The sequence below is a fragment of the Arachis hypogaea genome, chromosome 9, assembly GCF_003086295.3.
Source record: "Arachis hypogaea cultivar Tifrunner chromosome 9, arahy.Tifrunner.gnm2.J5K5, whole genome shotgun sequence".
Taxonomy (NCBI): Eukaryota; Viridiplantae; Streptophyta; class Magnoliopsida; order Fabales; family Fabaceae; genus Arachis; species Arachis hypogaea.
In genome coordinates this window covers 119,487,645-119,559,733 of record NC_092044.1, presented here as the reverse complement: position 1 = coordinate 119,559,733, position 72,089 = coordinate 119,487,645, and the positions used below count along the sequence as shown (strand labels likewise).

General features: G+C 30.2%; 4 protein-coding genes across 6 annotated transcripts in view; 3 read left to right on the top strand and 1 right to left on the bottom strand.

Moving 5' to 3' along the window:
* The window catches only part of LOC112712658 (chloroplastic group IIA intron splicing facilitator CRS1, chloroplastic), a 5,263-nt gene extending 321 nt beyond the window's left edge, over nucleotides 1-4,942 (bottom strand). The window contains exons 1-8 of the mRNA XM_025765580.3: nucleotides 3,925-4,942; nucleotides 2,859-3,342; nucleotides 2,328-2,458; nucleotides 1,564-1,914; nucleotides 1,329-1,485; nucleotides 949-1,241; nucleotides 750-809; nucleotides 1-184 (exon numbers count right to left, since the gene is read on the bottom strand). The exon at nucleotides 1-184 is cut by the window's left edge and continues 321 nt beyond it. Of these exons, the coding sequence (XP_025621365.1) occupies nucleotides 140-184; nucleotides 750-809; nucleotides 949-1,241; nucleotides 1,329-1,485; nucleotides 1,564-1,914; nucleotides 2,328-2,458; nucleotides 2,859-3,342; nucleotides 3,925-4,851 (2,448 nt within the window). The 5' untranslated portion in view covers nucleotides 4,852-4,942 and the 3' untranslated portion in view covers nucleotides 1-139. The remainder of the gene's footprint in view (nucleotides 185-749; nucleotides 810-948; nucleotides 1,242-1,328; nucleotides 1,486-1,563; nucleotides 1,915-2,327; nucleotides 2,459-2,858; nucleotides 3,343-3,924) is intronic.
* A 23,102-nt stretch (nucleotides 4,943-28,044) lies between these two features.
* On the top strand, nucleotides 28,045-31,188 carry LOC112712657 (probable protein S-acyltransferase 15). The gene is made up of 7 exons (XM_025765579.3): nucleotides 28,045-28,629; nucleotides 29,082-29,174; nucleotides 29,288-29,389; nucleotides 29,467-29,526; nucleotides 30,401-30,499; nucleotides 30,587-30,682; nucleotides 30,781-31,188. Exons 1-7 carry the CDS (start codon nucleotides 28,372-28,374, stop codon nucleotides 30,874-30,876), a joined length of 804 nt encoding a protein of 267 aa, XP_025621364.1. The 5' UTR covers nucleotides 28,045-28,371; the 3' UTR covers nucleotides 30,877-31,188.
* A 19,024-nt stretch (nucleotides 31,189-50,212) lies between these two features.
* Nucleotides 50,213-55,761, top strand: LOC112712655 (amino acid transporter AVT1B). 2 transcript variants are annotated; one of them, XM_025765577.3, is made up of 13 exons: nucleotides 50,213-50,404; nucleotides 50,855-51,091; nucleotides 51,513-51,823; nucleotides 52,756-52,970; nucleotides 53,173-53,196; nucleotides 53,283-53,463; nucleotides 53,551-53,767; nucleotides 54,162-54,297; nucleotides 54,401-54,420; nucleotides 54,558-54,703; nucleotides 54,949-54,992; nucleotides 55,079-55,141; nucleotides 55,433-55,761. In XM_025765577.3, the coding sequence occupies exons 2-13, from the start codon at nucleotides 50,895-50,897 to the stop codon at nucleotides 55,529-55,531; spliced, it is 1,653 nt and encodes a 550-aa protein (XP_025621362.1). In that variant the 5' UTR covers nucleotides 50,213-50,404; nucleotides 50,855-50,894; the 3' UTR covers nucleotides 55,532-55,761. The 2 variants fall into 2 exon arrangements, with proteins under 2 accessions (XP_025621362.1, XP_025621363.1); XM_025765578.3 differs by lacking the exon at nucleotides 50,213-50,404 and adding an exon at nucleotides 50,429-50,569.
* A 6,609-nt stretch (nucleotides 55,762-62,370) lies between these two features.
* LOC112712654 (thioredoxin-like 3-2, chloroplastic) lies at nucleotides 62,371-65,502 on the top strand. 2 transcript variants are annotated; one of them, XR_011866144.1, is made up of 5 exons: nucleotides 62,371-62,968; nucleotides 63,620-63,694; nucleotides 63,827-63,893; nucleotides 64,320-65,108; nucleotides 65,193-65,502. XR_011866144.1 is itself a non-coding variant. In XM_025765575.3 (5 exons), exons 1-5 carry the CDS (start codon nucleotides 62,685-62,687, stop codon nucleotides 65,295-65,297), a joined length of 549 nt encoding a protein of 182 aa, XP_025621360.1. In that variant the 5' UTR covers nucleotides 62,371-62,684; the 3' UTR covers nucleotides 65,298-65,502. The 2 variants fall into 2 exon arrangements, 1 of the variants encoding a protein (XP_025621360.1); XM_025765575.3 differs by having other exon boundaries at nucleotides 65,091-65,108.
* The last annotated feature ends 6,587 nt before the right edge of the window (nucleotides 65,503-72,089 follow it).

The following is a 72,089-nucleotide window of genomic DNA, read 5'->3' as shown; positions in this document are numbered from 1 at the left end:
AGAGTTTATAATCAGTCCTCAATATCTTAACAGCCTAGACATATGCAGAAAATAAAAGAATAAGTTTAAAACAATGAAATACATTCTACACCAGTTATCAATGTAAACTCTGGCAGCATAGATATGCACGCATTAATTGTCAGTTTTGCGCTGCTTGGCTTCCTTTTTTCTGCTGCAGTTCACCCTACAAATGTCATTGTACAGTCAGTTAAATGGAAAAGACACCAACATGAAATTTTAACTGTTAATACTTCCATACTATGATGCACTGACAGGACACGGGACACGATACGACACGGGATACGTCGAAACGCGAATTTTAAAATCCTACATGACACGGGGACACGTATACATATAAAATATAAAGTATTTTTTAGATAAATCATAATGATATTTTGATATTTTATTGATATTAATATATAAATTAAAATTTTTAATTATTTTTAAAGTCTTATTTTAATTATATCAAGTATTTAAAATATTTTTTATTTTAATAAATAATAATATATATTATATCTAAATTTATTTTAAGAATAAGATTGGACATGTTGACACGGGATGGTATTTAGGTGTGTCCAGGCGTGTCCGGAGAAGAATTTTTTATTTTTTATTAAGACACGGTTGGACACAGCAGACACGCGTGTCGGACGAGTGTCGGTGAGTGTCGTATCCGATAACTCAGCGAAGTGTCCGTGCTTCATAGCTTCCATGCATGAATGCAAAATTCAAGAATAATTACTCGGATTTACCAATTTTAGCTTCAAATCGGAGATAGTCTGCTGTTTCTGATGAGCAAAAAACTTCAGTGACTGAAACAATAGAAAGCAGACCACTCTAAATGAAAGAGGGAATCCAAACAATGGGAAAGGAAAACATATAAAGGATTTGGATGTGAATTTCCCAATGAAAACTAGGAGACTAATGACATGCTAAAGAAAGAAATCTTACTCCGAGTCTCTGCATTTCAAGAGATCTTAGCAATGCTTTTCTTTTGGTTAGGAGATTTTTTGCTACCTTTTCTGAAGGCCTTTTATAGTTTTTACCACGGTAGATAATGATTGCATGCCCCTCTTTGAGTTTGTCAACTGAAACCAAGATTCCACCACTCTCAGTCTCCAGCATTTTCGCAGTGTATATGACCCGACTGATTAGTCTCTGCTTTGTGATGACCTTTACAACTTCTCTGTGTTTCCAGTGCTGGTGTAGGCCTTCCAATACACCATCAAAGATTCCACGCCTACCTGCATTTGTTTAGCATAAATTGTTTCTTAGCAAAAAAATACAAGCTTTTCGGCGAAAAGAGACAGATGCAGATGGAATTTCATTACCAAGCACTAATAAACCACTCATCTTCAATCCTATCTTTCGGAAACATTGTCTCTCCTCATCAGTCATGATTTCTACGTCTGCATCCTTCTCTGCAGGAGTCCATGCAGCATCTAACTTTGCTAGTTCCTCTGTCGATCTCTCTGTTTTCTTGCTAATCTGCAGAATCAATAAGTTTATTATAGAAGTTCCAGTAGATAAATGCAAAAGGACAGAACGTAACAAAATGAGTCTCACAATTAAAGCTTTGCGCTGTTGCTCTTTCAATTGCCTCTCCAATCTGTATATTTCTGCTTCCAGTTGAATATTTAAATCTGCATTGCCATTTTTTACATCCTCAAGCTTCGTTTGGATTTCCTCAAATTCTGTTAAAGTTCCACTTGTACTTGTTTCTTGTTGTGCATAATCACTAGAAGAAACGGCTTCATTTGCTCTCATCCGTGCAACTTCTTCAGAAAGTTGGCAACTTTTAAGTTCCAATTCTCTCTCTTCCACCAAAGATGCAACATTGCTAGGAAGGAAATCGTTTCCCCTGTAGAGAATTATGTAATACTTGTTACGCAGCAATGTAACACCCCCGGTTAGAAGCTGCATTGCAGATATCAAAGTTATACATACACATTTGTTTCTCATACAAAACAATTAATATACAAAATGTAAAAGGATAGTTCAGTGCCCCTTCCACCACTATCAAATACTAGGCATATATAGAAGCTAATCATGAAATTATTGTTTTTTTTTTTAAATTGGTGCAAGGGATGATTTTAGCTAAATTGAATTATTACAGCCCTTACCGAGCAAGTTCACAAGAGAGAACAACCAAAGTGATCAGTTTTTCCCCAAAAGCAAGTCAGTATAATCAATAAATAAGATCAAAATCAATGAAGCACAGATAGCCTTATATGCATAATATCAATGACACAAGCTCAACATATACCTATTTAGTCTATGATGTCTTGAAACTTGCATATACTGAAAGATAGATTCTCTATCAAACTTGCCTTTAGTTCATTGGCCATCAATTCATTGTCGGTATTTGGAACTCCAAACTTGATAGCAATTTTTGCAATAAGACTCTTCTCCCACAACTTTAGGATAGCAGCAGCTAAGCCTTGAAGTCTTCTGTTCCTTCCTTCATAGTTCATATTAAACACACAAAATGATTTAATTGACTTTATGCATAAAGGGATAACCATGAAAGTATTTTTGAATATAGCTTTATTTTCTTTCTGAGAGCTAATATTGGTTGACAGCCAACTTATTATGATTTTCATATACATGTATTGATTCGATTCATCAATCTTCAAGCAATTAATTCTTGTTACAGAGACTGCTTTTCTATGTATGATTAGTTAATATAATAGCATCAACAACTAATGTATTTAGGTGGTCTATCAAAATTGACATCAACGAGGTGACTTGATTAAGAACCTAAGTCATATGATAGAACATAGCTCCTCACACTGTTGAATAATTTTCATGCACAGCAAAATAAATCATTGACCAGAAACCACCAACATCCAGGAGCATACCAAGGACAAAATGGACTGGCAAAGGTTTAGCAAGCTTCCTGAAGAATGTTAACTCATAATCAGTAATTTTTGCACTTGAATAAGGTGGACACAGCCTAAATGGAGGCTTAAATCCAGGAACCACTTCTGGAAGTAGATCAGCATCTATTGGAAGTGGCTTGGGATACCACCAATCAACGAACCGAGGTCCTAAGTCATCCAATAATCTATCAGTCTCCCTCTCATACAATGATCCACTGCAATGCACTTCTTGAATGCAAGTTGATGTGGAAGCATTATTGTTACCATTCCGGCTTGGCATGTCACTAGTATTGTTGGATTTAACTGACTCCACCATGTTCGTTTCATAAGGACTTTTAGTTTGTCCATGAATATAGCGAGGATAAACCTTTGGAGAACTTCTAGAAGTCAACTGATAATTGCATCCTCGGTATACAACATGAGTATCCTTCCTACTCCAAACAACCAAACCACCAGTCTTCATCTATCCACACAGAGCAAACACTAATGTAGCCATCAAATAACATGGATGCACAACAATGACAACATGAACCATACACAATACATAATGGAAATAATTATCCAAAAGTGAAACAAGACTCATCAATACTAGAAGATTCATACAATTACTACACATATAAGAGATATTTCCTGCTTTCATATAGCAATGTTATAGCACATTCACTTGAAATATCAGAAGTCAGTAATTACTTGTAAGTCAAACTTGCTCAAATCAATTTCCGTTCTTGAACATCTATCTATAAGTATACTAGGAAAATCCTTGGTTCAACTCTTCAACTCTCAAAATTGGAAATTCTACTAAACTAAACAATTGCCTAACCAAGAAAAGAAAAAAACTTCAGAAGCAGGGAGCTTAGCCAAGATTACCCATCTTTTCCATCATTATCAGTCAGTCAAAGCAAAATATGTTAACACAATGTTTCTAACATCCAGCAATATGATCATTGCAATCAATTTAACATGGAAGATTGGATATTCTACTATAAGATTTAAAAATTATACTCCATATACAAGTAAAGACCACATTTAAGGACAAGGGCCCAACCTCAACAATTTCTCGAGCTCTATCCATATTCTTGCATAAGGGGATGTCAAATTTAAGCATGGCAAGCTCATTGTTCCTCCAAGTCCTTTTGATTTCATCCACAACGTCTTGTGTAACACCAAGTTTCTTAACCTTCACCCAAATTCTCATCTTTGCAGCCTCACTCCTAAGCCTCTTAAGAAGCACTTCATCAAGAGTCAAATCAGCAGCAGTCATGGGCTTTTCCTTCTTCAACCTCGCAAACAAAACACTCTTCTCATCCTTCTCCCATGGCATTCTCCTCTTACTCCTCCTAACCTGCTCCTCATCATCATCACCATTCTCCTCCAATTTACCATAATACCCATCAAAGTTTTTATCTTTTGCTGAAGAATCCATCACAGAAACATTCCTCTCCCAAGGCATTCTCTCCTTGCTCCTAACCGTAACATTCTCCTCCAATTTCTCCAAATACCCTCCAAAGCTTTCTTCTTTTGCAGAAGAACTCAATTGGGTCTCAGCTGGATTACGATTTCTCCCAAGTCTCTCAATCCTTCTGGCGATTCTCTTCATGACCTTCTTCCCTCTGACCTCTTTCCCATGGAGGGCCTTATCAACACGCTCATATTCTTCTTCTTCTTTATCCATGTGGCGCTTGCTGAGCCTCTTGTTTTTGGGCTTAGAGAGGTCAAGGACGTCGTGAGGTTGGAGAAGAAGGGGACCCTTCATCCATGGAGGTGTTGGAGCTTTGACTTTGATGGTGATGGAGGAAGCATCATAATGAGAATTGTTGGGGTCTTTGGGTATTGGAATGGAATTGGGATGGTGATGATGATGCTGATTCTGATTGTTGTTGTTGAATGAAGAGGAAATGCAAGTGTAAGAGTATGAGTATGAATGCGTTGATGAGTTGAGAGATAGATGAGGATGAAGTGAAAGGAAGAACATGATTCAGTGTTAGCAAGCTTTCTGTCACAACAGCGCCATGGAATAGAAGTGAGCCCCAGAATTTTATTTCTTGAGTAAAACCAAGTTCTGAAAACCAAACCAGTAATCAAACTGTTTTAATTATTGGTTTACTGATCCAACTAAGTTAACTGTTGGTTCAACCGAAAAACTTTTTATAATAAAATAATAAATAAAATATAAATAAATATACTAAAACATAATTATAGACTGATATAAATGTTCAAATATCATCTAAATTTAAAACGCTACATCAACCAAAATTTTATAATATTTTTGAAGTATAAATTTAAAAGTCAAAATTTTCATATATTTAATTGAGTTAATTCAATTTATATTCCTTCATTGAATTAAAAGACTGATCATAATTAATTTACTTCTTTCCTGGCAAAATAGTGAAAAAACTTATCATAGATTTAATAAAGATTACATTTTTAGCATAATTTACTTTTTTTTCTTACAACTTTTAACAAAATTTTAATAAAGAATGGAAGATTAATAAAGTTTTTAGCTCTTCACAATTTTAGCAAGAATTCAGCATAATTTTAACAAAAAATTATCCTGTAAGCTAAAATTAGAGGAGTAAGGAGTGAGGACAATACACTACAGAAAACAAAAACACAGGACTAAAATTAACTAATCATTCAATGATTCAATCAAGCATAGCTAATCATTCGATAATTCAAATTTCAATTTGGGTAGCGCATATAGAACTGAAGAACAGAGAATAAAAGAACGATGAACAGAGAACGAATAATTAAAAATAAAAATGAAGGCATTGCCTTTGTTTTGAGCAGTCTGAGCAGAAGGGCAGAAGCACGACGAAGACGAAAACCAGACGGCGGCTGAGCACGAAGAGCAGACGGATTGAACTGTTGGAGAGAGGTTGGACGACGGAGAGGCTTTGAACTATTTGAGACTTCAACCACGAGCTCGAGGAAGACTAAGACCACTGACGCTCCGATTGTTGAATGAGGAAGAAGGCATGGCAAAAATCCCTGGCGGGAAGGGTACCGTGGAGATTTACCCGCCGGGGACAGGTATGGCGGGTGATTTCTACCCGCGAGGACGGGGACGGAGCCCCGTATAATAAACGAGATGGGGGCGGGGGTAGAGGTCCCCTCCCTGTGGATCTCCGTTTTTGTGAAAAGACGAAAATACTCCTGATATATATATATATATAATATGTGAGCCATTGAAAAAAATTCTAGCCGTCACATATCCTTCACTACTTCAGAGACAAAGAGTGAGAGTCTCGTCTCCTCTCCACTCCTCCTGTCTCTTTCCCGAACACCGCCAACTGCTGACTCCCACCCCATGGGTCCCTCAATGCCGCCTCCCACCCCTGAGTGGCTCGGTTGCTCACTGCAGGTCTCGAGCACACCATTGCGGGAACATCGACTTTTTCTCCTCGTCGCGTTGTCGCCGGTCGTCGTCTTCTCCTCGTCGCAGCAGATTCGTTGTCGGTCGTCGTCTTCTCCTTTTCGCTGTTCGTCCGCCAAATCGCCGGTCTTCGCTGCTCTGCCCCCTTTCTCCGTCGGATAAGTCAACCCTGTGGTTTCTAAATTTATGTTTCTGAATTAGGTTAATCTGATTAAAGAATTTCTGAATTTAGATTTCTGAATTAGGATAATTAGATTTTAATTTCTGAATTTCTGATTCTGATTTTTAATTTATATTTCTGAGTTAGGTTAATGTGATTCTGAATGAATATTCTTGATTTATATTTCTGAATTAATTTTGGGTTAATCTAGAGTTAGGTTAATGAGATCCTAATTCTGAATTTCTAATTTTTAATTTATATTTATGAGTTAGGTTGATGTGATTCTAATTTCTGATTCTGATTTATATTTCTGAGTCAATTTTGAGTTAATCTAGAGTTAGGTTAATGAGATTCTGATTCTGAATTTCTTATTTTTAATTTATATTTCTGAGTTAGATTTGTGTGATTCTGATTTATATTTCTGACTCAATTTTGTGTTAATATGAAAGTTAGGTTAATGAGATTCTGATTCTGAATTTCTGATTTTTAATTTATATTTCTGAGTTAGGCTGATGTGATTCTGATTTTTTATTCTAATTTATATTTCTGAGTCAATTTTGAGTTAATCTGAAGTTAGATTAATGAGATTCTGATTCTGAATTTCTGATTTTTAATTTATATTTCTGAGTTAGGTTGACTTATTCTTGATTTATTTTACGATTTTAACGTTTAATTGTATTCTTCTTTTTTATGTAGGATTCAAACAAATCGGAATCTACCATCACTACCATTACATCATGAAAAAAGGCTTGAGAATTTTACAATGTGATGAATTATGCTTTGTAGTTTTTGGATACGTTTGATACTTTGGTTGTTTTATGGATATATTTGATATTATTTGTTGTTGTTAATGTCTTTGTTGTTGTTAATATCTTTGGAGACAAGGAACGTGATGTTAATGTCTTTGTTATTGTTAATGCTTTGGAGACAAAGAACATGATGATTAATATGCTTTTTTTATTTTTTTCAATTTTTTCAATTTTTTATTTTTTAAAGATCTGCGGATATCCATGGAGTCCCTGATCCCCGATAGATACGGGGTTTCCGTTATCTGTAGTGGGGATGGAAACTGGATATAGAGGTGGGGGGCATGTCCCCGCCTCCTATGGGTACCCGTTGCCATGCCTAAGAAGAACTGAAGAAGCGTGGACGAACTAGTGCCTAAGTGCCACAGACGACATCAGTGGTGGGGGAGATCATGTAACATAGGGTTTCTGACTTTCTGTAAGCGGTTTGATCATTGTCGATTTTGTATGATAAAACCTATTCGATTCACAGTTAAATCAGTTTAACCGACAAATTTGATTCAATTTTCGTAAAACTCTAAAATTAAAATTCGTTATCAGTATAATCCAAACATTATAAATTAGCAAATTATATAATTTCAAACTTCAAGTAGTAATGACGAATTCTCCCTTGGCTCTTTGCTGATTCTTGCATTATAGCATAAGCTCCCCCATTCATATTTAGGGTGTTCGAATTTTCTCCTCTTATTACTTGCAACTGTCATGCATAGCGATTAAACCCATAAAATTCGCATTCTTTCTACCTCCAAAACATCATTGAGATATTAAAGATTACTCTAAATTATTCATGTTTTCTTCTTCTTCTATAGTTAGCTTCTTCTATTAGGTTTAAAAATAAAAACTTTTTTCAAATGCAACATCGTTTTAATGATTCAAGAAGGATTTTACTGTCCTAATCAAATTGTTATAATTCACAAAAAAAAAGCGACGCTACGTCATAAAACTCGATGTGATATGTTATTAAATCCTGTCAAGACTTGTTGAAAAATTTGATATAAATGCTCATATGTCTAACAGAAATAAAAAATAGACGTCGAGTTGTCATTTTTTATTTTTCAATCGATAGAGTGTGAATTATCTAAAATAAAAATGAACAAGACAAAAAAAATTATACTCTTATTTTTTTGGTTTAACATTATTCATTTAGAATATGTTATTAAATTACGATTTTTTTTATTCAATTCATCATATCTTATTATATTTCGACCGATATAACATTTACGAAAGAAAAACAAATCCATAAAGGAAAAAAACCTTGATAATAGATTTAAATATTTAATTATTTTTGTATAAAAATTTAAAAGGACAAAATTGAATTAATATTATACTTTTTTTGTTAAAATCGTTAAATTTAAAATTATAATTTAAATTTTAATATTATTTAAATATTATAAATGAGATAAAATTATAAAAATGATAGATATTATGAAACAAAATGAATTATTATTTTTTTATTTATAACTGTAAAAATGAATATATTTTGTATGTTTATAACTAATATCCAAATATTATTCACAGATATAAAAGAAATATTTTACAGTAATAGATTAAGGTGTATTAAATATGAGATACACGCTTAAATTAGGGACATAAATTTTATATATTTTGGTCATGGATTTTATTTTAATGTTTTATGTTTTTTATTTTGGGTATATATATATATATATATACACTGATGAACCATACCTAGATATTAAGAATAAAAAAGAACCGACTATGTTCTCTTATTTTTGAGAAAATGAATAAAATAAGGCCCAATTTAAAATACAAAATTATTCTGATAGTGAAGTCCGAATGAAGGAGTAAAGACCAAACCACGAATCCACGATCCATAAAATTAATTTCATAAAAATTTATATGCAATTATTTTTATATAAAATTAATAATTTAATATTAAATAATTTAACATATTTAATTAAATTATTATCAATAAATTTCAATTATTAACTTCACGTAAAAGCAATTTCATATATCTTAATACGTTTCTTGTTTAAACTTTGTATTATCTCCAACAAGAAGAGTAATTCATACCATATGCATTATGCAAAATTACTTAGCTTGGCGAATCATTCATAAGCGTGCAAATTACAGGAACTTGGAGAAAATTTTGTCAAAGATATTTTCGTCCGACAATGTTGATAATCACTGTGTCACAGCGTTCACTATAATATGTTTTTTAAAGTTTTGTTTGGTTGATGTATAGAATAAGACATAGACATAAAAATATAGATATTAAAAAATATTTATATATATATTGTGTTTAACAAAAATAATGAATAAGACACAAATATTTAAAAAAGACTAAATTATCCTTCATTTAAAAAAATTTGGAGAGATAAGAGGATAAAATTTGAAAATTTAAAAATAAATAAAAGTAAAAGAGTAAAAAATTAGTGTCTTATAAGTTGTGTCTTAATGTCTCACTAAATTGGAAGTACTTAAATTTAGTGTCTTCGTGTCTATCTGTATCCTTTTATATCCTTCTAAAATTTGTATCTCATCAAACTAAATAGCATATATGTGTCACCAAACACTAACCAAATGCTACCCAAGTTAACAACCTATTGAGATATTTAACAACTTGCATGCATTATATATGATAGAGAGTTCTACCTTGATCGGTTCCCTTAGAATACAAGAAAAATTAGTTACCTAATGCTCCAAAATAAATGATATATAGTCATGCATGCACTATTATTTACTGGTATGGGATTGAAAGGTCCTCTCATATTCATTCTTCGTGGTATTGTTTTGGACAAAAGAAAACGTAATTAGACCATAACCAACTTCACGAGATAATGGCAAAATACCACGACGGTTATGCCATCAAGGTGTGTGACCGTCAAATTTCGACAATAATACACTGTAATAGACACTAAATGCCGAAAAAACGAGTCTTACAGGACAAAGTTAAAAGGAAAAAACAACCATCAGTAAGTACACGAAAAAGGCTCTCATCACCTATACTCTACTGACTTTAACATCAGAGTGTCTTGCAGGTTGCCCTCTCAATCTAGTTCAGCGCGTGACGAAGTTGGGATCTCCAATCTCCACCTTTCCAATTCGTGAACTCGCTTCGAGCGCAAACATTTGGTGCCATCTGTGGAGATTCCACTTTGGCAGGAATCATGGCCGAACGACGAATTCACTCTACAATCAAGTTAAAAACCTGTTGAAAAGCCAACAACGAAAAGATGGACACGAGACTGACGTCACACTGAGTTGAGAGGAAGTCCCTCCCGGTTACGAGAATCAAGAACCCATTAACTCTAAAACATGCCATGCAAGAAATGCGACACAGAGTGCAGGAGTTAGAGCACTACCAACTAGAGCTTGAATGACGGTTGGTTGAGCATTCACTGTCTCGACAGTCTCATTCCCAAAGTTATCCAGCAAGGAAACGAGAACAACCCTAACTCGGAAACCCTGAACAAAAGAGGGACCACCGGCAGACTTCACTTTCACCCCCACATTGTAAAGATGAAAAAAGGTTACCCCGATGTCACGAAGATTCTCAAGCATGCGAAGAGTCACGATCTGCCCAGTCTAAAAGGAGGCAGACTCCACAGAAGAGTCTTACTCCTATAAAGCATAGAGAATTCCGAGAGCACATCATAATGGGACAAACCCCGTTTGCCTCCCATATTTTTCAAGTACGATTGCCAAAGCATTTTGACAAGCCTACAGACTTGAAATACGACGGCAAGACGGATCCTTAGGAGCATATTGATGCCTTTGAAGCTAGAATAAATTTAAAAGGAGTTAAAAAATGCGATCCGATGCAAAGCGTTTTTGATAACATTGTCGGGACCAGTTATATTGTGGTTTAATATACTACCTTCTGAGTCGATCTCTTCCTTTGTCGATATCAAAATCAAATTTTTAGTTCACTTCACTACTAAAAGGACCCAAACAAAACACCCAATTTTACTGTTAAAAATCGAATAAAGGGTATATGAGAGTATTCGAAACTATTTGAACCGATTCAATAAAATGTTCTTAGAGATAAATACGTGAACCCCAAAAATTGTATGTTTGTACTTAATTGTTAGGTTATTGAAAGGAGATTTTTGTAGACACTACGTAAAATTCACGAAAGAAATTTAAGCAAAACAGAGTGCCACTACAAGTTAAAGCCTCTCGGTTTAACCGTTTGTGAACTAAAGTCTGATGGACATAAATGATCCAATAATTTCAAATTGCCAGCAGCTCAAATTTTATGTTTCTGAACAAAATTTATCTTTATGCGAGTATCCCTTGTCAGCTTTATATGATAAATAGACATTAATTCTATCTCATCTATACTTTTCCTTCTTTCTTCTTCATCAATATTTTGATTTTTAGTTAACATTTGATTTTTAGTTGTTAACGGAAGGTACCAATTAAATAATTTGAGTAAATCTAAGAAATTTTAGATGAGATACTAGTCTCTTATAAATTTTTATTATTTAGTCCTTGAAAATTATTATCATAGGACATATTAATTTCTTTATAATTTTAAAGAGAATTAATTTATCTTATAGCAATATTTTTTAAAAATTTAAATATCTTATAATAAAATTTGTCAAAGATTTATTTGTTCCATACGTAATATTTAAAATTTGATTAAAAACAAAAGAGAAACTAATATATTCAATGAGAATAATTTGAGAACTTTTAGTAAATAAGAATATTTTAAAGAGATTCTAAATAAATATTAAAGCACAAATAAATATAAAAGCACAAATAGCAAACACCTATATGATAATTTCTCACTAAAGAATGAGACAAGTGAAAGGCAAAATTGTTAGAAAGCATCACATTTAATTTCCTTTTGCTATCGTATAAGCTAGCCTTGACATAACTTTGTTCCTCTTCTTCTTCAAGAATTTAAAGTAAGCATGTCTGTAGGCTGCAAAACGTTAAATTATAAGAAATTAAAAGATTACTAAATGCATTGAAAATATGAATGCATATAATAGAATGTCTAAAATTCAATTTTCAATTCTAATTTATAAGTAATATTTCTTAAAAAATAATGTGACATTATTAGTAAATATTATTTTTTTGGGAGTACTAGGGCAGCAACTTTTGTATTTTGTAATTATTAATTGCCCGTTAATAATGTTTTTAATGGTGTGAGATTACATCCAATGGTGGGAGATCACTCACTTTTCTTTTGATGATTAAGTGCTGGTCACAAATTACAAAGTTACTAACCCTCTAAACTTTCTCTTTTTTTTATCAATATTTGGTTATTAATAATTTATATCTATATTTATAGACGTTTTATACAAAAAAAGCATAATCATAAAAAAATATAATTTATACCTATATTTATCCTAACTTTATACACATAAAATTAATACAATTTATAAATATATTTTTCAAAATTTATACATATGAATTAATAAAATTTATTTATTAAAAATAATAACTAAAAATATTAAAAAATTATGTACCAAAAACATGTAGTCACCGTATACGAGCATAAATTTACTTCTTTCTTTTGTTTATTTTTTGCTTGAAAGAAATTAAGAAACCATTTTTTATCCTTGATAGAAAAATAATTCTTACATTAAAAAACAAAAAATTATGCAATTCAAACCTGAATATTGTTTCGCTAAGCCAACTTCAAATCTTTTAACCTCTCCATTATCACTTCTTCTAGCCACTGATGTCAACATAAACATTTCAATTATTGATAAAACAAGATTTGTATTGGAGGAAGAAATTGGGGAGCTTTAAATTAAAATAAAATAAAATAAACAATAAAATAAAGTAGGTAACGTATAAACCTTATCATATGGAGTATCACTATTGGTTGATAAATCATTAACAGCTCCAAAAGTGACGTTATCGCCAAACACTTTTAATAAAATTATTCTTTCAGAAAATAGCTCTTGAAATATTTCATCAGGTAAAAAAGGTATTAAATCCAGTGGATATAACTGAAAAAATTCAGTATCATACTCTGGAATATAGAAGTCACCACCATCTAGTAATGGATATTGATTATCTTCAAATAATTCTTCATGAATAAGTGGGATATTTAACTCAACTTCTTCTTCTTCTTCTTCTGATGGAAACATTTCACAAAATTCTTCGTATGACTTAGGAAGTAGTGGCAAATCATTGTCACTATCTTCTTGATTCTCCATGCGTTCCATTGTTAAGAAAAAAAAAAATATATATATATATATATATATATATATAGCAAACTATAAGTCACTTGATGTATTGTTAAAGAAAGAGGCAGAAAAAGAAAAGAAGTCAAGCAATTGTAAATTATAAATTTTCTTATGGTGTATGTGTATATATATAAAAGTTCTTTAAATTTAATTTTGTCGATCATGTAACAAAAGATAAAGATAAAGATATGATAAGATAGGCATAATAAATTAAACTAAAACGATGAAATCTTTTAGTTAGAATATAAATTCATTTTATTTTAAAATTGATTTATTAAATTATCTTGTATATACAATTCATATGACGAAATTAAAGTTTAAGGGTTCAAGTGGTTTTTGAAATAACTAATTATGACTTTCTACATTTATCAAATTAATTATTAAAATGTCAAATTTGCCCCAAAAACTTTCAAAATTAAACCATTGGAAAGGGTAGATCCACCCTTCCAACCGTGAGCAACACTAGCAAAAAAATTCATTAAAAAACAAACATGTTCATTTTCTTGGGTTGTAGCCAAAGATTCTTGATGTGGTTTTTCTTTGAAACACATTTTCTCAGCCACAAAGATCTTGATTTTCTTGATAACTTGAAGTATTGAAACTCTGCAATTGTGTGCTAGTTGGAATCTCTATAGATAAATTGTTGTGAGACAAATCTAACAAAGATAAACGGTTGATTTGTGTAAGACTAGAAGGAATTAAACCGAAAAATAGTTTCTTAACAAATCAAGAAATTCTAGTGGTACAAGATTACCAAATAAATGATTTTTCTGCATTCTAGTGTGGACATATTATTGATGGCTTGTATTCAGTTATATGAATTGTTGAAATTCAATACAAAACACAAGTCAAGATGGGTCAAAGAGGTAAGAGTAGATAATTTTTGAAAACATAAGATGAGAAGACACCACATCCAACTCAAAACCTTAAGATGTCAAGTTAATGGGTCTCTCATCTTTTAAACTCCTCACTCTTCCATACTTTCTTAGATGTGGGACTAATTTCAACACTCCTCACACTTGCAACACTAACAAGAAGATTAACAACGAAGATTCAAGTATGTTAAATGTGAAAGAGATCCAAACTGACTTGGAATTCATCCACCAAAATAACAATTGGACAGGTCAATATACCTCAAGCTGGTGAAGTTACCAAAGAATTCAAGACTAATTCATATTCGTTTGTCCCTTGAAGATCATTAATGTATTTAGTTTGTGTTAAATATAGCTGACCACTATTTGTTCTCAACACTTCAATTCCAAGAAAATATGCTTCTTTATTATCATCATGTCAATCTCAATTGAATCATTTCCTGTGATTACTATGTCATCAACATAGCATAGGATAAAAATAACAGATTTAACACCACACTTAATAAAGAGAGACATGTCAGATTTGGAACTTTGAAACCCACAAGATTGAATAGTAGTGCTCAATTTGAGAAATCACTCTCTTGGGACTCGGTTAAGTGCATAAAGAGACTTGTTCAACCTGCAAACTTGAGTGTTTGAGTTAGATTCAAATCCAATAGGCTGTGTCATAAAGATAGTCTCATTAAGAAAAGTATTGTTAAAGTCAAATTGCTTTACCACCCAATATCTGGAGAGAGCAATGCTAAGTATTAACCTCACAATAGTTGGCCTAATCACAGGACTAAATACCTGATCAAAATCAAAACCTGCACTTTGATAAAAGCCTTGTACCACCAATCTTGCTTTGAATTTCTTGATAGCAAACACCCACTTATAACCTATAATTTTAGCATCTTCTGGTGATTGCACCAATGTCCAAGGGTGAAGGGAGAGTTGTGTTTCAATGCTAGAATTTGGAATAGGATTTGGAGACACTGAGCTGGATGTGGCTTCAAAAGCTATGTCAGTAGTATTAGACTTAGGCCAATTTGGGTAAATAACTTAAATAAGTTCTTTTGGAAGAAGAGCTTAAAGCATAATAGCTTTTATTAATAGCAGCTTATAAATAAGTTATTTTGTATTTGTATTTTTAATTGTAAAAGTACTTATTTTGAAATGGTAGCGTTTGGATAAATAACTCAAAAAATAATTTTTTTTACAAAAGAGGATGAATATTAAAATAACTATGATAACAAATACTTTTTAATATTAAATGTTGATTTTACCTAACCTAATCACTAATATTGTGTATGATATGGTAAGTGAAAATAAAAAATAACTATAAAATGTGTGTCAATGTATATTATGTTGATGTTTTTTATTTTACTCTTATTAGAACTCCCTTCTCTTTTATTGAGGTCAAGAACTTGCTATAATTAACTATGAAAATAATAGCAAACTATAAAATCACTTGTGATAAAAAAATAAAATTAAAACTGAAATTTCATATCACAGCTAAATACAAATTTAATAATAAAAAATAGAGTGATAAAATGATAAAAAAAATACTTAGAAGGAATATATGCAGTCAGATGTAATATTGTCTGAAAATAAAAATGGTGGTAGAGAATCAATACTAGCTTCCATCAAATGAATCATTATGTGAAAATGGTGAGGTTTGGAAAATTACATGAGAATGATGATAGAATGATGGTAGAAGGTCAGTGCAGACCTTGAGTGAAAATGGTGGTGAAGGGTCAGTACTTTTCACAGAGTCAAAAAGAAAAGTAGATTTTTTGTTTTGAAATTATTTTTTTTAAGGAAGTGGTAGAATGACTTATAGAAAAGTAGAGAAATTATATATTTCTACTTCAAAAAGTTATAAATTAACTTTTCAAAAAGTTAGAAGTTTTTTTTTTAAATTGTGCCAAAATGCAGATTGTGACTTTTCATAATCCAAAAGTAAAAAAAAAAAAAAGGTAGCTTATGCTACTTCCCAAACGGGCTTTTAGTTTGATAAAGCTTTTACTTTTTTAAGGTAGCTTATAAAAGTTAACTTTTAAAAAGTTGTAGCATTTATATTTGGTAAATCAAATTAAAAATAGCTTTTAATAAATACAAGCAACATCAATTACTACGTTTGGTAAAATAGCTTTTAAAATTTAAAAATACTATAATAGACATAAATGTGAGTATTAAATTTGAAAATTAGTTAACATATGAAGTTATATTAGATTTTTAAATTTTGAAAAGTATAAGTTAACTATAAAAAGCTTTATCTTAGGTACTTTTAAAAGTATCCCAATCTTTTAAAAATTACAAGCACAAGTACCATGATCTTTTTAATTTACCAAAGACAAAATAAGGAGCTTGAACTTTTAAAAAGTACAAACACCTCTTCGAAAAGCTTTACCAAGCCAAACCTTAGTATTAGAATGAAGGTCTGAGTTAGTGTGATTGGTACAAGAGGGATTTATCTCCCACTTTCTTCTGCTTTATTTATCTCCATCAAACCTGATTGATATACAATTAAGGCTGAGTTTGGTAAAACTTTTTGAAGAGGTGTTTGTGCTTTTAAAAAGCACAAGTACCTCATTTTTCGTTTGGTAAATTAAAAAACCTAAGTGCTTGTGCTTGCGGCTTTTTAAAGTTAGGAGTGCTTTTGAAAGCACCTAAGAAGAAGCTTTTCAAATTTGGCTTATCAAAATTTAAAAAAAATCTAATCTTTATCTTTATAGTAATACAAATGGGGAGCTCATTTGCTGACGTGGCGCTCATACGTTGAGTTTGGGAGTTTATTTGCTTACGTGTCGTTACTAGAAATTTTTAGATTTATATTTATAAATTATAAATTATTATTTACTCAGGTTGTTATTTTCAAATTTTAAGTTTGAGTTGTTTTACTTAGGTTGTTATTTTTAAAATTTTAAATTGTTTTATTTGTTTGGATTATTTTACTTATGTTGTTATTTTTTAAATTTTAAATTATTTTATTTAAGTTGTTATTTTTTAAATTTTATTTAGATGGTTCTTTTTTATCTTTTAACACTATTTTTTAAAAATCTGTTAATTCTTTTTAGCATAATTTTTTAAAATTTTATTGATTTTTTTTAAATTGTAGCTATATAAATTCTTTTAAAGAAATTTAGAGTTTTAAAAAAATTTACGTTAACTATTCTTCGGTTGTTACATACTAATATTACAATAAATAAATATTTACGTTAGTTTAGAATTTTTAAATTATTATTTATTTAAGTTGTTATTTTTAAATTTTAAATTTGGGTTGTTTAACTTAGTTTGTTGTTTTTTAAATTTTAAATTAAAGTCAACCAAATTTTAAAAAATTTAGTTATGATACAACTATAAAAGGATAAGTTACGAGAGATGTAAAGCACCACAATTTAAAGTACATCAATCCCTTTCTTTACATATATCCAAAATCTCCCTACTTATTCCAATGGCTGATATTCACAAAATTGCTAACATCAATCCTACAATCTACAATTTGTGTGTACGTATACGAGTGATATGGTTATGGACACTATCAAGTTACGAAAATTCTCCATTGCCATACTCAATTGAGATGGTTTGACTCAATGAAGACGCGAGTTTTCTACTAATATCCTTTTATTCATGACGCCAAGGTTATTTATTTATTTATTTAAATTAAAGTCTATGTACATTGGATTAGATATTAAATAAGTCTATATTTAACTTTTTCTTATGTTATTTTCTTTTTTAAGCAGGTATCGAATAAAGCTTGGTGTCATTGATGATTCTGACTGTGCATGTTATGTAGTCTTTGACAATGAGGCAAAACAAGTTTTGGAAGAGAGCTGTGTAGAGATACTTGATCCACTCCTATTGGTAAGATCTAACCAATATTTATTTCTAAAAGCATTAGTGAAGATATTTTTATTGGTACTTTTTATATTATTTATTATTAATATATTACGTAATATCCTGTAGAAAGGAGATCTATCAGATACACCTACACTTTTACTCAACCTAATTGATAAGATCTTTCTCTTCATCATTGAAGTTCAAATATATGATATTTCATATTTTTCACCTTCTTATAAAGTTAAGAAGATGACTAATAATGTGGATCTCATAAATAAATTCAAAGAGACTCACCCTATTCAAATTGTGAGTATATATAAGTGTACTTCTATTAAAAATTAATTTATTTTTTGCTTTCTTGGTCATTAGTAGTATCTAATTTATAAATAATAATTAATTATAATTTTAGGATGTTGACTACACCGGTGCTTTGTTTCTAATTTCAAAGACATCCTTAATCATTGAAGGGGAGAAAGTAGAAGGTACTAAGGTATTTGTTCAAAAAATATTTTTTTTGTTTGTTCTCTCAAAATTAGATCTTAATTTTATTCAAAAATATTAGTGAGATAAAATCAAAGGTTAGAAAGAAGTCTTTAATTTAACGTGGTTTTTTGTACAGAATTTGTTGCTTGAATTCTCCATTGAAGTTGCGGCCAATGATGAATCTGAATTGTTGGAAAGTGTTATTACACCAACTAAGTGACTATCCTCGGAGTCGGAAGATTCGAAGGTGGAAGGAGATACCTCAACTTGCAAGAAGATCAAGATTGAGAAAGAAACTTGAGAATTTGGATGCACATGTTTTGGAATCTCTTTTAGAGTCTATCTAATAGAATAATGCCAAACATATGTTTGTTTTGGTGAAACATTGTCTTTTATTGAGTTATTATTTTTTTTTTTGTTCTTTTCGATTTTTATGTTTGGAATTTAGAATTTTTTTAAATATAAATAGAAGTTATTTAGTTATTACTTGTGATTTTATTTTTAATTTGATTCTCACCGTTAATATTCTGATAATTTTTAATTTAATATTTAATGTCATAAAGTTATAAATTTTTTCTTTGAATTAGTGTTGATACAATTAAGTTAGTTATTAATTTTTAATGTGTATTTATTTAAAAAAATCTAATTATAATTTTTAGTTAAAGTATTATGTTTATAATTTTAAATTTAAATTCAAATATACTTTTTTTTTTGAATTTTTACGTAAGCAATTGGGTTTGAGAATATTTTTTAAAAATTTATATAATTTATAAGTTACTATATTAATTACAAAGAATTATAATAAAATAAATAGAATTATCAATCTTATTAAAATGTGAAATTATTTATACTATTTAAAAAAAATGTAATACTGTTTAAATTTTAGAAAAAGTATAATAAAGTTAATATTGTTTATGATGAAACTAAAAAAATTATTTTTAAATTAACAAATTTCTATATTCCTAATGGATAACGGATGTTTGATTAGAAAATTTTATTTAAAAATTTAAAATTTATACTAGCTATAAATTGTTTTACTTGTCACATTTATAAATTGTTATTATTATCTTTCTAGATTGTCTCTCCACAGTAGAAATACTTTCATCTTTTTTTCTCTTTTTAAGTATTTTTTCTAAATTTACGTAATTTATAAGGTTATTAATTTTTAGATTGTATTTAATTTTATTTATTTTTATCGATAAATAATAGGATTGATACTATTTATGACGAAACTAATAAAAATTATTTTTAAATTAACAAATTCCTATATTCTTAATGAATAACAAACGTTTAATTAAAAAAAGTTTATTTAAAAATTTTAAATTTACACTAGCTAATTAAAAAATTCTATTTAAAATTTTGAAATTTAAAACTCTAATACTAATTCCTAATTAAGTGGCTTCTTAGCCATTTTGATTTTTAAATTTAAATTTTTTTTATTTGTCACATTTATAATTTTTTTTCTATTTACTTCGTTTACATTGTTATTTTTTAGATTATAACAATAGAGGTACTTTTATCTTTTTCTCTCCTTTTACTTATAAGTTGTTCATTTTCAATCTCTTTAACTATAAGTTGAATTTATTGATCGTGAGATTAAAGTTATATTTATTTGAAAAAAGATACTTTTATAAAAAAATATATATTATTTTTTGTAAAATATGTTTACGTAACTAAATAAACGAGAATAAAAAAGAAATTAAAGCAGCCATCGAAAATAAAATCTGTGCAATTTTACATAGACATAAGAAGGCATTAATTTCATATTCTATTTGGTAAGTTAGACATGAGAAAAAATTGTATTATATGATCTCATCTTTTTAATCTATAAATTGCATTCTTTGGTAATCTTTTATAAATATTATTTTTATACTTAACATGGTGAAAGAAAGGTATATTTTTATATAAATTATTTGTTGCAGATATAACTAAAACAATTTATTATCTTGGTGATTATTAGATGTGATAGATATTGATGACCCAGAATTTTTTGTCGGCATTGCGACGCCATGATATGGTATGAGGAGAGATCAGAGAAGTCCAAAACAGGATCCAATTTTGAGTTCTCAATATGTTGTATGCGAGGAAAGGTACAACTGCCGTTTTGAAGCACTTGATCGGACGCTCAGGAATCTTATGTCAGTTACCGATCAACATAAGACACATAAACCATTTGGTGGTAAGATTGTTGTTCTAGGAAGTGATTTCAGACAGGTACTTCCGGTGATTCCGAAAGGAAGTAGACACGATATATTAGCATCCGCTATTAACTCATCCCAGTTTTGGTCATTTTGTAAGGTTCTGAAACTGCATACGAATATGAGGCTTCTAATGTCTTCTTTGGATCAAGATGAAGGTGAAATGAAGATATTTGCTAATTAGATACTTGATGTTGGAAATGGAAATATTATCTCTGTTGTTGGTGATGAATCAGAAGTTAAAATTTCAGATGATCTATTGATTACAATTACTGATGATCCTCTCTCTCATTTGGTAGACTTTGCATATCCAAATTTGTTGCAAAACATGTCAGATTACATATATTTTCAGAGTAGAGCAATTCTTGCACCCACACTTAAGAGTGTCGAGAAGGTAAACGATTTTGTCTTGACAATCTTTTCAGGGATGGAAAAGGAGTATTTGAGCTCTGACACAACATGTCAAGCTGATGAGAATGAAGATGTAAAACAAGAGTGGTTCACATCAGAGTTTCTAAATGACATCAAATGTTCGGGACTACTCAATCACAAGTTGACTTTGAAGCCAGGAGTCGCTGTAATGCTACTGCGAAACATAGACCAGACTTCAGGTTTATGCAACGGGACAAGATTAATAGTTAACAAACTTGGCAGCAACGTAATTGGAGCGACGGTAGTGAGCGGTAGAAATATTGGAGATAAAGTGTACATTTCAAGAATGAACTTGATCCCTTCAGATTCAGGATTGCCATTTAAGTTCCAACGGAGACAATTTTCATTAACAGTATGCTTTGCAATGACCATTAACATGAGTCAGGATCAATCATTATCACATGTACGGCTTTATTTGCCAAAATCAATGTTCATCTATGGACAACTTTATGTTGCTTTGTCAAGAGTTAAGAGTCGCAGTGGTCTCAGGGTTTTAATTCTAAACGAAGACGGCAATCTAAAGTCATCAACAACAAATGTCGTGTTCAAAGAGGTTTTTAATAATATTTAGGTAAGAATAATATTATTTTCATTTTAATAGCATGTTATGATTTACACTTTTGTACAAATCTTTACTATAGATATAACTAATTTATCTATAACTCTTTTTTCAAATTTGAAATGAAATGTGTAACAAGGAGCACAACATCCAATGATTTTCTAATGAAGTTAGTAAGATATTAGGTTGTTGATAAATTTTTATTAGCTTTTTGATATAAAATTTAGGGTAAAATTAACATGCTATTATTATAGTTATATATGTTCTTTTTTTTATCTCCCTCCTTATGGTTCAAGAATATTATAAACTTCGAACTCTTCTATTCATATTTTACTTTGAATAAAGATAAAATAACATATTTAACACGTTTATTATATAACGATGATGATAGTGTTATACTAAATTTAAAAAATATATGATTATAAAATATTATTTTTAATTTAATTTATCAAATTTAAATATAAGCCCGTGCATCGCACGGGTTTAACACTAGTATAATAAATATTTAAAATTACCATTATTAATTATTAACACCATATTTCATTTATTTTCCCACACATATTTGTCGCCATTATATTGCTATTGAACTACTCATATATTTTTAATTTCTCAACCTAACCTTCACAAATTCTAACACAATCTTCATATATTTTTTTATTTTTCAACCTAATCTTCATAATTTCAACACAAATACATCTCTATCACGTATTATGTATGAACTTCTTTAGAACGTGAAAAAGGAGACCTGATTTATGAAAACCAATCATAAAATTTTCGTACACCAATTTCATGAACATTAGTCAAAATTATAATAACAACATATATATACATATTTAAATATAGATATATAATTTTACTTTGAGACATGTGTTCTATTTTCTGTGATATGTAAAAGTGAGTCAATATATATAGATGGGTAATGGACGTATCAGTACTAACATATTTATTTTTATCATGGAACTTGAGCATGTAAAAATTTTTTATTTTTCAAATTTAAATCAATCCAATTCGATTTATAATTTAATTTAAAATTTTTTATGTACTCTTTTTAAATATTAATTGATCAAACATATCCATTTTAATCTGTTTTACCAACCTTTTCAAATCCTAAGTGCAAGATAAAATTTAAATTATTAATTATTTTAATGTAATTTTTTTTATAATAATACACATATTTCGTTTATAGTGTAAATGAAATAAGCCAAATTATATAAATGAATAAATACGTTATAAATTACATATTTTAATAAATAACATAATTAAATTATTTATTTAAAAAAATTTCAATTTTTTATAAATATACACATGTAAATTAGCTATTTTTTAATTTTACATATCTCATTTCAATCAAGATAAAGCAAAAAATATCATGACGTATCGTGTTTGTATAACTAATATTACGTAAAATTTGATAAATACCTTTTAAATTATATGTATTGATAAATAAAATATTTAATTTATTTATATGAAAAATTATCTCATAAAATAAAAATTATTTTTGATAATATAAAAGTATAGTTCTTTGTAATGTTGCTTCTAAAAGTTAAAATGATTATAAGAAACATAAATATAATAATAAAATATATTTTTCATTTTCTTAACTTGTAAGTTAGAAAATTATATTAAACTTTCGGTATTTTTAAAATATAAATTCTAAATAACAATATCTCACAATACCACTGGATGGCTTATAAAAGTTAAAAACATAACCACATTGAGTTTTTATTTTTGTCATTTATCAAACACAAAATAATGAAAATATTAAAGCACAAATGGCAAACTCCTATACCATACACATTAACCTTCCACTAAAAAACATCACATTCAATTTCCTTTTGTTATCAGATCAGCTAGCCTTGACATAACTTTGTTCGTCTTCATAATGTCTGTAGGGCTGCAAAACAAAAAGAACCTTAAGTTATAAGGAACGAAGATATGAATAAATGCATTGAAAGCATCAATGAATATAATAGAATGTCTAAAATTCAAATTTCAATTCAAGTAATACTTTTTTTTTTTAAAAGTAATGTTATATTATTAATAAATATTATTATTTTCTTTTATCAATATTTGGCTATCAATAATTTGTATCCATATTTATAGAATATTTGCACACAAAAACATATAATTTATACTTATATTTACTAAAATTTTACATACATAAATCAATACAGTTTTTCACGTATATTTTTTAAAATTTATACACATAAATTAATAAAATTTATTTGTATAACTTTAATTGTATGTACCAAAAACAAGTCACCGTACACAGGCAATAATTTACTTCTTTCTTTTTTATTTTTTGCTCGAAAGAAATTAAGAAAACCATATTTATCATTAATAGAAAAATAATTCTTAAATTAAAGGATTTCGCTAGAAAGACAATGGACTATTTGTATAATGTATATAATGGGATATTAAATTACAAAATGAACATCCCTTATACTATGTAGAATAACCATCCAAATACTAGGGATAATAAACATCTTTCCAAAAGTTTAAATTGATTTTTGGGTTCACCAAGAATCAAACTTTTGACCTTTTAAATCTAGAGTTCTAATACTATGTCATGATACCACTCATCCAAAAAGCTTCAGTTGATGGAAAAAAATAACATTAATGATTATATCTCTAATACTCCTTAAATCTCTATTGTATACATTGTACAAATATTCTATTGGCTCCTCAAACAAAAAATTATACAATTCAAACCTGAATGTTGTTCTACTAAGCCAACTTGATATCATTCAACTTGTTTATTATCTCTTCTTCTAGCAACTGCTGTCAACATAAACATTTCAATTATTGGTAAAACAAAATTTGCATTGTAAGGAAAAAATTGGAGATATTTAAATTAAAATAAAATAAAATAAACAATGAAATAAAATGCGCAACGTGTAAACCTTATCATTAGGAGTAACATTATTGGTTGATGAATCATTAGCAGCTTCGAGGGTGACGTTATCACTGAACTCTTTTAATAAAATTCTTCCAGAAAATAGCTCTCTAAACATATCAGCAGGTAGAAGAAGTGCCGCAAATAGTGGATATAAATGAAAAAATTCAGTAATACTCTGTGGAATATAGAAGTCACTACCATCTAGTGATGGATATTGATTATCTTCAAATAATTCTTCACCAACAGGTGGGATATTTAACTCAACTTGTTCTAATGGAATGATTTCACATGGGGTATTATTTAACTCAACTTCTTCTAATGGAAACATTTCACAAAATTCTTCGTATGACTTAGGAAGTAGTGGCAAATCATTCTCACTATTTTCTTGATTCCCCATGCATTCCATTGTTAAGAATAAAATATAGCAAATTTTGAGTCACTTGATGTTATGTTAAAGAAAGAGGCAGAGAAAGGAAAGGAGTCAAGCACTTGTAAGTTATAAATTTTCTTATGGTGCGTATATATATATATATATATATATATAAGTTCTTTAAATTTAATTTTGTCGATCATGCAACAAAAGATATAGATAAAGATATGATAAGTTAGTCATAACAAATTAAACTAAAAAGATAAATTTTTTGGCTAGAATTTAAATTTATTTTATTCTAAAACTGATTTACTAAATTATCTTGTACATACAATTCATATGATATGATGAAATTAAAGTTTAAGGGTAGGTCTTTGGTGAGCTCAAGTATTTTAGAGCGTTTCAGTTACACTAAAAATAATAATTAAATTATGACTTTCTACATATATCAAATTAATTATTAAAATTTTAAATTTGTCCCAAAAATTTTTAAAATTAAACCCTAAAATCTAATAAAAATAGAACAAAATAAAAATAATACAAGAACAGAGCCATAAAACATAATCATAAACAAAAATTTCCCAAATAAATGTTATTACCAATAATCATAACAAATTAAAAATGATCATAACAATAATCAGAAAATTAAAACTAAAAACCAAGAACCAATAATCATAACGAATAGAAAAATCATCGTCACAACATAAAAAAAATTAGAAGTCAAAACAGAAAAAAATTCAAAAAAATCAAATTAAATAAGAAATCAAAATAAAAATTGAACAAATCATACACGAGGGCTGAGGCTAAGAGATTGAGAACGATGGAGCACAACTGAAAATGATAGAGAACCATGGCACTAAGGATGATGCGACTGCTGAGATCGACGGTGCCGAGACAACGTTGAGAGACGCGGCTTCTGGACGGCGTGAGGCATCGACGGACGTCGAGACGGAAACATCGGTTGAAAGAGAGTAGTGACTGTGACTGAGAGAGGAGTGTGCATGAGTGAGAGACAGTGAGTGAAAGAGAGCAGTCTGTGTGTGTGAGCATGAGAGAGCAAGGAGAAGCAGCATGAGTGTATTAGGGTTTAGCCGTTTAGGTTTAGAGATATTTTGTAAAATTAACTTTGGGAATATTTGATTTTTGTGTTACTAATTAGAATTTGTGTGAGTAGTTATGATTAAACCAAACATAATTGAGTAGTTAAGAAATACTCATCTTCTAGGAATGTCTCATCTTTTGAGACTGAAGATTTTTGCTGTGCAGTAGAAATAAATGCTTGACTCCCAACTCTTGATTTTGTACTCTATTAGCCTAAACATGCCATATTGTACCAAGTTTGTAACTAATAAATCTTCTAGTTTATATTTATCAACTTGCATTGTCATCTTTTCAATGTGTAGATAAAATAAAATTGATTTTTGATTTCTTCACATCTTAAACAAACAAATGTTATGTTTGCAGTGGAGACTCTCTTTTAAATTTAAATAATAAATTGTTCTTCTCTCGGTTAGTTTTGTTTTTATTTTACTGAATACTTGCATACACCTCAAGTTTTAATATGTTTTGAGCAATAGTATTAATATGTTTTGAATTATCTACTTGAAACTTTATTAGGGAATAACTCAAAATTGGGAGTGAATTAGCTTGCAGCAATGAAACCATCAGCACAATGAACTAGTAATGGAGCCTTTATAATAATAAATAACATGCTAGTAGCAACACTAAATGCTTCAGGAAGTATGATCATGAAACAGAGGTTTCTTAACAAGTCTCTTGTATTTTATGTTTTAGAAGCCAAAAAGATTGATTCTATTTTAGGTATCTTTCTAAAGAGACTCAATTTATGAATTTTTATCATCATCTGAAAACACATTTGATTGAAAGTTTGAAAATTTTTTAATACTATCAATGTATTAACCATTAAACAAATATGTTCTATAATTTTATATCATAGCAATAAATATGTTTTATAATTTTTATTGTGTTAATGATTTAATGATTGTTTTTTATTGTATTGATGAGAGTTGTTTTATAATTTATTTATTATTTTATTTTAAAATAGTTTTTTCAGTTGGATCATGGTTGGACCAATAAACTAATGAATCGGTGAGTAGAGCGGTTTGATAATGGGTCTGATTCTCAGAACCTTAGTAAATACAATAAACATGTAAAATTAATAGAAATAATCCAAATATGTTAAATACCAAACACATTAAAAACTAAATATATTAAAATTTAAACATATTAAAAGACATATAATATTTTAATTTTTTATTTTTTATTTAATTATTACATGGTCGGATTTACAGGTTAATTTGGGTTTTATACTTCCAGAACTGTTATCCAAACTAATTATTAAAGAGTGTTATTGATTTGGTTCAAATTAAACCTGATTATCGATTAATTTCAAAACAATTTAATTAATTTGGTTCAAATTTAAACGGATAATAAGTACCTAATATCCGTAATCATTCTTATTTTTTTGTGTCATACTAAATTGCATGCTCTGCACATGCACAATCTTATTATCAGAATCAGTTCATCACATTCATGCGAATTATTTTTGTTGATGCGATGTCGTCTAATTAAATATCGATAATTATTTTATAGTGTATTAAAAATATAAATTAAATATAACTTTTTTATATGTTAAATAAAAATATTAAATATTTATATTTATATTTTTTCAATTAATATATTTAAATATTCTTTGACTAAATCAAATTAAATTAATTTAATAATTAGTTTACTAATCTAATTAAGTAAGTATTAGAATTTAAGAGATATAGTAAGAAGCGAAAAAAAACTTTAACTAAATTCTAAAATTAATGTTAGATTAGAATTTACATAAAAATAAAAATAATTAATGGGTCTTCATAGTTGACCATTAATCTATTGTTACTCCAAAAACTGCAGATTATATATTTACTAATTACTATCATGATGCCAAAATATTTAATATGAAGTTGACTTATTTAATTTTATATGAATGTTCTATTGGAAAACACCAAGATAAAATGGAATAATAAAATTAATAATAACAATGGTTGAATCCAATTTGCAGCGAAGTATCATTTTAAATCTTTTAATTGAAAACAAAAATATTCAAATTTCATAAAACAATAAAAAATTAAAAGAACAAAATTAGGGAAGAACACAGCACTAAATCTCCAAATCCAATCCAAAATCAAGTACAGTAAAGAAAATCAACCTAAAAACCAAAAACCTCACATCTTGTGCATCCAAAAATTAAAATCCCGGAACTGAGTTTCCCCAAAAGGAGACATTCTTCTTCTTCTTCTTCTTCTTCTTCTTCTTCTTCTTCTTGCCATTGATTATATTATTATGAGACCCAAAAGGTTCCTATCTCTGCCAGTGTTGGCCGTATTGTTGTTGATGATGTTTGTGTATTACACAACAATCTTCGTCTTCATTGATGGCTCCTTTGATCTTCAGAGCTCCAATGGAACCTTCAATGCCGCCATATTCACTATTTTAGCCTCATTCTCCGTCTTCTCTTTCTTTGTATGCGTTCTCTCAGACCCTGGTCACGTCCCTTCCTCCTATGTACCTGATGTTGAAGGCCAGGGTTCCGCCAAAGATGTAAGCTTTTTCAGTTTTTTGTAATACCCATTTTCCCAATTTGCTCAATTTCCAATTGGGGTTTCACTTAATTGCTTTTCTCTCTGTTTGGTTTCTGCCCTTTTCTGTAATGTGCTTATAGCTGCATGGATTTTGTTCTTAATTGCATATCCTTTATGTAAATCAAGTAGGACTCAGTTAATTCTTAAATTGAGAATTGATCAATGCTACTAGTGTTTCAAATTAGCCATTATGATTAGCAAACAGTTTCAGTGCTTAAATTATAGCTGTTTTCAGTCATATCTAGATTTATGTGATTAGATTCTGTGGTATTTCCCCCATTCCATTTATCAATGCATTATCAGAAGTTCCTGGTTCATTTGTATAGAGCAAGTTGTTGATATTGTTAGCTTAGCTCTTAAGTGTATTGGTTTCTTGTTATCTGTTACCGAGTCCCTTATCAAATGCTGCAGAATGCAGAGCGGAAAAAATGTGACAAGTGCTACGGATACAAGCCTCCAAGGACTCATCATTGTCGAGTCTGCAAAAAATGTGTTCTGAAAATGGTAGGTTGGTTGATTATTGGAAATAGACGTAAATTTGATCTTCTGTTTTGCATTTGCAGGAATGAAATTTAAGTTTAACTATTACCTTAATTTTGTTGCCAAATTCGATGTAGGATCATCACTGCTTGTGGATAAATAACTGTGTTGGTTATTGGAATTACAAGCCTTTCTTTGTTTTTACATCATATGCTACCTTGGCGAGTATTCATTCCATGGTATGTTTTTGCCTTGGCATCTACTTGTTTTTGCAACAGACGGGATATCGGTTGACATAGGCTTTTGCAATGTGCAGATCCTATTTATATGCTCTGTATTTCTGATGGATATAGGGAGCTCTTCTAAAGTGTTTTATGTAAGTTGAATGCAATAGTTTGCAGATATTCCAATATATATCCCTTTTTTTTCCTTTATCGCTTTGGTTGTTGTTGAGGGTATTTCAAACTAAGAGATGTGAATTCTTGGGCTTTATTCCGGTTTGTATAATTAGTTTCCTTTTTCTTTTTTGGGTATGGACATTATTTTCCGAATAATCTGAAATATTCTCAATCCTCTGGGCCTACTTTATAGCAAGCTAGGAACCTTTACATACTGTTACCTACACACCAAACTAGTATAGTATTGGGTTTATGCAGTCAAAGTTGGTCATGACTCATGATAATTGCTTGTGTTTGTTACTGGCAGCCAGTCTAGATATCTGTTGCTTGTGTCACTCGTTATGTTCTTTTCAGTAGAAACTGTGGTGTTTGTAGTGAGGTAAACCATTTCCTACTCTGTTAACGCTCCTCCAAGATCAAGACTCAAGATACCTGTTCATTAGGTTGTTTTTCATTGCCATCACCATTGTCATGAGCAGAAAACTATCAATTTCGACATGTCGAAACAGTCTCAATAGGGATTTTGGTTTCTTTATGTATCTGTAACTGATTGTTTTGTAATCCCTCAAGAATATGCTTTGGCTATCTTTGGCATTGGTCTGCTACTACTTTTTGCTCTGTCTACACAGTTTCATCCCACATAACCCAGCCATTGGTTTTCTCTTTTAATCTTATTTATATTTATATTTAGAGTTAGAGAGGATAATAGGGGTTTTATTTCTTAGAATATTAACATGGTTTCCTTGCGAAAACATTCCAAAAAGTTGATTGACTCTTTATTATTTTCTTTAATACTATATATTTTTTTTATTATATTGTGAATTAACATTAAGACTTGTGAATGGTGTTTAGGTTATGTATGGGACAATGGCAATCGGGTTGACCACAACCCTGTTGACTCTTTTTGGATGGCATGTGTACCTCATCCTTCATAATATGACAACAATAGAGGTAGGTTTTTAGAAGATATTCAATTAAGAATAATTCTATTCTCTTTTTTAATCTCTCTCAATTTATCTGGTTTGGCGCATTTGCCAGTATTACAAAGGAAAACGTGCAAAATGGCTAGCTATGAAATCTGGGCAGAGCTACCGGCATCCATTCAACATCAGCCCATACAAAAACATCACTTCGGTCTCTCTTGCAACCCTTAATTGTTTTCATCATCATTGATTTGCATGTATGCATCGATGGTTCGGCAATACTTACTGAACATTTTTTCCCTTGATCAGGTTTTAGGTCCAAACATGCTGAAGTGGTTATGTCCCACCGCGGTAAGCCATCTGAAAGAGGGAGTTAGCTTCCCCACATTGCGCGATAGTTCTTAAACCTTTCTGATGTGACCATTCGGCCTTGTCCGAATCACAATTGACATGAGGAACAAAGACCTTCCCCAAAATCTGATGATACACATACAAAAATGATTCTTTAGGCAAGCTTTCAAAAGTAAGCTTACACGATACATTAAATAGATATCCTTAGAAAAAATGATTGAATGCTAGTCATTTTACCATTTAGGCTCCATAATAGATTGTTAAAACAAAGATAAGGATAGAAGAAAGAGTGTATTCTTTTGTTAGATTGAACTATAATGCAGAAATGAGTATTTGTCTCTATAAATATGTTACATTTTAATTTTAGACCCTGTAAAATTGTTAGCTAGTTTTTTGAAAGTGATTAAATTTAAGTTAAATTAATAAGTACTTATAGTTTCACTAAATTTACAATTAAGTATGTATAACTTTTTCCTCTTCAATTGAGTCCCTAAACATTTTAATATTTTTGATTAGGTCAATTAGGTCCCTATTGACAGTAGACGTTAATAAACATTGACAAGTTGTGAATTTACTATTATACCCATCCCATTCACTTTAGATAACCCTTGTACTTGTCTGAACCTAATCCCCTTCACCTTTCTCCTCATCTCTTCTTCTATTTGCTTCTGAAATGTTGTTAATTTGCATGGATCCAAGCCAACTTTTGTCAAGAATATCGAATTCAAGGAGCCTCAACATGTGCACTCCACTTCTACTTCATCACACATTCACACTACCATAGTTCCATGGTTACACCCTCAATTCTATGACGGCGCTGTATTTGTCGTCGTCTACCTCAACAACTCTTAGATTCAATGTTTCAATCTTTATTCCTTTAGTTCAAAGAACTGAATTTTTTCTTATTTTGTCAGTTTTTAATTTAGGGTTCTCTGTTTGGAGTTTTGGGAACATCAAATTTTGACATATTTGATTACAAAGTTCAAATCTTTTTTCAATTGGGTATCAGAAAAAAGAAAAAAATTGGCATGGAAATGATGGTTATAGTAAAAGGTTTGAGCTGGAAGAACAAACATTGGATGGTTTTGAAGCAAAAGGGCAATTAGGTCAATGAATGAATTAAGCTATGAAACTGAAGAAGACCCCTGTTCCTTGCAAAGCTATTGCACTGTGACACTGCGCAACTTCTTCTAAATCAAAACTCAAAATAGGGTTGTAAGAAAAAGGCGTGGGATGCATTCTAGTATGGATTGACACCCTAGATTTCTCCCAACACTTGTTGATTGTCTTTTTGTTTTCAATACACTGTCTAATGCTTCCAATGTAACTTCCAGCATTGATTAAAAGCCTTCATTCTGATCCTTGCCACAATTCCTCTTGGGTTTGAAATTTAAGGTTTCAAATTGCTGTTGCACAAATAGTTGTTGCCATTGTAGGCTCATTAGAACAATTGGGGCAGTTAAAAAGGGGTTAAATTACTCTGTTGAGAAAGAGAGGGGAGGAAAAGGACTATTTTGTCATTATGAAAAAAGAGACGGAGTCACATTTACGTATTTAGTAAGGTGGAAACTCAGGTACAATCAACTTCACGTAAAGTTGATACCTTGATACCTGAGAGCCGTTAGATGATTTGACTGATTTGATTAAATTTTTATCTAACGATTCTGAGGTATCAACTTCACGTGAAGTCGACTTCACCTGAGTTTTTACTATTTAGCAATTATTGATGGTATCTATAGTTCGAAAATAGAATATTCCATTATTCCAAATGGTTTGTGGAACTAATTAAAATAAAAATATAAAAATTTAGTTATAAATTTAATAAAATTATAGAGACTAAGATTGATTAAATTTTAAATTTAGTACTTGATTTTGTCAATGGTAGAGTATACAAATGTGCAAAACATAATTATGATACTAACCTCTTCTTGGAAGATGTTAATGCAGATATCAAATTAAAATGGATCAATGTATCTGGAAACAAGATACATGGGGTCAATGGCGTCGTTTGAAGATGTTAATGGCAGAGTATATATACAAATGTGCAAAACATAATTATGATCAATGCATATAGCGGGATAAGTCGTTGTTTTAGTATTTATTTTATGGTGGAGATATATATGCACGTATCTTCATATAAAATTAATAGTTAAAAGTTATTAAATAATAATTTAATTAAATATATTAAATAATCTAATCGTTTTTAATTAATATATTTATATAAAATAATTGTATTTTAGTTTTTAGTCTATTTTTTATCTTTCAATTTCACTAGTACATTGTAGTTTACCCAAATCAAACCAATAGAAATCCTTATTAAGCATATGAAAATCATGTGACTATAGTCAATAATTATTATTGTCTTAGAAAAAAATATAGTGATTCCCATAGAATGTTGGAGAGATATGATAACTCATTTAAAAGAAAAGTATTTGTTATAGTGTTTAAAAATATTATCTAATTATTAAAATAGGTTAAATAATTATTTTTAAATTTAAAAATTTAAAAATTTTATATATTTTAAAATTATTATAAAAAATAATTTAGACAAAAATTAAACATCAAACAAGAGACCCTATAAAATTAGCCTTAAAAAAAAAGTGAAGTGGAGCCAGGTATTATTTTTCCTGGCTTGAAAACAGGTAGGTCATGAATTTAGAAGTGAAATTAATAATGGGAGACATAATGATTACATAATAGAAATATTATTATTATTCGATTATAGTCCTTTTTCCTTTTTCAAAATTTGTCTCAAATTTGTTTGGCCTAATTTTGTTTATTATAATTTATAAATATATTTAAGGGATTAAATGTTCAGCCATGAAAATTCATCCCCTTGTAAATTCAAGAGCTCAACTCACAAAACTATTATTTATCCACTTTTAATATCCTTTTAATTAATTGTTTTTAAAAGGGTAAACATAACGAAATTTTACACATGAATTTTTTTAATATATATATACACGGTATAAATGATCATTCAAAATAGCTAATATAATTAAATAATTGTTTGAAACATTTTTAATGTAGAATTATAAATTTAAATATCATTATCAAAAAAGGAAAAGAAAAAAAAGGATTAAGAACTCCTTGTTAAGAAAAAGGGTCCATGAAAGCTCTAGAATCAACTTATTTTCAAATTCTTCAAAGATGTAAATTAAGCAATTTTCTAGAAGTACCAATTCATCAAACTTTTATTACAAGCTATATATTCACGGAATATATATGTATTAGGAACTTTGCTTTCAAATCTGACAGATGTATGTGATTCTAGTTTTCTAAATAAATGAGATAAGGATAGAGATGACGGTGCTAGAGCATTGTGTGTATAATTAATCAAGTAATTATCTTTCATTCTCTTGTTTAAGTTGTTTACATATATATATATAGGTTTTCTCTCGGTATGCTCTTTAAAAAATTCTATTCGTGTGGATTCTTTTTTCAACTAACAAAAAGATCTTAGTAAAATTACCATATATGAAATTGAGTATATTTTTAGATTGTAATAAATTACTATAATTCTAACTCGTCTACGGATCAATTTACATTTATATATATATAGAAAAATAAATGTTATCCTTTACTTATTTTTAATATAATTAACATGTCCTGTGTTCTATATTTTTTAGTATATATTAGAGTAATATAATTTAAAAATATGTTAGTTAAAATTTTAAAAAAATATCTAATAATATGTTAGTTAACCGTAATTTTGAAATACGAAAAAAAATTATATATATTCTTGTATAACATAAATATTATTTAAATTTTTTTGGTGTAAAAAATAAAAACTAAATAGTTTGTGACACTAAAATAGGCTTTCGATATATCATATAAAATGATAACTATGAGTTTTTTTATACTACTCTTTTGATACAAAATCGAATAATTTTTGAGAAAAAATTAATATCGAACTCGAAGTGTCATGTTATTATTACTTAATATTTATTTGGCAAAGACATAGTCTTCTTTTTCTTAAAGGACTCATTGGCGCCAAGTATGAGAGAATGTTAGACGTTTGGTAATTTCTCCTCCTGCCAAAAGAAAAGATCCATTAAAGCAGCTAATCCCATGCATACTGTATATATAACGGATCGTACAAATTGCATAATATCATAAATTACTATTCCAGATTTACCCATCCGCCCAAAAAATTTATAAACAGATACAAATCTTTGTTCTCGTTCTCCATACTAAGATATATTATAAGGCCAAAAACAATAATATACCAACCATTTCTTTTTTTTCCCCTTTGAATTATACAAATTCAAGATTGTATCCCGAAATACACTTTTGCTCGTAATAGTTTTTTTTAAGGTGAAAACTCAGGTGAAGTCGATTGCACGTGAAGTTGATATCTGAGAACCGTTAGATGAAAATTTAGTCAAATCAGTCAAATCATCTAACCGTTCTCAAGCATCAACTTCACGTGAAGCCGACTGCACCTGAGTTTCCACCTTTTTTTAATCAATTTCAAAGGATAATTATAAAATAAAATATTTTTCTCTTTTAAGAAATATAGGCCTGCCTGCCATTTACACCAGAATAAATGAAGTTTTCCGAAAAAATCTGCTAGTGGAGGAAGACCTCCTAAGAATAAGAGACGTAGGACTAAAGAGAGAGGCAAAAAAGGATCTTTCGTGTATAATCCTGTATAATCTCGAATGTTATCAGTTCCGGTACGTAGACCAAATAATACAATGCAAACAAAAATTTCTAGATTCATGGAGATATAAAACAACATATAAGTTATCATGCTTGTATATTCACCATTTGAGTCTCCAACAATTATTCCAATAATAACATATCTGATTTGACCTATGGACAAATACGCAAGCATACCTTTCATGCTTGTTTGGGTAATAGCAATGAGATTTCTCAATATCATGCTAAGAATAGTTAGGATTTCCAGAAGAAGATGTCATTCGTTTAATGAGAAATAAAAAAGAATATCGAAATTCGAATGGCTGAAGCTGAAGCAGCTACTTTCGGAGTAACAGAAAGAACTGGAGTGGGAGAGTCAGAGTCGAAAGGAGGATTCCTCACTTCTTTCTCTCATTCAAAACTGTGCATGATATAAAAATATTTCTATAGAATTTTGAGGAACGGGAGGATTTAATTGTAAATATCGATTAATTCTTACGAAATACAAATAAAAAAGAAGTCTAAAAAAAGATAAATTTTATCTATATCGAATTTGAATATCAGAATAGTAGATATAGTTCTGATTCAATGGGTTAGGTCCACTATTTTTTTTAATGTTTTCGAAATTTTATTTTTTATTATTGGAATAATCGAAAATAGCAATATAAAGAAGATATCATTATTCATTAACTAAGAAAAGAGACGAATAAAAATGTTCTACTTTATAAATAGACTAAGTAGAAATTATTCACTAAAATTCAAAAGGTTCCCATGAGATGGGAAATGAAAACTATTAACCCCACAGGGAGTTTATGAATAAGTGATTGTCTGATAATGAGCAAGGAATATCCGTCTTTCTGCTAAATAGGATGTATTGAACTCATAATTCATTAGATATTTTTTATGAATGTTAACTAAGTATTGTAAGTAAATTACTCCCAGTTGTTCAATCATTTAATAACCAGAGTTATTCTTCAATAAAAGATCACTATGAGTCAGATTCAATAAAATTTGATCAATTTTTTTTTGTCGTTAAGGTAGAGAACTGAAACAAAATTTTTTTTTTATCATCAATCGAATTACTGTTCGAGAATCAAGTTTCTATTTTATCATCAATCCAATCACTGTTCACGTTTTTTCTTTTTCTTATCAAAGAATAGATCGCTTTACCTGTATGACTTAGATGTCTCGTATTTTTCAAAAAAAATGATTTAATTGATAGGATTTGGTATGATACTTATGAGATCGAAGAAATTCTAATATTTCTTCTTTGAACGTATTGATTTGATCCTATAAACAAGATTACTACCTCCTAACATGTCGCCACGAGAAGCGAAATTTCGTATTTTTTTTAAAAATCTTTTAATTATTTCAGAACAATTAAAAAAAATTCTTTAACTAAAAAGTATTTGCAAAAAATTACGGTAGAACAGTTTATGAGTTTATACTAAATTATATATATATATATATATATATATATATATATATATATATATATATATATATATAATCTGTTCCGGAAAAAGGATAATTTAGAGCTTAAAGCTCTCAATTATATTCTTTATGGAAATGAAAAATCAATTCGTAAAATTTTTCACACAAGTATTCAATTAATTCGAATTTGTTTAGTATTGAATTGGTATCAAGATAAAAAAAAGTTCTTCGCTGTATGTGCCCGTGCTTCTTTTATATAGTGTGTGTGTGGTTGTTTCTAAAACCAGTTGCCAGTTACCCCAGAAAAACTTGTTAATGCGATGCGATGTCATAATCATTTGGCGAAAAAGTATAATTTATAGGTGAAGGTGATGTATGTTCTATACATTTAGTGTAAACATTTAAATTAAAATAATCAGAATTTACAAAAGATCTATTTTCATATTATATATATATATATATATATATATATATATATATATATAAATTATAATAGATGATCCAAAATTAAGATATTTATTTCCTTTTTCCGAAAATTTGAGTTAAATAAGTGATATAGATTTAGTCATGAATCACGCAAAGAAAAAAAATCAATAGAATAATAGCCTATGTGAATGATTTTTTTTAAGTTAAAAATAAAATTTAAATTTATAATTTTAAAAAAATATAAAAGAATTATATCATTTAAGTTATAGTTTATAAAAAATTGAATGAATAATTGCTTATCAAATATAATAAACAGTATATGGATTGCAAAATTGAACGAATCATGTGTTTACAGTACGTAGTGGAAAAAGTTTAATCTGTTTGATGATTCTATGGATTATTTAGTGGATCAATACATCATATTCCATGATAAGTGAAACATAAATTTATGTAATCATCACACTTTGCTAATAAATTAAAGCAATCGATTATTGGGGATACTGGAATCATGTTTGTAAAATAAACAATTAATTAATATTGGTGTCAACAAAAAGTAAAGAGCTGAACTCGCTGATTATTAGTATACTTCAAAATGATAACGAACATTCTGAAATTAGTATAACTCCTTTTGGTTTAATTTACAAATAAAAAAATAAAAATTAGAACTTGTAAAAAAATTTAAATTATTTATTCTTAATTATTTCAAAACAAAAAAATTAATTTTTGAGTAAATTTTAATTTTCTAACATTTCAAACAAATTTTAAAAAAATTTATAAAAAAAAAAAGAAATACATTTTAAATCTTTACCACATGTTTTAATGAGACATAGAAATGATAGAACACCTGAAATCCATGTTGATACCGACGGTTTACTTAGTTGGCAACCCAAAAGTGTTAGGGTTTTAATATTTTGGGATGTTTTTATAAAGGCGCGTAAAATATTTTTTTTGTAAATATACTTATATACTGTATTATTATTGGATGTATTAATAAATTGGTTATTTTTGAATTTCTTAATAAATTAGAATAAAATCTATTTTTTTATAACAATAACAATAAACTTAATTTTTGTAGGGATCTAATTGTATTTTTAAATTTTTAAGAATTTAAATATCTACAAAACAAAAAATTAAAGATATATTTGTCTTTTTATTAAAAAATTTAAAGATATTTGATTTAAATTGTGTAATTCGATCGAATTTTTTTTTGGTGACTAATTCGATCGAATTAAATCGGGTCTAATAATTATAATACAAATAATTGAATTTATTATTCTTGTTATAATAAACTGATTTTATTTTAGTTTATTAAAAAATAAATTATTAACCAATTTAATAAAAATATCCAATAATATAACACATATAAATATTTTTAAAAAAATATATTTTTAGTGTCTTTATTAAAGTAGTCTCTTTATACTTTTATCAAACAATCCCACTACGTTACCAACGACGTTTCTGCCAACATCTGCCAACTCTTATTTATAACTATATTTAATAGAAGTGTCTTTGTGAATGTGTCTAATAAAAATATCTTTTTTATAACTGTGTTTAATAGAAGTGTCTTTATAAATATATTTTTTTAGATGTGTCTCTTTATATATATATTTAAAATATAATAATTAATTATTGTTTACAATAAATTGACAAATAATATATTAATACCCTATATTTTTCCTTTATCAAACAACAAGTATAAAGGACACATCACATGCGTCATGCATCTCTTCCACTTTCCTCCCACCTTCCAATAAACAGTTGTAAGATCTTTTTTTTAACAGTTTTCTCCTTCCATACACATTTGACGTAGATGACGTTGAGATTGCAGCACCATTATGCATGGTCTAATTAGGAAAATAAAAAGAGTAAAATACAATAAATTTTTGTTGGTGACTAAAATATAATAAATTTAATAACTCATTCCTATATATAAAGTTTTACTTTGCCAAAAAAAAAAAGAAAAAAGAGCTTAATAGTCTTTGTAAGTAGTAGAAAAATTTTTCCAAACGGAATTGAATTAGACCTAACCTATTTAATTTCTTATTATACTATTAGTTTCAAGTTTAGTAGAAAAGAGAATTTAAATAAAAGAGATATACTTAGATAAAGATATTTAAAATATTTTTTTTAAATATTTTTTAATAATTAAAATTTAATATATATATATATATATATATATATAAATAATACGATTTAATCAATTATATATTAAATTTTAATTATTAAAAAATATCTTAAAAAAAGATATTTTAAATATTTTTATTCTCTTCAAATAATTGCTGTATATATATATGGTTTTTGTATATAGTCTACAATACACACATATAAGATCAAATTATAAAATACATAATTTCTTTGTGAAACATATATATAAATTATAATATATACATACATAGAAGACGAATTTGACAAGCTAAGTGTTTTGAATTTTGATTCATAAAAATATCGATTTTTTTTTAAAAAAAAAAAGGAACGTGGTCATGTGATTTCAACATCAAATAATTGTGAGGAGATGTGGCGGGTGGGTGCAGGTCAACAGGAAGGTCTCATCTCATTTTCTGTTCGAAACGATAGATCTTATCTGTATTCAATACATTTAGATATTTTTTAATTTAGATCATTTATCTCAATACTTTAGATACGTACATATACTGGAAACAAATTAAAAGAACCAAAGTCAAGAAAAATAATGTCACTTTATTATATTATTTTTTTTAGATAATGTATCTCACACATGCAAAATATATATATATATATATATATATATATATATATATTTAATTTTTAAAATATCATTATATAAGATATATAGCTTAGTTGCCCTTATTATAGAAGAAACAATACTCGATAACTTTTTAGAAAAAATATGGATCTAACTAAAGAAACAATGCTGTTGAGGGTTGACTATCTTAAATTTTAAATTTTTTATAAAAATAAAAAAATTATAATAAAAAATTAATTAATTTAAAAATTAATTTTTTGTATTTTTAAAAATTTTTATTAGAAGCTAAAATGTCTGAAAATTTTCTTTTGGGTATTTCTTCTAAGGAAAAGTATCGTATTGGCAAGTCCAAATTCTAGAGATAAACACAGATTGGGTTGGGTCGGGTTTTAAGTTAAATTAAAATTGAACCAATTAAATTGTAATTGGTTCGGTTTAGTTTGAATTTACGTTTTTTTGTATATGTACGTGAGTTAATAAAACAAACTGATTAAGAACGGATTGGTTCGGTTCGGATAATTTGGTATCTAATAAAACAGAAATTTACAAAAAAACAAATTTTTATCTTAAAAATTCTGTAAGTATAATAAACATGTAATATCAATAGAAATGATCTAAACATATTAAACATTAAATACATTAAAAATTAAATACATTAAAATCTAAATATATTAAACACTAAAGACATTAAAATCTAATCATATTAAACACTAAATATATTAGATGCTAAATATAAAAATATAATAGAAATAATATTTTAAAAGAATAATCTTTTAACTAATATATAGTCAAGTTTATGAGTTGATTCGAATTTTACATTCTTAAAATTGTTACTCAAATTAATTATTAAAAAATATTAATTTAGTTCGAATTAAATTCGATTACCTATTAATATCAAAATCAATTTAATTAATTTAGTTCGAATTTGATGGTACCGCTATCCCTGCTCAGCCTACCAAATTCCTAGTTGGTGACAACATTTTGATATACATTATATATGTTGTGTCTAGCTATGAATATAAAAAAAATACGTATTAATAATGCGATGTCATGTGATGGGTTGGATTGTGACAAACTAAAACAAATCCCAACGTTCATCAAGTGATATTTAATTTTAATATTTAAACAAGAAGAACATTGTTGGACACTCTTTATAATTATATTTAATTTTAATAATAAAAATATATACAAAAAATTATAAATATCACAGTACATTTTAAAGATTACTTTGTTGAACATCTGCTATCGGTATAATATTTTTATCCGTCAAAATCAATTTTTGGAGTATACTTTTAATATTTATAGATTTTAATGTGTATTTTTGTTTATAATAATTTTTTTATATGTATTTTTGTTTATTCATTTTAAAAAAATAATAGAGCATATATATTATGTATGTGTGTCTGTGCGTCACTCTGTGTGTATATATATCAATATGAAATTAGAGTATTATAGGAGTATTAATTAATGTATTTGATGGAGAAAGTATATATAAACAAAAAAATACAATCAATTAATAATAATAAATCTTGTGTCAACGAGTTATAAATTAAATAACATAATTTTTTTTATTGGGTCCGAGTATCACTCTTAATAATAATAATAATAATAATAATAATAATAATAATAATAATAATAATAATAATGAACCTTGTATTACATTGTTGGGAATAAGACACAATTCCCCCTTGAGAAAACACCTTTGACAGAGAAATAAAATAGACACAATCACAACACAAGAATTTAACGTGGAAACTCCAATTACCGGAGAAAAAACCACGGCCGTTGTCAAATGACAACCAGAGAATATCACTATGTGAAAATTGTTACAACACATAGACTTCTTTCTCTCACCGGCACCCCAGTACACCCACACTCTTTCAAAGCAAATATCTAACTACACCTCACAACACTCTCTAATCAAAGAGTACAGAGGAAAAGAAAAATCAGATACAAGCTTAAAGTGTTTCTGACTGGTGCAAAAACAAATGGAGAACTTAGCCTCATATTTATAGCCTAGGCCACCCACTCCATTTGCTATCCTAAGCAATGTGGGACTAATTCAACCAAATCCTAACAATCTCCACCTTGATTGAAATAGTCACACATCTTCAGCTTCCATTGTCAACACCGACAATTCTTTGCTGCCATTGTCTATACCGACAATCATAGTTCAGAGAACTATCATACTCCACCATGAAAGTATACTCACTTGGAATTAGACCACTCCAAGCATTTCGCCTTGGTACAGATCGAAACCTTGCTGAAAATTCATGGTGCAACTTCCAAATTGGCTTTTCCTGGAAGTTCTTCAGCCATCGACCTAACTCCGCCACACACCTTGCATCTCAACGCCAACCAATGCCCGTGTGCAATTGTGGACCTGATTGCCACAACTCATCCTTATCCATGGCAGTGCGGTAATACCATGAGGATACTTCTTGTCTTCTAGAGAACATCATCTTCTCTCATAGAGAGAGCAACCAGAGATCTTCTCCTTCAACGCCTTGTGCAAACCTGATTGTATCAACACATCCTTGACTTGTACTTGCCACAAGCCAAAATTGATTCTTCCATCAAATTTCTCTATTTCAAGCTTCACAGCACTTGAATATCCAGACATTGTTGCAACCGTATACTGGAATATTATAACTCAACTGTAGACCGTGCACTAGGAAGGGTCCCCAGGAAAGAGAGGTGGGTCACAATGGACACACTTAAATACCAAGTTTTTCCTTAGCCAGAACCTTTTCCAAACTGCACTCTCACAGAGTCACACTGCCTTCCAGCAACAACAACAGCAACCAAAGAGATTAGACTAGGCTACAACCACAGAGCATACTAAGAATAAATCCCACCGAATCGAAGCTCTGATACCACTTGTTGGGAATAAGACACAATTCCCCCTTGAGAAAACACCTTTGACAGAGAAATAAAATAGACACAATCACAACACAAGAATTTAACGTGGAAACTCCAATTACCGGAGAAAAAACCACGGCCGTTGTCAAATGACAACCAGAGAATATCACTATGTGAAAATTGTTACAACACATAGACTTCTTTCTCTCACCGGCACCCCAGTACACCCACACTCTTTCAAAGCAAATATCTAACTACACCTCACAACACTCTCTAATCAAAGAGTACAGAGGAAAAGAAAAATCAGATACAAGCTTAAAGTGTTTCTGACTGGTGCAAAAACAAATGGAGAACTTAGCCTCATATTTATAGCCTAGGCCACCCACTCCATTTGCTATCCTAAGCAATGTGGGACTAATTCAACCAAATCCTAACAACATGGCAAGGAAAAAGAAGAGTATTATTGGATAGGTTGACAAAATGGGACCTACATTGATATGAAGGTTTCTTATGAAACAATGCATAAAAAAATAGGCTCATGTGCAAAGTAGTTACACTGAGGGGGAAGTGTCTTTATGTGCTAAGTTGGTGTTGATTATTCATGATGAGGTCTATTATAAATTAATTGATAACTATTCCTCACAAGAAGAGATAAGTATTAGTATGTATATATATATCTTAATTCTACAAATATATAACAAATGTGTTCCATACAGCATCATGATTAATAATTATTCTAATTATGCAACTTGTTTGATTGGGGGACAATTTTTTTGTCTCATAACATAATATGCAGTCAACATTCATAAGGCCACAAGACAAATCTTGCCAAGCCACACATTAGTGATGTGGCTCCTAAAGCTGCTGGTGGGTTATATATATAATTTTCATAATTTTTAATATAAAAAATTTTATACAAATAATTTAATAATATATTATTACATTAGAAAAACACTAGTTTTTAAATATATACTTAAAGAATATCTAAATATATAAATTTAATTAAATAATTATATATAACTTTTTACATTATTAATACATAAATAATTATATATATATGAGAATAATTTCGGATCTAGATTTTTTCGTAAATAATAATGGTTAAGCCTCATATAAAAATATGGCATGTGTATATATTATGTGGTCAAAACTAAGGATGTTTTACCATTCACATGTATATCTAACTTACATTTGGCTTTATTTAACAACTAACATCAATAGCTACTGCATATAAGTTTAAATTAAAAGATCTTTCATATCTTAATATTGTATGTCTTTCCTCAGTTTTAATGTGCATATAAATAAAAACGAATCACAAGTAATCCACTATAGTTCTTTTTTTTTGCAATTAAAAATTTGAAGCTCGCTGGGTTACACTGTTAATTAAATCTAGAATAATATTATAAAGTCAGCATAATTTATTATTTTTGTTTTAAAGAGATATTTTATCTCTATAACATATAAAGAATTCAATAATGCTAAAGAAATAAAAAAATTAGAATTTATCTTATTTAATATTTATTAATTATTCTTAACAAAAAATATTAATTATTGCGATGATTAATGAATATTAAATAAAATAAATTTTAACTATTTTTAACTAATTTATTTTGGTTATTAAATATTTTCATAAAGAATTATAGATGAGCCTAAAATTAGTGCTTCAACTATTAGTTTTCAATTTTTATTTGTTTGAATTGCACAACTAACCTGCTGGTAGATGTATTAAAAAGGAAATTAATTAGCATGCCATGGTTTATTTAATTTACACAATAAAGGAAAGAAATTTTTTATTACTACTGTACCATTTGCGTTTGTTAGATGGGTTTTGTTTTGAAGTATATGAACATGGGATGTCCAAGTTCAATGAATATTGTGGCACTGATCCAACTGCCATACAATATTAATTATACAATAATAATAATGATGTAAAAATAAAAATCCATTATATATATATGCATGATTGATGCTAATTAATTATAGAGTAATTTGAAATCATGACACATGATAAATTAATATAAATCAAAATGTGATGAAGAGATGGTCAAATTAAAATTAATTTAGGTTGATCCAGTGGTTAATTTACTCATTTACTTAAATAAGTGTTTAAAATTAAAATATTTAATTTATATATACTTGAATATTTGTGTAGTTTAACTTCTTTTTTAATTATTATATATATATACTTCATCATAATTTAAAAATTTTAATCAAATCTCCAATATTTATCAAACGGAATATTTTTTTATGGTTATTGATTTCACGAAATTCGATATCAATATAATAACAACACACTACAAATTATTTAAAAGTATAAAAATTGTAATATTGTTATGTTCGGTTTGTCGGATATCGGACAATTTGAAAGGATCTTCGGGTTGATAAATAGGAGTATGGCCTAGTTTCGGATTGCGGGGCCAAATATGGAGTAGCCGATGTCTCGAGTTCTACGTGTGGAGAGGGGGTGTTACTTGCAAAGACACTCTGACGCTTTAGTCAATCGTGATGCAGGCAAGAAATAGGGGTAAAGTGATATGTGTGGCGTACCTTGAGAGAGAGGTAAGACCCTTTTTTTATATACCGTGTCAGAAGTAGGTTTCGCAAAGACAAATCCACCTTTCTCGAAACTTTTCCATACAATTGTAGCAAAAAGCTGTGAAGGATACATGTCCGGATCGATGATTGAGCGCCTCGCATCCGACCGTGCGAATCGGGTGGTCTATAGATCGGATCGACTCGAGTGATATTTAAGTCAGGCCGTAACATGTTATAAATTATTCAACATATATAAGAATATAATGTGAGTAAAAAATGAAACTATAGAAATGTAGTTAGAAATTAGGTCAAATCATAAAGACTTGCAAACCCTGAAAAGAAATGCAATAAAGTATGAAAGGGGAAATCTGATTTGCATGTGAGGATGTGATTTGCAGAGATGTAGAATACAGAGATTGATCCCACCATGCATTCATTCACAGACACTTGGCAAGTACAGGAAGTGGAGAATCGACCACGCCCTATTATTCACATTAATCATTCATCTTACAATCCTTATTACTCCATTAAATTATTCACACCTAATCTCTAATTTCTAATCAATAAAATATAGTTTTTTTTCTCTTCATAAGTATTAATGAATAAATAATTTAAAAACTCCAACTCTTCAACTTTGTAGTTATTTGCAGTAAACATAGTAATTAATATCTCGATTTAATTATTAAAATATTTTAATATTATAATTTTTTAATGAATTAACTAATTTTATTAAATTTTTATTAGATCAATAATTTTATAATTTAAATTTATTATAATTTCATATTTTATATATTTAATTTATTATTTTTTAATTTAAAAAATTTCAATTTTTTTATCTTATTAGTTACAGAAATAAACATCTAATAGAAGTTATGATAATGAGATAACTCTGGGTGAAAATATTATTTATCTTTTTCAATGTGTTGTATATTGATTATTTAATGTGTATATATTGCATAACTTTTTATATATAAATATTCAATCATATATTATTAGAAAAACAAAAATTTGACTATAATAAAGTTGTTATTTAATTACTGTATTCGTTTTACTTATACTCTCAACTCTCTCAAGCCATTGATTCTGCAGTGTCAAAATATATATCTATCTTATATATGAAAATTACATGCGAGTAGTTTAGAATATTACAGTGATGCTGATTGATTCCAACATTGATCTTATTGTCTGCAATAAATTATGTGCAGTGCTCTCTCTCTCTCTATATAGGAAGGTTGAAACATGCTTTCAGGAAAATCACATGTTCCTTGTCCCTCATGGTTATGGAGGAATTATTGCTTTGTTCTTTCTTGAATTGGATCCAACAATTCAATAGTACTACTCAATCAAATGTCTCAAGGCCCCCTAGCTCCTCCTTTTTTTTTCTTAAAATTTATTTATTTAATGGAGTACCCTATCCATTAGATTTGAATTGAAATATACTTAATTTGGTTGCATTTTAAAATAACATGTTTATTTTAGAGGTCTAATTTTTATTTATTTATTTTTATATGTCTAGTCTAACCTACTTGGGAACAATTGGAATATCCACAAGTATCTTTCAGAAACATATGGTATATACATATAATAAATAGACCAACTTGCATAGAATGTTTAGTTGTGTTAGAGGTACACAAAAATCAGTAATTAGTATAAAATGTATGTTAAAATTATAAAATATATATAAAAAAATAAATTAAATAATATATATTTATTATAGTTTTAAAAATTAGACTGGATCAATTGGTCAAACCAATCTAATTGAGAACCGACGATGAAAACGTTTCGATTCATACCTAAAACTATTAGCAAAAAAATCGTTCAAAAATCGTTAAACTGACTGAGGAATCGGCCAGTTGAACCAAACCAAAAATTGGCCGATTCTTACTAAATGGCGCCGTTTTGTTTGCTTTAAAAAAAAAAAAAAACCAGGACCCCACGCGTGAGTCACGCCCCCTTCTTCCGACCTCCTTCCTTCGTGCGTTTAAGGCTTTTAGCAAAGAAAGGGAATCCAAAACGAAAACCATTCTTCAAAGTTCAAAACACCCAAAATCAAAATCCTAGCTTCTTCAAAGGTTCCACCGCCACCATCCATGGTTGTCGGCGCCTCCGCGACTTCCCTTTTCCCTCCATGGTTGTCTGTTCTAACTCGGTATGTCGTCCATCCTCTCATGGCTTTTTTGTTTGAGCTGCTCACCATCGTGTTGCCGCTCGCCGTCATCCTACTCTTTGTCGCTCTCTCCCTCGTCTAAGGTTAGTGACATTGCTTACAGGGTTTTTTTCCTTTTATGCTCTGTTCTGACTTCTAAATGTCTGATTTGAATGATTTGTAAATGTAAAACCATTGATATTATGTTGTTATGTTGCTGCTATTTTTTTTTGTTACTAATTATTCTTGATTTCTAAATGTGAAATTATTGATTTTTTGTTGTTATTCTGCTGCTACTATTTTTTTAGAGTAATTTTTTGTTGTTATTTTTTAATTTTTGTTGCTGATTATTCTTGAGATTAAAGTTTGTGAAGTTATTGAGGACTTGAAGCTTGACTCTTTAGTAATAGATAGCAGAGGCTTGGGAGCCATTCATAAGTACTAACTTTACTATTTATTGAAAACCTTTATGCTTAACACTGTTTTGTTTTTAATGAGAGCAAGTTACTGATAAACATGTTGATTGCAGGGTATTGCTAGAGAGTGTTACAAATTATGTAACTACAAATGCAACTTGTCCTGTAACAATTGTCAGAGATTTTATTCCTTTTATTGCTTGATCATGCTGTTTTTCTCTACTGATAGTGTTTTTAGCTAGTTTTTATAAATAAATAAGCTTTGTGGTGAACTACACATACATGATTTGGTGTCTTGTCAGAATTTTATTGTTAGAATGATGTGCAATATCTTTAGTTTATTATTATAAAGTGACCACCATTCACATGAATTTGTTTACTATCTGAGGTTCTCAATTATCTCCTTAAACTACAAGAAAGTATCAGAATAGCGACTAAAAAAATTGGTTGCTAATAGCGATCGATTTAACGACCGATATAGAATTTCTAGGACCAAAAAAATATTGGTCGCTAAATTATATTCAGCGACCGATTTTAGCGACTAACAAAATTGGTCACTAATAACAACCGAATTAGCAACCGATAAAATTTTTATACAAGTAACATAAAGTTGGTCGCTAAAATCGGTCACTATTTTTTAACTTAACGACCGAATTAGTAATATCTTTAGTTTATTATTATAAAGTGACCACCATTCACATGAATTTGTTTACTATCTAAGGTTCTCAATTATCTCCTTATTATTAAAGTTATTATAACTTTTTGGTTTCAAGACATTCTTTTATCTTGTTTATTATTTAACTATTGAGTTTGTATTTTGATAAGATTATATAGGTTTAGTTGATGATATTTTATTTAGTGTTTTAAATTTAGAAGATATTTTAAAATTTATATTAGACTATAAATATATTTTAATATGTTTATTTATAATTTATTTATTATTTTATTTTAAAATAATTTTTGTTGTTGAACTACAGTTGAACCAATTGGACCAATAAATTAGTAAATCAGTGACTAAAACGATTTGATAATCAATCTAATTCTCAAAATCTTGATATTTATATACAAATACATAGTAATAATTTTAGTATATTAAAAACATTTTTTATTATCAATATTTTTCGTGTATAAATATTTATAAGTAAGTGTTTCCACATATTATGTTCTTGTTTAGTATATGATAAATATTTTTTGAAATTAATTTTAAATTTAATTTTCATGTATTATTGTCGTTATAAAAGAGTTTTAATTAATCGTAGATTGCTACATCATCAAAATAAATAATTTACAAACATACTCTTTAAAAAGTTATTTAAACACATAAATTTATTTAAATGATTATTTATAATTTTTACGGTCTATGAAAATTAAATTTTTTATTTTATTCATTCAAACCATTTACAGATTTATATTTTCTATTTAACCGTGGAATAATGTGACTTAATTATTGTTTATCTAACTTTCTAGTTAATTCTATTAAATTTAAAAGATGGAACCATTCTTAATTTCATGAGTTAATCTCAGGAGGGTTCATTTTTTTAATTAAAAAATAATATTTGTATTACTTTTTGTATATATTACTTTTGTACATTTTTATAATATAAGAGATAATATTTTTAATTTTTTTTAAATTTAAAATATTTTTACTATTAAGTTAGAATCTTTTTGTTAAATTTTAGATATTTTTTTTAAAAAAAAATTAAGATAAACAGCACGACGCGAGCGGTTGAAGGCGAAATACCGGATGTGACTTTATTTATAAATTTAAAATTTTACTTTTTAAAAGTGGTTACAAATTTAAAATTATATTTTAAAAAATGTAAAATTTTATTTTTTAATATTTTTAAAAAATTGTTTAAGTTGACTGATATTTGAGTTAGTTACCTAATGGAATTGCTGAGTATTATTTGTATAATAATTTGTTACACAATTAGAATAACTCACAATAATGATATTCTGATCTGATAAGTATGTTTCACAGTTTGAGGCCAACATGTAATTATAATAATCACCACCTTCAACGTGTATATATATATTTATACACAAACAAAAAAACAAAAATGGGTCCTATGACAAAAATCAATGGTGATCAACTACTCTTCCAAAACAATGGACGCTCATGATTTTATTTGGCTGTTTAATTTTCACAGTAGAAAAAAAAAGGTACCTCTCTCAACAAAACAACAATGATACACAATAAATAGCAGAGAAAGTTCCTTCTGTTCTGTGTCAATGTAAATAACTGTTCTTTCTTCATATATATATATATATATATATAGTAGTATTAATAAGAAGTAATATAATAAGCATTAGTGAATGATCATATAGAGAGAAAAGCAAAGTAGAAACTTGTTTCTTTCTTTTCTTTTCTCTTCTTGACAGAAGAACACTTAAAAGGTGCTTAATTACTCATTCACTCATGTCATATAATTTCTGGTTTCAGAAGAATAACACACCTTTTCAGCTTCCTTTTTCTTTTTCTTTCAGTTTAGTTTTGTATTTATCCCAAAAAACATGGTTTTTGGAAACAGTGATGTATATATATATACTAGGAAGTACGAGGTAGCAACTTCCCTTCCTTAAAATCTGGCAAATTTTATGTAACAAACAGATTATTAGGCCTTTGAGATTATCCTATAGAGAGATTTTATTATTTTAAAGTTAATTAAATTATAAAACTCATTTAATGTTATTTATTTCCTACCATATATGTAGTTTTCCAATTTGGATCATAATGAAGAGTTAAAGATTTTGTTTTTGTGATAGTCAGAGTTAAAGATTTTGGACACATACCAAGTTGGAAACTTAGTTAATTCTAGATTCCTTTCTGTTTTACATATAATTCAGGGTCAGGTTTTGATTGTGTGGTGGTTTTGAGGAGGAAAAGATGAACAACAATTCAGTTTCAGAGAACAGTTTCTACATTGACAGTGATGAAGAAGATGAGGAGAATAAGAATTTGAACAAAGTAGAAGGTGGTGGTGGTGATGGTAATGATTCAGATTCTTCAAGTTACACAAATAATGAAAACCTTCCACAGAGAAAACCAAGCTCTTACAACATCTCATGGCCTCAGAGTTACAGGTCAACTCTTTTCTTCTCCCTTCTTCTCAGTTTTCTTTGGATTTCTGCATTTTTTTTCTTCTTTGTCTCCTTGTCACCTCAAGTTCATGGTTTAAGCTGTGGAAACAGCCAGCCGCCATAGATGTAATTATCAGGTTAGACTGTGTACATTATACTTTTGGGTCCGGCCCTTCCGGACCGGACCCTGTATTAATGCAAGATGCTTATGCACCGGACTATCTTTTTATTCCATGAGTCTTTTTTGTTAGTGTGCCTTTTTTATTTTTTTCAGTTCATTTGTTTAACTTTTCTAGCTAGTTTCAACTAAAAGGAAAAAGAGAGAATCTAGCCTTTTACTTATTCAAGTAATTAAGCCAAAAGAGTTGAAAATTTATTAAACAACATTGGCATTTGTTATTGAATGTTGTGATGAATGTTTCAGGCAGTCAATTGATCTGTATAGCAGTGTTCCATCACCAAACATTGGATTTCTAGGGACACCTTCATTGTCAAGACTAAGCAGTTCTTTTCTTTCAACATCTCTAACAAGGAGACACACTCCTGAGGCACTTCCATCAGTTACAAAGCCATTGATACAGCCGGTGGCCGCCGAGGATGAGGCCGTGCGTCGGCGTAGCTCTCATGCCTTGATTCCTCCAAGGAGGTCTTCTTCTTCCCTTAAGAAGGAATCAAAGGTCTCTCATGAAATTCCAATTTCAAGACACTGTTCTTTTGGACAAGCTGTGCTTAATGGTAAGTGCTTGAATTGTTGTTGTTTATTCCATCAGTTTCCTTATATATATGTTAGCATCACCTTTTGGTATATTATCAGATCAATGTGTCTAGATACAATTTAATTGATTTGATAAGGTACAAAAATAGATTTGCAATTTTTTTTCTATTATGGGGTTGAAAGAATTTTTTTAGATCCAACTAAAATTTGGTTTAAAAAAGTAAAACTAAAATGTTTCTATACTTAGGTTACTTTTCGCTCGGTTTGGTTAGTATTTTAAAATACTAGTGTGATTACTTTCGGTCTCTTCGGTAGGACTGAAAGGAATCACACTAGTATCTCTCTCTCAGTGTCACATCTCGCCCTATCTCTTGTTCCAAACTCGGCCTAATTGAACTCAGTTCTAAAGAATTGATGATTGTTCATTGTTGAAAATTGAGATAATGTAGGAAACATGCATAAAAAAGAGGTAACAGCCTGGATAATATGCAAAGAACAGTGTCCACAATTGCAGATGTGAATGGATAATTAAGGAATATACTAGTGGTATCTTTTTTCTCTTCTTATTGGATGAATTATGGAGTGTATCTGTTTGCTGCAATTTGTAATTCAAGAAGTTCAACAACCACAAAACTCAACCAACCCGTCCGAATGATTGCAGGGACCACATTAGCCAATGATATTTATCACTTCTCAGCATGGTTCATAATCATTCCACCTTGTCAACATCATTTTCTCCTAACATTTCTGAAACATTGATCTGAAAAATTTGAATAGTAAAACTAACTCATAAACTAGTAAGAATTTAAGAGTTAATTCCAAAGTTTGAGTTACTTGAAACAGAATAAGATGTGTGTAAAATTGAGACATGTTGGTATCAGAACATGCATATATATGCAATGCATAAAGCTATATAAACCATGGACTCAAAATCTTGTTTTGGATTTTGCAGGCATAAATGTCCTTTGTGGTGTAGGAATCCTTTCTACACCTTATGCTGCCAAAGAAGGTGGATGGATTGGCCTTTCAATCTTGTTCCTTTTTGCAATTATTTCCTTTTATACCGGGATGCTCTTGCGTTCCTGCTTGGATAGTGAACCTGGAATTGAGACATATCCAGACATTGGCCAAGCCGCTTTTGGAACCACCGGGCGTATCGCCATCTCAGTAAGTCTTTTAGATTCCTGCTGGTGAATTTGGTTAAGATAAGCAATTATGGATTCAAAATTTTTAGATTCACTAGTAAGATAACAGAATCTTAGGTACAAAATAATATCTGCAAAGTATTAATACAAAAGATAATAGTCTAGTTTAAGATCTGTTACCTCTAATCTGATGCTAACTATTATTTTTTTTCCCTTGAATGCAGATAGTACTGTATGTGGAATTGTATGTAAGTTCATAGCAGATAGAAGCTACCTTCAATTCTTTTCAAATAGAAATTACTTTGCCTACTTTAATATTCCTTCCTTCATGCAGGCATGTTGCATTGAGTATATAATTTTGGAGGGTGACAATTTGTCTTCCTTATTTCCAAGTGCTCACTTGAGTTTGGGAGGAATCGAATTGGATTCGCATACTTTGTTTGCGCTGATTACCACCTTGGCCGTTCTACCAACTGTTATGCTCAGGGACCTAAGCATTCTCAGTTACATCTCAGGTGAGACTTGCTTTCCAAGGAATCTAATTACAGTCATTCATACTTGAAAAATCATATTGTAACCTATGATTACCTTGTTTGTTATAGCCGGTGGAGTTGTTGCATCGGTTTTGGTGGTTATCTGCTTGTTCTGGATTGGCATTGAGGATGTCGGCTTTCAGAGCAAAGGGACAACACTCAATCTTGCAACTTTTCCTGTTGCTGTTGGTCTCTATGGATACTGCTACTCAGGACATGCAGTGTTTCCAAACATTTATACATCCATGGCAAATCCAAATCAGTTCCCTGCAGTGCTCTTAACATGGTAAAAACCAAGGATTTTCTTTATCAAGTTATATAATCTATGATTCTTGAGATATTATAGTGTTTGTTAGATATAAGTTGGTTAGCTAGGAATAATGAATTCATTCCTAACTAACATACTAATGTCTTTAACATACGAATAGAATAATGTGTTCTATGAAGCAGAAAACAGTATAATCAAGGTATGTTATATATCTGTTAAAGGAGTAAAAGTCTCAATCTGTGATCATTATTTTGTGGTGAAAACTCAGGTGCAGTCAAGTTCACGTGAAGTTGATAGTTGAGAGCCGTTAGATGGAAATTTAGTCAAATTAGTCAAATCATTTAACGGCTCTCAGTTATCAACTTCACGTGAAGTCGACTCCACCTGAGTTTCCACCTTATTTTCTTGATAGTTTTGGTATCTGTACTGCGCTGTATGCCGGAGCGGCTGTCATGGGATACACAATGTTTGGAGAAGCTATTCTGTCTCAGTTCACTCTTAACATGCCCAAAGAAATGGTTGCTACCAAGATTGCTGTCTGGACTACAGTATGCACACTCTACATTCTACTCTGTCCTTGTTCGAAGTCGATTTCATCGCATATCAACTGCTATGTGCTAACTATCTTATCTGTTACTTGTACTTTTGCAGGTGGTTAATCCATTTACCAAATATCCTTTTACATTTTCCATATGAATATTTCAACATTTATGCTTCTTAGGAAGCCCTTTAAATTTCGGATTTATGATACTTCACTTCTATTGCGTTTTCTTGGCGAAGAAGGATGTTTTCGCTTAACTCGCATCACGTATGCATTGACTATATCTCCAGTAGCAATGAGTCTAGAAGAGTTGATACCATCAAGCCATGCCAAGTCTTTCCTATATTCCATCTTCATCAGAACAGGGCTAGTAGTTTCAACACTCATTATTGGCCTTTCTGTTCCTTTTTTTGGTGAGTCTTTATGCTTCCTTTACTACCAAGAGAATTTGCTTACAAAACCAGGCCTATTTGCTTTTCAATTTCGCTTTCTGTGTCTTCTGCTTTCAAGATTTTGTAAAGAAAAATTTCATAACAGAATCTAAGCAAGCCAACCAATATGCATAACTAACAAATAAAGGGAAAATGTGATTAGGATGAACTGCATTAACTTCTTAAATCAACAAATCACTCTGCTGTTAATTATGATTATCTTGCAGGTCTTGTAATGTCATTGATTGGATCTTCACTCACAATGCTTGTTGTAAGTTTTCTTCAGTTTAATCTGTTCCTTCTCTTTGTAATAATAGCTTGAAGCATTAAACTAACTGGAATTAACATTGGTGACAGACTTTGATACTTCCCTGTGCTTGTTTCCTACGAATCTTGCGCGGCAAAGTCACGCGATTTCAGGTATGATGATGATGATACCATAGTATCATTATATCAAATTCACTCACGACTCTCAGTTATCAACTTCACGTGAAATCGACTCCACCTGAGTTTCCATCTGATGATAAACTATTGGATTGATAACACTATAGGATTCTTTACAAAATGCTAGCATAAACATACTATATTGATTAAATGGAATTTGATATAAACATACTATGTTAACAATCTTAGAAGAAACATCATCAGATATTTTTGTCACACCACAAATTCACTCATCAACTCAACCTTTTTTTTTGTGTGTTTCTGCAGGCAGTACTCTGCATTACAATCATCTCAATTGGTGTTGTTTGTGCTGTTTTCGGTACATATTCTGCACTCGCTGAGATTGTTAAGAGTTTAAGCGGATGAAGTTTTCTGGAACATAAGATTTGAATATGTCTGCTATTGTCATTTGTTCTATCTATTTTTTCATTTGTCACACCCAATTTTGAGTTTTTTTTTTTGTTTGTGAAATTTCAATTATTTACTATTGTTTGTGATTATTGTGGCTACTTGTTACTCCATCACAAGAAAGTTTTGGTCATGTTTGATTGTTTGAAGTGAAGGCAATAATAATGGTAACTAAAAGATTGTGGAAAGAGGAACCAGTTAAGGAGGGATGAATGAATTTTAGTTTGAATGAATGAACTAGATTCTCACACATTGAGATAAGCTTGCCATTAATCTTTTATCTCACTTCTAACCATAATACATATATATTATGGTGATGCTATATGTATAAGCATTTTTATAATAAGTTCAATCAAGTTAGCAAAAATTTGCGTATATATCACTATTATTTTTTTTTTCGTGCTTCTATAGTACAAAAATTTTTGTTAGAAAATACAAAAATTTAGTGATATAACACAAATTTTTGCACATAATACATAAATATTTGTATATAATATAAAAATTTTCATATATTGTATATAAATTTTTGTTGCAAATATATTTTGTTAGTGAATAAGTCAATATTCTGGATATGTTGATTGTCAATATTTTAAATAGTAGTCTTTTAAAAATTTTTGTGCTAATTTTTTGAATATATATATGAAAAAAAGATTATGAAAAAGGAAGTGATGATAACAGTGATGACGACGATAACGACACTGAAAGAAAGAAGTGCACAAAAAAAATGAGGAAATGGCAAAAAAAAACAGCAATGCATAGGAAAAAAAAGGTTTGGTTGAAGACTTTATTTAAATAACGTTTAGATGCTTAATTTTATTATATATATTATGGGTTTAATTTTCATACATTACACAAGTATCTAATTGAAGACACCAAACTAAGATTTGCTAAAAATATTTTTTTTTTAGTTGGAAAAAATAGTGTTATTTAAATGCTGAAAATTTTTTGTTTTTACATCTTTAACAATGGTCTCAACTCTTGAGAATTGAATACACATGAACAAATCTGTAAAAATACAATAAGATGGTATATTTTATGATACAAATATTAATATTTTAAAGAAAACAACATTTTCATTTTTTTCCATCAACAATATAAATTTATTACATACCAATAGCATAAATTTATTATTGTGAAATTATTACTTTCCCTTCCACAAAACATCTACTTTATTTAAAATCATGCTACCATAGTACCATTCATCCAAGAATTCATAATTTCGTTCTGTTTTCTATCATCCAATGTATACTAATAATTACCTGTGAAATTAATTAATTATTTATATAAAATATATATTAAAATATAAAATATATATTAAAATAAAATAAATAATAAATATATAATAATTAATTTAATAATTAATTTTTTAATTTTTTAATATTATTTTTATAGATATTTATTTATTAGCCAAAACCGAAGGGATAATCCCTAATCTTGTACTACTATATTTTTATTTTTTTAGGGTATTCTGCAATATCTTTTAGTTTTGTAGGTTAATGACTATTTAGTCGATGATTTGTACTTTATTTTAAGAGTTTGTCCCTAACCAATAAGAATGAGTTACTATATTCACAAGAGTAAATTTAAATCAAGCTTTTTTACTCAAATAAATGAAACAAAAACTAATTTTACTTGATTTCCTAAAACAAATTTTCAAATGTGTTTCTCCTCTTTCATATATTATGTAAATTGTCTTAGGGTGATAAGGGTTATATAATATGTTAAACATGACACCCTAAGACGATTTATGCATGTATTGGCTAATTCAAAATAGCCATAAATCGTGCCAGGGTGCCCATGATTACAACTTGAGTATAAATCGTCCCTCCCTACCATGATTCATGTGATTTTGGGCTAAAGCTCAAAGGCCTGCCACGATTAATGTGTTTTCTGAACCCTAACAACCCTGGCGTGATTCATGTTATCTTTGCTAAACCTAATAGGCCTCCCACGATTCGCATGCAACGTTATAACCCTGCAGAGCCTAAGACGATTTATGATGAAAAAACTCTATAAATAAACGAGTTTGGCGCAAACAAATCACACTCGAAGTTTTGTGAGTTTAGGAAGAGATGGCTGAGAGTATATTTTTATTAGTTCATCATCGAGGGAAGATTGATGAAAATACAAGTGAAGGTGTTGTTTTCTCTAGTGAGAAACAGATAGGTGTGTTTGTAAATCTGTCAACGACTTTGATAGAATTACATAGTAGTATATTACAGATGGCAGGAAAGTGTGGCAAAAAACGTGTCAAGCAATTATTTTTTCGTATTCCTACATATCACTGATACAAGGTTTGTTAGGTTTGAAAAGTACGAGATGCTGGCGATGACGACATGTGAGTTATATTCCACAGTCAAGCAAGATCTTTTGACTTGGGCGCTATGGAGTTGTTTTCCAGAATGGTTGATGTAGAGGGTAGCTTTGGTGGATCTGCTCTGAATCCGCCAACTGGCGTCATAGAAGGAAGTTCCACCACCATTCCAACTGGACAACCGGTGACTCCCTTTGTTTCATCCCCATCATTTGCGGCTGATTTGCCCGTTCCGGCAGATGACTTGGGTGATGGGCGTAGCTTCGGACAACTCGCAGTTGCAATGGGAGCAGCACTTGCAGTAGACGGTGCACCAGCATTCATGGAGATAAGAGAGAGAGAGAGAGAGATCCATTTGCAGAGGCTATAAGCGAACAGGAGCAGCCACATTCGGTCCCTGTTGCCTAGCAGGTGCAGCCACATGACCCTGAACAGGAGCATCTACGGGAACCCCAACCTGGCGAGGATCTATGAGTAGACGATCATGTGAAAGGAACCTTCTTGCTACACGAAACCATCAATTAAGATATTTAGCAGATGGACTAGGATCTGGGGCCAACTGAAAGGAAAGCACGCTCTGTCGTCTCTGGTCCCAATACTGCTGCCAGGTGTCGAACACCTCATCGGTCTTCTACCATCCTTCAATAACAAGAAGTCAATGTTGATGGCTGGATCTGGGATGTGCTGAACTCCCCCGAGTTGAGATAAAACCCTATCAACCTGGTGCCACTCAATTGATGCAAAGTATATCAAAGCAATGGTCGACTTCCATAAAAGCGTGTGTTCAGGCCTGAAGATGTCAGGATGGACTACTTGGATAACCTCAAGACTGTTGTATGGCATTCAAATGAACTACAACATGAGAATCAATTAAAATTTACCGAGATACATAAGTATATACATGCAAGGAAAATAGCAAAATAGACAATCAGACTTATATCATCCCTACTCAGCCTGTCTAATCTGTGTCGGGTTACAATGACCCGGGGACCCTTCTCGTCCGACGATGGCAGAAACCTATCCACATGCGAGATACAAAACGATTAACATTCAACTTAAAAAACAAGATACAAACAAGTGCATAACAGACATATTCTACATGAAAAGGTCAAACTAAAGGATTACCATGTGTTCATAACACGCAGTGGAAGAAAAGAAGGTAATCTTAAAGATATATTTTTGTGCTTAAATTTTATTCTAGAAATAATATATAGATCAGATCTAAATACCTTTAGATGCTTTAGTAAAAATCACTTTCTTCTTCGATGGTACTAAGGCGTTATGCGTATCCACACCGAAACCAACCTTTGCTGTCAACTCATTGACCAATGGACATCTGGTATAAATTGAAAAACCTCTTGCAACTCTTTGCACGCCATAAAATTCTTCTCCAAGAATCTGGCTCACATACGTTTATGTGTGTAGAGATAAAGGAATAAAATCCTTGTGTTTTACTCTCACCTCCTTTCCTCTACTCTTGGCATTCATATATATAGTATAAGATTTGTTACTAATTTTAAATTTGATTCTCAATTTAAATTTAAATCATATATTAAAATTCAAAATCTGAATCCTTCAAATTTTATGAATCATATCATAACAATTTAAAACAGAATTAGTTAGGATCTCATCCAAATTTAGAAATAGAATAACTAATTATTCTCAAATCTCATTTAATATTCTCAATTATCATACTATTATTATATTCTTGGTGCTAGCAAAAAATATAATAATATTCCATCTGAATTAATATAATTATTTATTTGATCAAATCAAAATAATAATTAAATAATTTTACAGCAAAGATTAGAACACTCGTTAGTGTGTGACCCCATAAGTTCAATACTAAGCGGGTAGTAAATTAGTCATACTAAATCTACTAATCAAGGTTGGCGTCTAGCAACACTCCTCAACGACCCGATAGTATGAAGTAATATAGTTTTTACTAAGAACCTTAGAAGAACAAAGTATAATTCCTTCTATCTTTCCAGCTCTTGGTTAACCCTTAGAGTATGGTTTAATTGTCAAACTCTAACTTGTTACCATTATTATAATGAACTGTGAATGACTTAAGAAACTCATTTCTTCATTCATTCAATCTCCTTGGCCAAGGTTTCATTCATCTCAGTCATTATAATCATAGAGCTCAAACTCTTTATCGAGAGTTGACGGATTCCTTATTGACAAATCATTAATTCTAGAAGTATTTAAATCATACCCAATATCCATTCAACTAGCACCCTAGGGTATTAGGTGTCCGAAATCAAAGTATAATAAATACATTGTTAATTACTATGAAAGTCGCAGATCAAAGGAAACTCTATTACTATGTTCATCTTGAGATTATCCTATTGACAAATATACGGTAATTATAACCATTAGGAATTCTCAAAGTGAGTCAGTTCAATGGTCATAATATATCTATATGCACCATCTATATATATAATTTAATAAATGAGATATATTAATCTTCATCCAATGAAGACCATTATATATATATATATATATATATATATATATATATATATATATATATATATATATATATATATATATATTGATCTTTTCGGATTATTAATGTCCTTTTTAATAATCTTATGACTAAGAACAATTTAGATTAAATTATAAAAGATTTATCTCTCAATATTATGATAACTATCACACTGATAAATATCTAAATTTAATCAAGGACCTTATTATATTAACATTTTAATATAATAACAATAACAAATTATTTGACACATGATTGATTGGATTGTGATCATACTCCTTATTCCCAACACAAACCTCGCGGCAAGTGGCCAGAGAATGGCATCAAACCCTCTAGGCCTAAACGTCGGAAAATGCCAAAAAAATCCAAGACTGAAGCAGTGCTAATGGCCCAGCTAGGTTCTTTACATTCCGGTTAGCAATCCTGCACAAACACCTATACAACCAGGACAAGGTGGCCGAGCTCCAGCTATACTTGCCGAGCCCATCGAGGTCCGCAACATACAGAAGCCACCATAAGTGAACCCTAGCACCAGACTTGTCCGCAAAAAGCGTCGTGGGCAATAACATTATAATGTAACCCCGTGCATAGATCTGTACCGTTGCCTCCGATGCATTGGCAAGCAAGACTTTGAACTTGTTTTGGAACCAGCTAAAAGAAACCGTAAAGTCATCGATACAATCATCTGGTGGAAATTCTCCGAATAGCTCTCCAAACCACACCCAGGCAGCCTTCCCCCCTCCATCAACTGCTCGAAGTCACTGAGACACCCGCTTACCGCATGTCCGCCAATATGGAGGCCAAACTGATATGTCACATTCTGTAGTATTATCGTGTACTCCCCGAATGGCATATGAAATGTGTGCGTCTCAAGACGTCATCGCTCTACGAATGCACTGATCAACGGCTCATCAAACTTGAACCAATAATCATTCAACCTCGCAACATGCAATAAATTGGCATGATCTAAGTACGGCAGCATGCGATCATGCAGGATCATCTTTTGTTGCCTACGAAAACTCCGAATGCATCAAGTTGGCTGATAAAACATAAATATTGGTGAAACAATTTAACGGGTCATTATATAGAAAAAAATACCTCAATATAAAATGTTTATCCAACAAGCTTCTGAAATTAAAAAGGCCAACTTATCTCTATTCATAAAAAATATCACACTTCAAGCAGCATAAGAAAAAATTTATCACCGCACTAACATCACAACCATAAAATTATCTACCACTTTATCCATGCCTCATTAAAATTTCGAACTCTAACATCTTTTAACCCAACCAAAAACCTACGAAATCACTAAACAGTAAAAATTGCAACACTAGTATTAAAAAATGTTCTAACATGCATATTCAAACTAATATTCATCAATATATGAGTGCATCCAAAATAGCCATGACATCAACCAACTCAACTAAATTTATTGTCCAACTACTAACCTCATTGTCAATCCGACAACATGCGCAATACCCACCGCTCTGTGCCTTAATACGCCGGACAATGGTGGATCTGGCCTCGCTGTCGCCACACCGTCGCTGGTGAATGCCAGAAGCCTCTGCTCATTGCCACCTCCTCCACCAGTTTGGCCTGCCTTCCTCCCAACTCTTCTCTCCCAAATTTGGCCAAATATGGTGGCTCCTCCCTCACTAACGTAAGTCGCCGCTGTGTGTTAAGAGAATACGTCAAGCAATAACTCATTGTAGCCACATTAGGGTTACTCTTCAAGTATTAATCGTCTCTGGGCTTTGAGGGTTACATTTTTGCACGTGAATTGTAGCAGGTTACCCAGGGTACGCTTTTGAACGTGAATCGTGACAGGTCTTTGTGCTTTAGCCTAACTTCACGCGAATCATGACACAGAAGGACGATTTATGTGTATTTATAACCTCTCCTATCCTGTGACGATTTACATGTTTTTCTCCTATATAATACATACATAAATTATCTTATTTAACATATTTTATAACCCTTATCATCTAGGATAATTTACATCATATATGAAAAAGAAGAACACCTTTAAAACTTTGTTTTAGGAGAATCAAGTAAATTAAAAATAGTTTCTGTTTTATTTATTCCAGTAAAAAAGCCTTTAAATCAGACATATGTACAAACAAACCAGAGAGTTGACTGGTCGACCTCAACCAGCCAAATTAATTCTGGTACTGCTACTATTCACAGCAGTTTGAGTTGTACAAATATGGGCATTGGAAATGGAAATGGTAGGTAGACGATAGATGCTCCAAAAAGGGAACAATCATCTTCTTCTATACTTTGATTAATTTCTGCACTCAACAATCATGTCACACCCTCTTCCTATTCTTCACTACAATCCTCCTTATTCCTTCTTCTTCTCTTCAACTACTGCTTCTCATTCCTCTCCCATTTCCATCTCCTTCAAACCACAAAGACCGCATTTTCTTCTTCTTCATCTTCTTCCTTCTCCCCTAAACGCCTTACCCCAACGCCAACACCACCACCAACTCGGCGACTCGCCCCTTTCCATTCAGCTCACGCCAATTTCTACCGATGACCAATTTGATCACCTCCTTCACCACAATCAACATCCTCTCATCATTGTTTGGTTAGTTTTCTCTTTTCTTATATTACAAAGTTTTTTGATTTTTTATCTTCATGATTTCGGATTCTGATTTGGGATATTAATTCATAAAGCTAGCTAGGTTGACTTAACAAAGTCCCTTCTTTTCAAATTTCTTGTCTTATATCGGTTTCAGGGACGAACTCAAAACCAAAATTAAAATTTTATATTATCAATTGTGTTGGCCATTGATGACTTATGTTTGTTTTAAGTTGAATCTGTTATTTCATAGTATAATCAATTGGCTTCATTTGCGTATTATGCTTTCTTAGGAGTTTAATTTTATTTAGCTTAGATTGTCAAACTCATCATTAGTGACAAAGAATTATTGGTTTTGATTCTCTTGTCATTGGTATCATCACAGAGTAACCTTATAATTAGCCCTATGGAATGGTCCACCTGATATGACATGATCAATCAACTGTTCTGGTTTCTGTTTTATGGTAATTTATGAATATTAGTTATACTTTCTACTTTGTTTGGTTTTATAATCTGTACAAGTTTTGTGGTTTGCTTAAGCATTATGTTGCTACACTTTATAATGGGCATTACATTTCCTTTAATGTTTCTGATTACTGAATACCTCCTTTTAGCACATTCTGGGTTTTGAGGTAGGGTTATAAATGTGGTTTGTAGGGTGGCAAATTGGTGTAGAAAATGCATATACTTAAAACCAAAATTGGAAAAGTTGGCAGCGGAATATTATCCAAGGTGAGATTCCTTTTGATACTTGAAAATTTGTGATGGTTTTGAACTTTTGATGATATTTGGATTCTTATTTGGTCTAATATATTTGCTGGTCAGCTCTTTAATCAAGGATATACTTACTGTGATTTTGTGTAGATTATGTTTCTACACTGTCGATGTCAATACAGTTTCGCATAAACTTGTTGCTCGGGCTGGTGTCACTGTAAGTTCTTTCTGTAATCCACTTATAGAATTATATCCATTCTGTTCAATTTGCTATCTTTGTTTGTGCTGTCTTAAAACTTTAGAATGTATGCTATGTCCATGTTCTCCTAACTTTATCTGTGCAAGGCACTTTCCTTTGTCTGAAGGAATCTCGCCACATATTTGTCATAAATAATGGTTTGAGGACACAAAAGATAATTCAAAATTCAAAACTTTACGTGTGAACAAGTTGTAAATGAAGGAATAAGTTAGAAACCTGTATTGATATTCTGTGTTATAGTTTATATGATACATGTTTCATTTTTTAATCTTTTGTGGCTTGTATTTGTTAAAGATGTTCTAGTATCTTATAATGAGTGCTTGACATTTTAGCTCCAACTGTTGTAGAAAATCACTGTTTGAGTTTCTGATGATTGTGTTACAGATAGTCAGAGCATTGCTACTAGTTATATATCCTGAGGGAACAGAATTTTTTGAATTGAGCATGTAGAGCAAATTCATGAAAATTTCTCACAAATTTCTAACTTAGACTGCGGTAATGTATTTGTATCTCCGACATGCATGATTGAAAACTTAGTTTAAAGAGGACTATACATTGAAATATGCATCCTTTTCTGTTTCAAACGATGCATCGGTAGCCGGTATTCTGTGGTTATGATTCTGCTCTTGCTGGGTCGTTTTGCTATGTTCTTGGATTGTTTAACTTCAGGACGAGGCTATATAGTTAAAGTTTAATTGCCATGCATTAACATCGTGAAATGGTTGCACACTATCATTTAATCGAATACTTGTGTTTCTATGATTTTGAGATATAGTTGAGTCAAACACTTTTGTTTGTGTGGCAATATAGGATCAGATGTTCGTGTAAACTAACAATGCATATAAATTAAATCCTAAATAACTGCAATGCTTCCTACTTTCTGAGCCTATCATAAACAGCTCAACAAATATAATCTGTTAACACATCACAATTGAATCATACACCAAGGATTTAAGGTTTATTGTGTGTGCTACTGTGCTTAATTGCTTTTGTATTTAAGGTTTTTTTTTTTTTTCATTTTTATGATCTTTCTAATCATTTATATTGTTGTGTTTGCTTTAACCAATTGCCGCTTTCACTTTTTGTCTTGATACTTGTTATTTATCTAATTTTTGCTCTCTTTCTTTGTACCTTTATGCTGTGGCCTCAACATAGAAAATGCCAACAATACAAGTAAGTGTCATTGTATATGATTATATCAAATTTTCTTTCTTCTGCAGCAAGTAATGGTTTGACAACATGTTATAATTTGTGCAGCTATGGAAAGATGGGAAGAAACAAGCTGAAGTAATAGGTGGCCATAATGCATATTGGGTAATAGGTGATGTTCAGGAAATGATTGAAAATGAGTGCAACACTTGACATGAAGATCATAACATGCACCAGACAATTTTCTTTTTCTTTTCTCTTCTTTCTTTTCTTTCCATTTTTCCCACCAATATCTTAGTCTAACTTGAATGGTTTTGAGGAAATTATTTTCTTCCCTTCATAAATACCAAAAGGGGATTTTTGATATTGCTGTTCTGTTCTTTCTCTAGAAGTATTGGAGTTTTTAATTTTCTACAAACTTTATGTGACCAACTTTGATTTTCTTTCTGTACAGTCTATGATTGCCTCAATTATAAGTTAATTTGTCTCTATACATATATGATATGATTGATCCTCTGAAAATATTCAGAATGTCACATATAAAAATAAAATATTAGAAGATTGGTGCCACGTTGCAGGCAGAGGAATTCCGTACACTGGTTTTCGTAGTTTCCATGAATCATTGCTGCTCAGAAAATCCTGGTTGCATTGAAAATAGTGATGAAATATAAGAAGCGCCAACACAACAACATTTGTACCCATCAAAATGAGGACCCACCAACTTCAAACATTTGACAACCATCGTTAACTACTATTGAGGCAAATACTTGAACATCTATGTTTCCTGCACTCATTATTCTTAAATTTACTATGATATTCAATTTTTTTGTTATAATTAAATTAAATTGATGGTTAAATAAATACTTTTTTTAAATATTAGAAATAACACAACTATTGACACTACTTATTATCACACTCCAAAATACAGAGTTTTTATGCTTCCAAAAGTACTTTGTTGTTGAACAAACAAAACTATTATACAAAAAGAAATTAAGAAATTAAAGAATAATATCATATGCCTGAATTTACTATGTTGATTGATTTTTCGGAATTGTAGGAAGGAAAACAGAACATATAAAAAAAAGAAGAAAAAAAAAGTAGAAAGCAAATAGTATCGGATGTCCCCGAAGGAACAGAAAGCAAATAGTAAGCAATACCTTTACTCATGAATGATTCATTTAATCATTTACTTTCTCACCATTATCTTAAAAAAAAAAAAAAAACGGGTCAAAATCCAACCTAGATATTTTTTTTGTTCACTTTGTTACTTAATAGGATTTTTTTCTTATTTAAACAAAAAAAATTAAGAAACTTTTTATGTTACTTACCTATTGTTCGTACCTGACCCAAATAAACAAAAATTAGACCCGATAAACATGAAAGTCCACCTAGAAAGGTGGCCTCCGCAAACGTACCCAACCTCTTTAAAGAGGTCGGACATTAACAAAGAGGTCCAACTCTACTTGGTCTAAACGAGTAATTGCCTCCAAATATTTTTCTGTCACGTCTAGAAAGAAGATCTTAACAGACTCCCAAGATAAAAAGAATAGTTATCTATCAGAAAAGATAGAACTACTCCAACAAAAGTGGTTAGCAGCTCTACTATAAATATACTAGAACCTTCAAGTATAAGACACGTTCTAATATGCTAAAAACCTATTTAAAGCCCTTACTAATTTAAGCATAAGAGTCTCTTGTAGGTACTACCCTCTACCTCCTCACGAGGAACTCGGATAGACAGCCCATCGACACCAAAGAGGTCGGACACTGCCATCAGAAGGGACCTGGACCTCACGTTCAGGCCCAAATCAACGTTTCAGGTAACCCTCGAAACACATATATATCTTGTTTTTCTTATTAGTAAATCACAGTGAAATATTGTATTTTTTTTAGCACGGTATTGCTAGAAAGATAAAACATAACTCAAACTTATTTTATTTAGTATTTATTAATTCTAGCAACAATTAATAAAAGTTAAATAAAATGAATTTTTATTCTTTTTAGCTAAACCAATGCATAGGTTAATAGTTAGTTTTTCTTGTTGCGGCTACTAATAAATTGCATTTTCCAACACGGGTGAAGACGATTACAACTTATATGGAGGTATAGAGTTTTGGGTTGGCCACAGATTCAAAAGCAGAAATGCAGTAATGCAGGGCATGAAGAATTACAGCACTCGCAGAAGTGCTGAATACCGAGTAGTGGAGTCGAATCGATTAAAGTACTATGTGCGTTGCCGACAAGATGAAGCAGGCTGCCCTTGGAGTCTTCGTGTTGCTCTCCGACATAATCTCGGATATTGGTAAGTTGAAGTTTCATTGTGCTCTATATTTTCAATTGTCATTGTTATGGTTGTTGTACTTGTCAACTACAGTTGTTCTATTTCTTAGGGAGGTGTATAGGGTGGGAGGAGCGCACACGTGTTTAATACCCCATGTCGTAGGACCACTGACAATTGGACAATAGTCTCATCTGTCGTGTCATCCTCCCATTGGTACAATCCAACCCGTCTGTCAGCATCTCTGTCCTACAATGTTCAGTTAGGCAAAACTATCAATTCAAACCCTCGTATAAAAAGGTCTGGATGGCGAAGTAAAAGGTGATTATGCAGTATACGGTGATTGGGAGGAGTCGTACAATAAAGTACCCAGGTTGCTGCAAGTCCTGCAGAGTTCTTATCCCGGAATGATGTGTGAGATCAATGTTGTACGTACTATAATGGCCATCTCATGGTGCATGATTGCAGCATATTTGATAAGGTATTTTGGGCCTTTTCTTCCTAAGTAGAGGCTTTCAAGCATTGCAAGTCGTTCGTCTCCGTCGATGACACACATATATATGTCAAATATGGTGGTGTTTTGCTCATTGTAGTGACACAAGACGGTAACAGGCTAAAAACAATATCTTTCCTGTAACCTTTGTAATTGTTGAGTCTGAAGCGACGGAATCATTATCTTTCTTCCTTACCTATATAAGGCGACACGTCACCACACAAAAAGGTCTGTTGATTATTTCTAATAGATCTCAAGCGTCAAGACTGCACTGAGAGCTGAGGATAGTGGCTGACATCCTCCTAGAGCATTTCATGCTTACTGTGTCCGGCACATGACAGCAAACTTTATGTTTCGTTTCAAGTCTACTGGAGGCTTCGCACCGAGTAGCTGCTCAACTAACTCCCAGGCCTCGGTCCCGGACTATGTATGGAAGTCATGAGAGTAACAACCACGGGCTCCCCATTAGCACGCAGCTTGAGGTGGTATGTAACGTCTTATAGGGTGATCGTGCACTCATCCCACGGCAGGTGAAAGGTGTGGGTCTCTGGACTCCAGTGCTCAACAAATGTCGTGATCAGGGAGTTGTCGAACACAAAATTCCTGAGTGGCAATGCATCTTTGAACCCAGCCTCCCTCAGGTACGGGACAATGACGTTCAGTGGTAGGAATGTGTGACTCACTCTTTTGAGAAGAAGAAGTAGGCGAGGCCTCTGACAAACAATAAAAAAACTGAATCAGAAATGCATAAACCTATAAAATTATAAGAATTTCAACGTAAAACATTCTACCGACAAACATATACTTAACGAATTCATTTGACTTATAAGCAAACTATTTTAACAAATAATTACAAACATTTAAATTATAAATTTATTTAAATAAAAAATTTACTTAAATCATAAAAATATTTAGTAAAATAATTAAGGGTTAAGTATGATTTTGGTCCCTAAAGTAGGAGCTGAAAATTTTTTTCGTCCCTGGCCTTTTTTGCCTACAAAATAGTCTCTAAGGTTTAACGTAGTTTTAAAATCGTCATTCTTACTAATTTTTTAATTTTTATTACTAAATTACCCCTAATAAAAAATATAAAATAAAAAAAGAAAGAAAACGCGTAAAGGGAAAATTTTGGAAGGGAAAACGCGTTAAGGGAGAAGGGGGGTTCAGGGAAGAAGAGGGGGAAGGGAAGGGGAAGGGTCCTCGCCGCCGCCGCCGCTGCTTCTCGTCGTTGCCGCTGGATCTCACCGCCAGATCTCGCCGATGCTCCTCTTCCTGGCTCGACGTTGACGCCAGCAGATCCGCGAGGGTGGACGTCGCGCGCCGCTTGTCGTTTCTACTCCTCCTCCTCGCTCGGTCGCCGGTCGTCGCTGCTTCTCGCCGGTTTTTGGTTTCTTCTGGTTTCTGGTTTCTTCTGGTTCTGCTTCTGCTTCTGATTATCGATTCTTCTATTTTTTCTTATGATTCCATTATCCATTGTTGTTGTTATTCTTTTGTTGTTGTTGTTTTTCTGATTCCATTATCCATTGTTTTTTCTGAGTTCTGAGTTCTGGATTCTTATTTTTTTTAGTTATGGGTTCTGAGTTTTTATGATAATGATGATTTTTTTGAGTTATGGGTTTATGTTGTTATTCTTTTGTTGTTGTTGTTGTTGTTCTTCTGCTTCTAGCTGCTTTTGTTGTTGTTCTTCTTCTGATTCTATTATCCATTGTTGTTGTTGTTGTTCTTTGCTTCTGGTTGTTGTTGTTTCATTGGTGTTGCTTCTGTTCTGCTTCAGCTTCTGGTTCAGTTTATGCTTCTAGTTGATTTTGGGAAAGAAGGGGGAAGGGTATTTTCGGCCGAAGGACGATTTTAAAACTAAGTTAAATCTTAGGGACTATTTTGTAAGCAAAAAAGGTCGGAATAAAAATAAATTTCACCCCTATCTTAGGGACCAAAATCGTACTTAACTAAATAATTAATTTAAACATCTGTATAATATAATGCAAATAAAAATGTTTCGTAAGATAATTAATAACTAAACTAATAAACATATATCTTATTTAATTTAAATAAAATTATTTAGTTAAATAGTGAATAATAAAATTTATATAAGTTAGATTAAGTGAAACTATTTACTTAAATAACCAACAAATACACCATCAACTTGATAACTTAATTTAAGTAATAAAATATAAAAAAAACTATTTACTTAAATATTTAGTAAATAAAAACATAAATATTTTGCTACTTAATTAAGTTTATTAGAAATGGTTAATAACCCAAATTAATAACTAAATTAATATACATATGCTTAATAATTACTTAGAATAAAGAAAAACAACCTAAACAAATATTTAACTAACAAATCCATTTTAAAGTATGCCTAACATCATACCCTAACATTTAAACCATTCCTAATTATATATTTATTCGCCTAACATATACAACATGTCAACATACTACTTTTATAAAAGTACTCTAAGTATGGTAACATGCTTTAACATAAACATAAAACAAAAAGCAACACCAATTTTAAAGTCGGTGACTTCTGTAATGTGCTAAGTCGCATTCAATCTGTTAATTTCTACATCCTGATTATCAGCACACGCCATATTCTTTAAGTAATTCGAAAATATGATTAAAAAAAAGGTAAAAGTGGGAGAAAATATCAAGAAATAGAAGTGAAAAGCTCTTAATGGTAGCGGTGGATGAAATGCTTATATATAGGTCTGCTCCACTTTTATCTGGTTTATAGTGTAAATGAGATAAGATTATACCTATCTCGTTTATATGAAATAAGGATTTTACACAACACGTGTATAAACGTGATACAGCCACGTCGTCTCGTGTATTATTTAATTTACAATGTAAATGAAATATGTGTAATCTTATCTCATTTATATTGTAAACGATATATAAAATTCGATGCATTTTGGTTAAAATGCTATAAATTATTTATTTTAGTAAATAAAATATTTATTTATTTAAAAATCTATGCAATTTATTTTAATTTTCATCAAATATTAGTAACTAGGGTGCACATGGCCCGGCCCGGGTCTTCTCCCGAACACTTTAGGGGCTAATTTGGTGTGATTTCACTGGGTCTAAGGTCGGATAAGGGTCTCAAAAATAGACCCGGTCATTATTTCGCGTCGAGTCCATGCCACAGCCCAGGTCGCCCAAACTCGGCCCGGTGGTCCGATTACAATTAATATTTTGTGTTATTAATAATGAATGATGACTATTCTTATGTGGAATTTAAGTTTTGTAAACTTTAATATTTTGTGTTATTAGCCATTATAAGACTATAAGTTAATATTTTATGTTTAGAATGCATAAGACTTTAGATTAATGCATAATATTGTGTTATTTGTATTGATTTAAATATTTGGTGTTATTAGACAATATTAGTATTGATTGTGGTTATACTTTAGTATTGATTGTGGTTATGCTTTAATTTTAAAGAAGGGTTGGTTCTTATTATATTTTTCTAAATGAATTTTATCATATTAAATAATAGTTGAGTCTTAGAAATTTGGATATTTTTACATGCTAACTTAAAAGAAGGTATTAACGTAATGTAATGTGAACGGCCCAATTTTCACCTGATTTTTATCTAGTATAATTATGATCCAAAAATGTGTTGGTTTCTTTAAATCTAAAGTCGAATTCGAATCTAATAAATAAACTCAATATATATTTCAAATCAAATTTAAATCACATCAAATCTAACTTAACTTCACCCAACCATATGCACCCGTATTACTAACTATAAAAAAAAGCAAACGAGATATCAGAAAATTATTTTGTTGTTCACCATAACGGTGAAATAACAAAAATTATAGAAGCAATTTTTTAGTCAGTACATCCTTTTATTATAAGAGTACTCTTTTTCCAAAGATTTATTATAAGAGTACTTGCTTATTAAAGGATGTACAAAGATGTACGTCAATATGTCATAAACACATCACCGCCCAATAGGAACTTAGTCAACAACATATGTCATGTCATGCCACTTTGAAATATAAAATTTCAGTGAAAAAAAAAACACCAAAAAAATATATGCACTTTTTTTAAAAGACAAACAAATTTAACATATTCAATAAAGCATATAACAATAAAAGATATGAAATAAATTTTATATTATTTTTAACATAATTATTAACAACATGAATTATTTTTATATTATTTTTTTAAATTATAAAATAATCTAACAATGTATTTTATATAAATTCATTTTTACATAGACAGATAT

What these genes read in the sequence shown, in the direction of transcription:
- LOC112712657 (XM_025765579.3), top strand. Translation starts at nt 28,372, where the DNA reads ATGAGACCCAAAAGGTTCCTATCTCTGCCAGTGTTGGCCGTATTGTTG. An exon ending in ATAATATGACAACAATAGAG is followed by an intron (nt 30,500 to 30,586) that starts GTAGGTTTTTAG and finishes CGCATTTGCCAG; the next exon opens with TATTACAAAGGAAAACGTGC. An exon ending in CATACAAAAACATCACTTCG is followed by an intron (nt 30,683 to 30,780) that starts GTCTCTCTTGCA and finishes TCCCTTGATCAG; the next exon opens with GTTTTAGGTCCAAACATGCT.
- LOC112712655 (XM_025765577.3), top strand. Translation starts at nt 50,895, where the DNA reads ATGAACAACAATTCAGTTTCAGAGAACAGTTTCTACATTGACAGTGAT. An exon ending in TGGACAAGCTGTGCTTAATG is followed by an intron (nt 51,824 to 52,755) that starts GTAAGTGCTTGA and finishes TGGATTTTGCAG; the next exon opens with GCATAAATGTCCTTTGTGGT. An exon ending in CCTGCAGTGCTCTTAACATG is followed by an intron (nt 53,768 to 54,161) that starts GTAAAAACCAAG and finishes TTTTCTTGATAG; the next exon opens with TTTTGGTATCTGTACTGCGC.
- LOC112712654 (XM_025765575.3), top strand. Translation starts at nt 62,685, where the DNA reads ATGTCACACCCTCTTCCTATTCTTCACTACAATCCTCCTTATTCCTTC. An exon ending in CATCCTCTCATCATTGTTTG is followed by an intron (nt 62,969 to 63,619) that starts GTTAGTTTTCTC and finishes TGTGGTTTGTAG; the next exon opens with GGTGGCAAATTGGTGTAGAA. An exon ending in GCAGCGGAATATTATCCAAG is followed by an intron (nt 63,695 to 63,826) that starts GTGAGATTCCTT and finishes GATTTTGTGTAG; the next exon opens with ATTATGTTTCTACACTGTCG.